Genomic DNA, 61,859 nt, shown 5'->3' with positions numbered 1-61,859 from the left:
TATATTGTATTTCAGATACAACCGGGAGGCTTCAATATTACACTTTCCCTTCAATATGCTGTAATTCACAAGTAACAATGAATCCAAGTTGAAATGAAATTTACCAAGCTATCAAACAGTTAACGAAACTGTGACCCAGAGACAGTCTTGTTCAAAGATTAAAATATATTTTACTTCTTCAAGCCCTTTTTGCTTACCCTTACTAGTACGGCTCCATTCCCTATTTTATGTATTTGTATTACAGTTGATATGTGCGATGACTGATTTCCTTTTCTAATCTCAATAAAGTCCTGTCAGTTCATCCCGTCACGCATCCGGCGTCTCCTTTCGATGCCTCTTGGAGGTTTAACTGCACACTGTGCTAGTTCTATATTTTGGCTATTTTCGACAACATCCATAGATATATCGGTTCATGGGCAAACGTGCTTACTTGCAAGCAAAATAAAGATTCCACTTTACAGATACGTTTTCCGTCATCTCTGGCCGGCCTAAAATTTTGCCGGGTAACTGGTGTCCCACTTCATGCATGTAGCCAGTGATTGTTAGACTCTAAGTCTTGTCAGGGATAGTAGAACGAAACAAAGACGCGAGCGTGTAAAAGAATGACGTTCCTGTGAGGAGACAACTAGTAAACTGAATCGAGTTTATTTCACATTGCTTAGAACTATTTACAAAAGAAGCAAGAAGTTATAGTAGTGCAGGCTTTAAAGTTGACTACTATCGTGTTCAAGTACTTCAGATAGAGGATCCAAGACATTTAATAAAGAAATTTTGGTGTGAATAGGTTGTGGAGAGTTCTCGTATCCCAGTGAGTGCTGCATGCAATTAATTCGAACAGCCAGGATAACTAATAACAATGATCTTTTCATCACAGCCTCAGTCATATTATTTTGTGTTGAATATTTAGGGAACTGTAATAAGGTTTTTCTTTAAACCAATTCAAATGGAATGCGACTTCAGTAGCCGAAACAAGAAGTTGCAAAATATTCCTGAGAACATTGCAGCTGGTTTTCCATAGAAAAAGAATAAAATTTATAAATTACCTTGCTTCTGAATAGGCCTCTCACCGTTTTTTTGCCTTGTCAAGATTTGCTTAACAACGTCAAACCTACCAAGAAAGAATTGTAATCAAGATTTAAAACATCCATGTGAATCGCGCACGATGACAGTCCTTTTAAACTTTTAATACAAACTTGGTACGACGCTCGCAACTCTAAGGTAATTGAATTTTTATAAACTTTTTGATACCTCTCCTGACATCATTGTAAACAAGAGAACACGATAATTAATAATTCATATATACTCTAAAAGACAATATCATGAGTTAAAAAATATATATATTTAATGAACGTAGCCCTCGGACGTGGACGTCTAAAAATTGAGTTTGATCGAAACAAAACACTAAAGTTTCTCTCCTCACTGCGTATATTGGCAATTACTCTGTTGTTAGACAGCTATTGGTTTCTGACTTTTTGTTTGTGTTAAGACAGTGTAGTTTGTTTTGGGCCATTTGGGAACATGGTAACAGAACACATAGCAAGTTGATTATCTAGCCACTTATGTTTCAGTAGCTGCTGTTTTCCCTCGCATATTCTATTTTCTGCCGACACCTGTAAATTTTCAACTGACAACTGCCACAGTAGATTGATCCAACAGTTGGAACAAGGGAAAATCTGAAGATAAAGCTGAACATGTGGTTGGCTCTTCAAGTCTTCCTGGTAAGTACATTTGTATTATATTTTCAGTGTTTATCATAACCAGTTAATTATTTTTCCATATTCCTTGTTCAATAAACCCGCTATCTGCAACTGGATGTGTTTATATGATGACAAGAAATACGCAGGTTAAGTGAATGGAAGTAACAGAAGCGTAATTGGACTGAACACGACCTAAAACATATATGTATTCTGCAGAATGACACGAATACAACTATTATTCGATTCACGGAAGGTTTACTTAAGCCTGTCGCAAAGCTCAGGAAGGAGCTGAGCAAACTGCCTCGCGAGGCTATTAGTTCAGCTGTTTCATTATGTGTTCGGCTGAGTTTTCGCGAGTTTTTCGCCTCTCGAGGCCGTAAGGAAAATATCTGTTATGTTTGAGATTTTGAGATTTTGCCTCGCGAGACGAAATTCCCACGAAGACTCAACTGCACCCTTGAGGAAACAGTTGAACTGATTGCTTCGCAAGGCAGTTTGTTTAGCTCTTTCCTCAAGTGTATGGCAGGCTTTAGGATGAAGAATGAGGAACAAAGTGGCAGATGTGTTTCCGAGCTTCTTTACAAATTACTTTCCTTTAACTCCGGCTTTTTTCCCTCCTGAAGTTCAACATAAAGAAACAAAGGCTCCATTTGAGTGTAAACGACGTTATCTTCTATAAATTTATTTAAAGAAGAATGTACGGATCTGCATAGGAATTCTAGGAATACATTGTAAAGAGTCCGGCTCATTGTGAGTTGCGATGATTTACGAAAATCTCGATTCTCGTATAAAATTAAGGACAGGAAACCTGTGATGGCCTTTCCGACACGTAATTAAACATTGGACTAATGGTGCTTATGAAGACATAGTATTTAGATTATTGGAGAAACAACAACGTCAAAGAATTAATTGGAATTCAATCTTTCTCTTTTATTTTTAGGTTTCAATTGTAAACCTTATGGAGGGAATGAGTTCAGGTAACAACACAGATCTCTCTAAACTCTACCTGGAAAAAAATGAGGAGGGCGTTAGTGTTCATTGATTTTGAAATTAACATGGCAACCAATTTTTGACAGGCAGATTTGTTTTTGTTTTTGTTTTTGTTTGTTTGTTTTTTCAGAAAACAGAAAATCCCTTTTAAAATAAATAAAAATCACTTTTCTTTTCACGTAACTGTTATTTTTTTAGCTTATTATTAGTGTTCCTGTGTTTGTTTGATTACTTTTCGTTCAATTTCAGCGCTTTCCTGAAGTTTTAGGAAAATCCAGAAATCCAATGTAGCGGATATAAGATGGTCGTCATTGGACAATCATGACCTAATTATTGCATCGTATGACTTCATCACTGCATGTTTTGGACCTCAAAGGAAACTTCTTTAAACGTACTATCTTTCCTCGAAGTCTCACTGTCATACATTTTATACTGAACTGGCAAAACAAATTTCTTTTCCATTTCAATTTCAGCAAGCCCTGCAGCATGTAGCTCGTACACTACAATCAATTCTGCTGATAGAAATGTCAATTATGGTACTACTTCAGCGCAGTGCGACAGTGGCATAGAAGACAAATGGTACCGATTTGAGGGCGCTGCCGGGATCGCTATGCGGGAGAGCTGTCCTGCTAAGAGCCGCTGTAATACTGATTATCCTGGCTGGTTAAACGGAAATCACCCAACCGAAGCCGAAGGAAAAGTTTCAAGGACAGTATGCTACCACGCTTCCTCAACATGTTGCCACTGGAGCAATTCCATTAGCGTCCTTAACTGTGGAGACTTCTTCATTTATGCGTTGCAACCAAGCCCTACTTGTAACTTTAACTTGAGATACTGTGGCACAGATGTGGGTAAGCGCTGCTTATTTTCATATTTTCGGGATAGCGAAGCATTCCCATAATCAAACGTTTCGATTGCTGTTAAAGAGTGTTATGTATGGAATACACTTTTCTAGCCTCTTAATTTCAACACATGTCATTCGTCATGATGAATGTTGTGGATCTTCATGGATCTATCTTATAGTTAACGACCGTAGTCGAAAGAGCCTGAACCTGTCTCAGTCGTATTGTTGAAGTTTTCACTAACATTAATGAAAGTAAAGTCACTCATATTTCGTAATAATAACTACAGAAAGCCACGCAAAGGTTTTCTGGTAATGATAATAAAATTATCCATTGCCTTGAATTGAAGTCCCCATTGTCCTTCCCTGGGGTCGTAAGACAAGGTCTTTATTTTATTTATTCATTTATTTTTTTTTTGTATTTCTTGTCACTAACAGGGTTTGAAAACAACCAGATTTGTAAACAAAAAGCAATGCAATATTTTTTTTCTTTATCAGCTCCTGGGACTCTCCCAGCTGAGTGTACCGCTTAGGGTTACACAGTACTCAATGAAGCCAACAGATACTGGTCATATGGTGATGGTAGTAAGAACTGCGATTCAAGCGTCATAGTCAGTGATCAGTGGTACCGCTTTTCAGGAGCAGCTGGAGAAATGATGTCTTCACACTGCATTCCAATAGAGAGCTGTAATACGGAAATGGCTGGTTGGATTCATGGACCACACCCCTCTTCGGTATTCAAGATGACGTGGCCAAGTGTGTGTATGCATTCTAGCGTTAGTTGCTGCTATAAGTCATATCCAATTACTATTCGAAACTGCAGTGAATTCTACGTTTACAAATTGAAAGCCCCATCGGGCTGTTATGAACGTCACTGCGGTGTTAAAGGTAAGTAAAAGTTGTGAAGAAATTTACCAAGATTTATTCACACATTGATCTGAGCCGTATGTAATACCAAAACAGTATGTTACCAAGACGGGTCCAAGACTTATTGGATACGCAGTTTATTGCAGTAGCTCTAATGCACTTTGCTAATAGGAAATCAATAAGTTAATTCATTCATTCATTCATTCATTCATTCATTCATTCATTCATTCATTCATTCATTCATTCATTCATTCATTCATTCATTCATTCATTCATTCATTCATTCATTGCCTAAGTACAAAGTACTCTACAAAAAGGCAATAAAAATTCGTCGGACTTCAGCAAATTTGGCCAATTTTGGCGAAATAATAATACACTTTCGAATTCTTTTGTTAACAAACACGCTGGCTAGGAAAACGAAGAAAAAATGAACAAAAATAATATTTTCTCTTTTGATGCTTATAGGCCATTTCCCAGTTATTGCTTTGAACCTCATTATGAAAGCGACCGATGCTTCCTGCAAAGCTTTTCACATGAAAACTCGTTTTGTTTGGCTATGGATAAAACCTATTTTGATAAGAGAATCTAAACACGAAGCATCGCTTTCATGATGAGGTTTCTTATTCCATAAGCATTTTGCCACAGCTTTAGGAAAGATCTTTCTCCTTTGCACATAATTTTGGGCAAACCACAATTACTGAAGTCAATTCACGATCGATCTGTCATAGCAATCGCTACAGCAAAAGTTGGACAACTCAGTAAACCGATCATCCTTCGATTTATTACGACAGAAATTTACAGCAGCGAGGTACGCTATGTAAAGTGTGAATCGTTAACAATGCGACCTGATGGAATTATCGGTTGACGCCAAATCCCATCGACTTTAGGCTGTTAAACAGAGTTGTGGTCTCATTCACTAAGAAGCCTTTCAGAGAATCACGCCCAGCCGACCACATGCTGACAATGAGAGTGGTTCTTTTACGTACGCAAATTTATAATTCTTAGTTAAAATCAAAGTAAAAGTTCACCAATTTTTTTTATAATTATGATTACTTTTCCAAACCCTTTTACGGTAGTGATTTTTCCTTTGTTTTCTACCATGAATTATTAATGAGTTCGAGAAATACATATATGCAGATGAGAACGATGCCTGTACTACAAGCGATGGTTCTGCGACATGCAACTGTCCAACTGGATATGAAGGAATTCCGTGTAAAGGTTAGTGAAGCTGCCCCTGTTCATACCGGCTTTGTCCTTGGGTTTAAACGGGTTTGGATCTCTTTTTCTAATGGTACTGCGCATGCACTTCCCACACAAGCATGCACAAAATGTCTCAGCCACTATTTTACATACATCTATGTCTCTGTTATTCAACGCAGTCAGACTTACAGTCTCTAAGCAAGTTATTCCAGGACGCTTAATCTTCCGGCGTTCGAGGAGGAAACCCACTTCTCCTCACTCCCCTCCTACTCCCCGACGTTTCTTTACGGTTTTTCTCAAGGTGGTTTTTTGCGCAGCTGCTTGCTTGTGACTAAGTCATATTTTTTTCCATTAATTTCTTATCAAATCAAATCAAATCAAACTTTAATAATCACTCCTCGCAAGGCTTTTCAGTAACTATTTACAATATGAATCAGTAATACTAATATCAGTACAAAACCAAAATATACTGATATCTACATATCTACTAATTGACCGCTTCAACTCATTTGTTTATTTTCAAAGCAACTGTGCGTCAAATAATATCAGGTCTAGTAATCTTTAATCCTTTTCGCCGAATGTGGACGAATTACCCCACAATCGATACACTACTCCCTCCACGTAGGTGAATGTTGTTCATATGGAGCTTCAATGAACAACACTCCGCTAATTGGGCGGTTATTTTTGTGCAGTTCAGTCATCTTGCATTTAACTAACGATTGGAAATTACCCCGATTTTCTTAAGGGCTTGGCTCGTTTACGTTTCTCATTGCTCTAGAAAATAACGGCGGCAGGAAAATTGAAAAACGATTTAACTTTTTTTTTTTTTGAGAAATGGCCAAACCTTATTGCGAATACTACTTAGAAATATCTTAAAACTGACAGGACCAATCCTTATCAAACTTTTCCAAAATGTTTCTAAGGGGTAAAAAACCGGCTGCTGAAAGCTACGGAAGCTCAGGAGCTCACTAAATGGGCTATTGAAAAAAATGGAGCGGGGATGAAATTCTAGTAACAAAACGTAACAATATTTAACAATGTAAATGCATCGTTTTAGCAGCAGTACGTTTAACAACGCCATCAGATTACTTAAAAATTTGCTAACTTACCTTGCTGTCGTATTGCAGCTGACATTTGCGCAAACTGTCATTCGCTGGCTTCTTGTCATCAATATTTTATTGGGCAGAAAGCCTCGTCATCCTGTCAATGTAGTCCTGGACTCGCTGGTGATGGTTCCTACTGCTCAGGTAATAAAACTTGATTCTTTTCCAGGTGTGTGTCGGGGCAGAAACAAATTTAGGTAGTAGCTTGTTCCATGCTTTTTAATATTTCAGTCTAAAGGAGTTAAGGTGACAATTATGGATACGCAGAGGAAATCGAGTTCTGAAAACCAAGAGAACTTTTACCGACAATTGCCGTTATTGCTTAGATCCTTACAGGTTTCTCGTGATACTCACTGCACTGAATACGTTTAGGCAGTGTTGAAGTCCACACGAAAGAGTAAAAATTCACCATTGTTGTTCATGTTGTTTATTTTACATTGTTGCTTTTCAGACTACGGCTAAGAAATATACGAAGATCTATATCTAAAGCATGCGCAGACATTGTCCCGCTCATTAAAACTTTTCGTTTAGCATTGAGCCTATTAATAACCATAGCTATAGGAGTGTTTTTAAAATCCCTGTTCTTGTGCATTGTAATGAATAAATACATTTTTAAACAAACGTTAAGATGCCGGTACTGTTGGACGAAAGTGATAGGTAACACAAATCCCAGAATCAGATCGTTCTACGTTTAGGTGGTGAATGTTTATGGATTAGAAAGCGTTAAAAAATATCCATTTTCACAATAAAAGAACTTGAATTAGTCCTTTTGTGATGCTCCTTACTTAAAGCACACTTTAATATTCTTAATTACGCTATAGAATTCACTGAATGCCAATGAATTGCTTTGACTGTAGATGGACAGGCATCATTGTACTCCCAATGCGGTCGCGTCAATACTTATTTCAACGTTTCTTTATCTAGAACTTTCGGGACTAATCATCGTAAGACTTTCGGATGCATTTGCTCAAACTGCTCAGATAGTAAAATGTAATCACTGCCTGGCTAATGTTTTCAAATTGTCTATAAGTAAACTAACCGTCGAGACGTGTGACATTTCTGATCATTCTCTTTAGCATACTCGACGCCTTCACCACAGTCCTCCACTATCAAACTACAGATGACGACGTCAGCTACCTCACGTCCAGGTTAGAGAGAGGGGATTCTTTAAACGAACTCTTACATGACCATGTTATTAGCGGTATTCGCAAGGTCCATGAGAAAAAATATGTGCAGTATAACTAAAACCAGCGCCATCTCCTTTGCGAATTCATAGACCAATAAATCTAAATGGCATCAAGTGTTTTCTCCCTATCAAGACGACCGCCAACATCATGAAATTTGGTGTCTTTTGGGGGGAAATGCAGAAATCTAGGTCGACGGATTCAGGATGGTGACCATTTAGCAATCATGACGTAATTTTCACGCCATATACGTCATCCCTTTTCGTTGCGGACCTCAATGGAAACATCTTTGGACGTACAATTTATTCTCCAGCTGTCTCTGTCACAGCTTCAATAGTCTGGGAGTTATGGGGGGCGTTGAGCGAAATCCACCCCACCCCCCCCAACCCCCCGGGCCCAACAAAACGAAACAAAAAGTCCGGTCTAAATAGGGTCAAGCTCCGACAGATCGTGGTAAAATAAAACCATGCTAACGATAAATTAATCTTGACATTTAATTAAATTGAAACCACTTTAAAATCATTCGCTTATGTCTTCCAGGCCCACACTCATCTTCTATGATCCCAATACTTAAGTTGAGTTCGTCACCGACCAGATCAATCCAAGTTGCCAGTAGCAGTGATGCCCAAATTCCTGCAAGCAGTACCTCATCACTCTCTAACTCAGGTGAGCTTCTACTTCATTCTACAAGACAGAGAATACTGGCATTTAATATCTATTATGGTTTTCCTGATATTTTAGTTATTTGCCGTATTAATTTTATCGCCTGATATCTTTCAGACTGGTATTCCTCTACTGTGACTCCAGCGCTTCAGCTGGATTCGTCGTGGCCACGACCCGTAGTATCCATGCAATCCAGTAGCGGTGATGTCCAACCTCCAGCAAATATTAGCAGATCACTCTCTCGTCCAGGTGTGTCACTATTGAACGAAGAACCATCACTATTGTTTGACAATGTCAAGGTTGTTTGCAGAAGTAACAAAAATTTAAAGAAATTACAGATATTGGCTTTTGAGCTTACTGGCATGGCAAAGTCATGGGGGGATCTCACAAGAAGTTCCATTTGAAGAGTATACATTCCATTCAGTAGGTTTGTATAAGTCTGCGGGTTGTTTCGTCCTACAGATATCATAGACCATTTTTCGATTAACCAAATGACTTTTCAGTCATAAACAACGTAATGATTAAGAGTACTGAAAAAAACATTTCTTGTTTTGTCTTTTGTATGAAAGCATCGTGAACTCCTAAAGATTGTCCGTTGCTAGCTTGTAAGAAACGAGACCAACATGATCAAACCATTCTTTTTCAACACCAGGAACTAAATCACAGTTTCCTGTTTAAAAAAATAAAAGTATATCATTTATAGACCAGAGCTCATTTGTCTTAAGTGTTATTTTGTCTTTTAAACATCATAGCTGTGTCTTCCACCATTCCTGGACCTACGGTACAAGCGGAATACACTGCGACGGCTCACTGCGTAAAGATGGGCCATAATGAATCGTGTGTGTGTTACTGTATGTTTGTCCTCAAAGATTATCCAGGGATTAATAGATGTCTGAGTGAGTACCTCAAAGTTATATTTCGTTTTACTGTGCTTTATCTCCTATTGTTTTCTTTTTTGTTGTAGTGTATATAGACGTTTTCACCAATCTTATCCCCAGGGTCTTTTCGGCGGTGAAGTCTAAGATGGCGGACAAGGGGTCTTCACAGTAAACAATTCAATACACCTTTAATAACATGGCAACTCTGAAAACAGTCAAAACCCAGAAATCTATTTGTTGCTGTTGTTGTTTGTTTGTTTGTTTGTTTTTTGTTTTGTTTTGTTTTGTTTTTTGTACTGTCGTCAATTATAATCCAGGCGACTGACAACCAACAAATCGTTAAAGTATAGAAACCGGGGACAATCACAGCGTATGAGCATTGCCGTTTGACCCTTCTGATCTAAAGACGACAGTAAAAAATGGTTTAAGTAGGCTCTCTGGTCACTTTCGATTTTCTCAAGGCTCTGACCATAACAAAAACTTGTTACATCATTCCTTTTTGGGGGATCGTTTAGAACTGCGAACTGTTAAGCCCACCAGTTACAATAATCATTTGTTGTTTATTCATGAAGGCAATGATTCTTACGTACTTCCCAATGCAAAGATATACAACACCAACAAGCAGCCACTGTTGCATGAGGTCGTAAAATGGGACGAGGAGAGGATGTTCCAGGCGTTTGTAGAGAGTGAATCGAACAGCAGCATATCGGGACAGCTTTCATATGATTGGTTTATAAGGAATGTGACGACATCGCCGATTGCAATTTCCGCGGAGCGAACCCTAGTTGAACAAAATTCGTTAACCTGGAGTCCCCGATCTGGATCACTGTCGACAGGCCTCGAATTAATTGAATTCGAGGTTACATTTTCAAACATCGCTTCAGCGAGAAGGGATTTTGGATTTATTAAAGTGGAAGAGGCAAATCTTGTCGCTCTTGTTACTGGTGGATCAGAAATACTTAGTTCGTCAAAGTATCCAATACTTTTCAGTGGATCGGATTCTTTTGACCCAGCCATTGGCAGAAATCAGAATTTTGGGATGGATTTTGTTTGGTCTTGTCTCGATGGAGGACAAATGGCTAACCACGATTTTAGTGGAAACAGAATTATCGTGGTCCCTAAAGAAAGTGTCAAGAAGCAAACAAAGACATGCTCGCAGAATATCGGCTTCACAAGCAATGGAACTGCTACTGTAATCCCTCGTCTGGACACATTTACTACATGAAACTGACGGTGCGAAAAGATCAACGTCAAACGACGTTTCTCCAAACTGTGTATACTACCGATGAACAGGCATTTAATGTGGTGATCAGGTAATTAGAATACAGATTAATTTCGAAATTACTAACAGGTCTATGGATACAGCCATTTTTACACCGCAACTGTGTAATATGTATCATCTACCAAATAAATATGATATGAGGACGAGACGATTTCCAGTACAGTGACACAAAAAGACATCACAGGAAGGTTTGGGTTTTTACTTCCGTCTTGTTGTTGTTGTTGTTGTTTTTTTTTTTTGTTTTGTTTTTTGTTTTCGTTTGATTTGTTTTGTTCTTTCCAATTCAGCCAACAGGCAATTTGGAATGGCCGAGAATGGTAGCGAAAATTTTCAAACCAAATAAGGGTCTTCTCGGTCATATTAATAAGTTAATCTTGCAGAAAAAAAAATAAAAGTAAATGCGATATATTGTTTTTGTACTGATTAAAGGCAGCGGCAGTAATGAGACTGTTAAGCAGTTAGGCGGAATATCACCGCATGTATTATACTATACCGTATTTATCTTTGAAAACACCGACCAAAATAAAGTCAAATCCGTGACCTTACGGAGTGTAGCCATGCAATTAACAAGAAATCCAGCACGTTTTTAAAAAAAATTTTCATTCCCTTCTGCTTTCCAGGTGTGAATTTAACTGCAAGGACAAGGTCGTAACCAGTCATAGATTTGCTTTGAAAGCCACCACTATTCCCAGTCGACTTGAGGACGCTATTTTCACATGGAGACTGTACACAAAGGGAATCGAAAGCAATGAATCTACCACAGTGTGGTATTCCACTGACACTCTGTATTCCCTGGTTGCCACCAAGAGGACATCCAAGAATATGGTCTTCAAGGAGGCGAAACTACATGAGAACTCTTCTTATTGGTTAACGTTAGATGTTAAATTGGCCAATGGAACCCGTGGGTGGGCCGCACACCGCTTCAGAACAGCGGCCACGCCCTCTGTTGGAACATGTACTGGTGAACAACTAGGCAGCAGAACCCTAGGGATTTCTCTGAATATTTCTTGTTTGGGATGGAAAGATGAGCACAAACCACTGATATTTGAGTTCTACCAAGTGCATAAGCTTGAGGATTTGACACCACCTCACTTGCTGTCGCATAGCGTATTGCCCTTTAGTGAAGTTCAGCTCCCTGAATTTGCTTCTGGTAAAGTTGAAGTCAAAGCAGTTGTCATAAATTCCTTAGGAGCACGAACTGAGACCCCCATCACTATTGACGTAAGTTTCAAACTCAAGCCATAGTGCATTGAACTTTACTGCCATTTGAGCAGCATTTAACGAACGCTGGTATTTTGGCTAAAAACTCCCTCGTACGTCCGTATCGTTAAATTACTCTTCAATTTGTTGGGACAGGATTATAAACTAATGATCGACAAGTTTAAATTTTAAAACTGGCGTGGTACAACAACAAAAAGTTAATCGCCAGCTCATAACGACCCCAAACCATTCTGTTAGGTGAAAGAGAAAAGGTAAAGGAAAGTCTTGTTTAGGAAGAACTGGTCATAGAGGCGGCCATGAGTACTTCAACCTACTGACCAGTGACATCAAATACTAGACGCAGTAATCGCTAGAGAAACGCGCCGACTCTTGGGTGCTTCGCATGGTTTAACCCATCTTTGCTCTTTCAATAGGTGGTACAACCGTTGTGATTAAGCGATAATGATGGTGGGTATTCCGTATTCCAAGAAACCCAGACTATGTTCGACCAATATATGGATCAGGGAAAAACTTACGAGGCATGGCAACTGGCGCATGCTATGATACAAGCTGTCAACATGAACACGAAGCTGGCTTGGGCGACAAACGATCTTGTTAAAAATGTAAGATGCGTATGGTCATTACTGTCACTACTGGTTGTTGTCATTTCTAGTAGTAAATATCTTTGTTTCGTTTGTGAACTGCATCCGCTGGCTTGAAGGTTTTACACAAGTTATTGGTCCACATATGCTCCTGCTGACCAATAAACTCTGATGCCAGCAAACTGGTTATCATTGTGGAATGTTATTGCTTAGCTAATAGATTGTCCCTGAAGATGCAACAATAATTATCTTTAAGAATTCATTCCTCATTTGATTTGACGCGGCGCAATGAACATGCCAAAAAGAAAAATTGCTCACCTGGTTTCCACAAAGGACAGCAGTAATTCTTCAATTCTTCCTGATTTCTTAATTCTCGAGCTCTTGCTGGGCATTATTCTATATGCATCTGTATATCAACTGAACTTTAATACAGCTTCTAGCTGCATGTTACCTTGCAAACAAAACTCGAACACCCTTTTAGAAAGTTTTGTATAAAAAGAAAATGAAATGGTTTACTTTGCTACAAATCTGACTTGCTTGCATGCCCTTTTTATACTGCCTTTCCCCCACCTTCCTTTTCATGTGGTTTGGTTCTTCACTTTTACTAGCACTTCCAATATACCTGTAGATTTTTGGCAAACCCCCTTCAACGTTTTCCCTCTGTACGTCCACTTTAATTTGCTGGAAGTTTGTCTATCTATGTGTTATGATTTTTTTTTTAGTGTTCACAAGTATGTTCTTATGTTTTTGCTCACAGGTCAAAGAACACATCATTAAAAAGCTATCTACCGTAAAAGTAGCAGATATGCAGACAGTTCTTCAGCTCTCCTCGGTATCAAAGGAGGCTACCGCCTTTTCAGATGTGCCAGTCTCTCCCAATAGCATGGTAAATACCTTAATTGTCATTTGTACTGATTCAACACTGAAAGCCAGTGACATTTTAATTCGATTTCGGCTCTGATTTTTGGGGGGACCCAATGATTCGTATTATTGAAATATCTATTCGGAGGACCTCGTACATCTCAAAAATTCTGATTAAATTCTAATTTGAAGAAAACCTAACGTTTTCTTTGGAGAAGTATCACCTCAAACTTTAACGTTTAAAATAAGGCCAGACAGCGTTTTTTCAGAAACCAACAGTAGTTCAAAAACTCGGGAAATAAGATCCTCCAAAAAACTTTGTAACCATAGAATCCCAACAGATAGGACAATATTAGCTTACATCAATATGTCTTTAAACTAAAGGGTCATAAAATGACCTAGGAACACAGAAAACAACATTTAAAGTGATGTCATATATTTCATATACTGTCGCTGGCAGATTGATCATTCAGATCCGAGTATTTTGCAATGATAATCGTTAACAATATAATGAGACCAAAGATGGAAACCGCCGAGTGTGTCAGCTCGAGTAACGTTTAAGCTCTTAGTTTTCTGCCATGTTTTCTTTCTTTTTCAGTCGTCGTTGTTGCATGGTTGTTACTCCAAATTGTTTTAGCGAAAAATTTCGTGATGTTTTCAAAATCATTCAAAAATCAAAAAATATGTTGTTAGTATGCAACCTCTTTTGGCGCAAATGAACGTAAAGGGAACATTATTAGAGAAACAAGCCTATGCCAAGATCGAAGACAATGTTAGGAGGGGACCTATTAGAGAAACAAGCCTATGCCAAGATCGAAGACAATGTTAGGAGGGGACCCAGATTAAAAAAAAAATAACAGACAAATCCTCGGGGACTTGGGAACTTGACGCGACATTTCAAATATTCAAACTTTTTCTACACTGCGCTTTGAACAACTTCGTTCATCTCACAGACAAATTTATTCGACGGTTATCGTACCAGACTGAAGTCAAGGGATAACGGAAGGTTGAACTGATGCGCGAACCGCACAGCGGTTTCCGGGATTGGTGGCCGTTCTTCATCGGATTATAGCTAGCGTGCGTTGAAAAAAAAAAAACACTATCAAATCCCTTAACCAATGCGCGTGATGACAGCACCACTGTAATCTTGTTTCTACAAACCTGAAATCCTATTTATGTTGTGGATTGAAATATTGTTTAAGGAATAGGCCGGCGAATTTCCCAGTTTGGATTTAAAAGGCATTAATGTCTTGTGGAGGGGGACAGGGGGGCGGGAGCCGGGGAGAATAGGGGGCGGGAGGGGTACGGGAGGCGGGAGTTCTAAGAGGACGGGAAGCGGGAGAGCAATACAAAACGGTGAATTTCTTTACTTATTAATTCGTTAGAATACTATCAAAAAAAGAACTAAACAATGTTGTGCAATGTTATTTGTCTTCCATTTAGCGTCCTCCGAGGCTTTACACAATATTTTGTATCCGAGGGCACACGAAAATTCGTGCTCAGGCGATAAACAGGGTTACTTCCGGTGAAACTGTAAACCCTTTCATTGTGTTACGTCATAGCTTATGAAATGTCAAGCGTGGCATGTGTACACATGTGTGAGTGCCGCGCAAGTTTTTAGAAGTCTCAAAAGAGGTGAGCAAGGCGAACAAGAACGCGTCTTGTAAATTTAGTATCAGAGATTCAATGTCGTGTCCATTTTGGTAGTTCTTAGTATTTTTCAGTGCGGTAGTGAGAAATCTGGGGCATGGACGACCTCTCCTAATGACCGTCAATCGGACCGTACTAAAGATTTTGCTGCATGGTGTATGGGAATTTACGCCGGAATGCTGTGTCAATGAGCACGTGGAGAGTGCGGAGTGGTTCGTTTCTTCGTTTGGACAAGGCAAAATCGATTCCTATTACAATAGGCAGCCAAACAGCATGGGAAGCAATCAGGAACGACTTTATAGAAAAGAGGAGTAGGATTAGGAGTAGGAGGAGATCAGTGCAGCCTCCTCAGCACTTTGATGAAGACTTCTTTTTGATGAACAGTTTGTCCGGACTATTTTGCATTTAATGCAGTAATTCTTTCCTCAGAGCAGTAGCAACGAGCTTAGAATTCACCACCAGTAACCCAGAGATTTAAACCTTGGATTGAAAGTAGGTCCTAAAGTTTCATTTTACCTTTTCCCGAACTAAAAGCAATTTTTTCACGCAGTTTTAGGGAGTAAGGATATCGAGAAAGATATCAAGATTATAATTAGTGCATCAAGTAAACGCAATGGGCCCCGAGAATTAGGGAGATGTACCGAACTCTAAACTGGGGCGTTTGGCTGCCAGCTCGCCATGTCCTACTTCCCTGTTTGAATTACATGATCCCAACAAATGAATAATTAAGAAATGCAACAACTATTACACTGCACGATGGACAAGACTGTTGTCACTGAAAGAATGGTTAAACCGTCAAACATTACGAACATGTTAGTCAAAAATTAAATACAAACAGCGGTGATAAACATAATAAACTTGCGAATTTTAGCTTGACGTAGCATATGAAACGTCAAGTTACATAAAATGCGCAAGTTTATTATGTTTATCACCGCTGCTTGTATTTTATTTCTGATCAAGCTACGATGGCTCAAGAACAAAAGTCTTTATGTTAGTCAAAACTTCATTAACTCAGAGTACAAAACCTATCAATAACGTTATTCAAAATATATATATATATATAGTAAAAAATGAATAATGAAAGGCGTACGAATGGTACGTCCTGGTACAGCTTTGTGACTTATACGGGTTTTGAAGCCTTATAATTTACTCGGGGACGGGAGAAACGCGAAAAAGGGCGGGAGGTGGGAGGCAAAGGTACGGGAGGCGGAAGGTTCTGACCCCCCTGCTCCCCCCCCCCCCCCCCCCCCCCCCACTGTCTTTAAAATAGCCGGGATTTGTTGTGCACTGGGTTGTATAAATGGTAAATTGGCGCGGAAAATTTCAATTTAACTTCGGCGTCGATCCACTCGTCTGTCTGTTTGCTTATGAGTTTGATTTATGTTTTTAAGCTACTTTGACCATGTTCTACGTACTTTAATTTCAGAAAATTGCATTGCATTCCCTTCGAGAACGGGCAGCTGTTGCAAAGAATCGGTCTGTAAAGGATCTTGCTCTTGTAAGAGACTCGTGGAAGATGCTACTACACTGCTCAGGAAACATTCTCCTTGCGACCACCCAAGTTGTTTCTGTCGATATTAGTGAGAGAGCAAAGGTAAGATGAAGCAGTCTTATGGCCCTCCATCTCATAACATAGAGGATGTTTTGTGTTGATGTTGACAGTAACACATGCACTTGTACAACTGACAAAGAACAACTGGAAAACAACATCATGGTGCAAGATGATGAAAAAAAAATTGCAATCACCTTCTGAAGAAATCATCCTTCTTGGCACTATCATCACCACTACTACCACTACTCCTGCTACCAACACAGTCACCATCGCGTCATCGATATCATCATCATTATCATGAACGTAATCATCATTAAACCATCGCATCTCCACCAAACCACCATCATCATCAGCAACATCATCATCATTTGGCTGTTGTGCAGACACCGTCAAATTTCCCCAAACTCTTTGCTTTTTACTAGGATGGTAATCTGACCTGATGCTCTAACTGGGTCTTATTACCTCTTAACGCACCCTCCATCCTTACTCAAAAAGAGATTACAGCCGTTATTTTCCTCGTTATATTCTATTTTCTACACTAATAGTCGCTCCTAAATTTTTAACAGAAACGGACCTTGTTGCGAATTGCAGTGGACCTAAATGACCGCATCTCAGATGCTGAATTGTCGACAAAACTCTTGGGAGAGCAATACAGTGTGTTCAACGATCCATAAATCTGTTTTCTTGGGAGTGCATGAAGTAACTGATATGAGCGGTTGGCAATTACAAGAAGAAGAAACAAGTGTCACTTTCCCTCACATAAGTGACGCGATGAGCCAAGGAATTTTGGGCAACCTGACTAAAGTTTCATTTCAGGTAAGGCATGAAAGTTTGAGAAATCTTTTATTTTTTTATTTTAACCTCAGCCAACACGTACAGTTTTTTTTTTCGTCAAATACTATAGATTTCCCCGCATTATCGATCATTAGCAAGTCAGCCTTTATATCTAGACCGGGGGACGAATGTGCCCACGGCGTCTTTGAACCAAAATAACTTTTTTCAATATTCGAGCAAACGTCCTGAAACTTCAGGACATGTTCAGAAACTTATATAGAAAAAAGTTTGTTGTGGTCGGTAGGGGTTTATTGACTTTGATGTTACCATGGTAGCCAACTTTTGACTGGCAGTTTTATCAGAAAATAAAAAAAGTCCATTTTTAAAATGAAGAAAAATCACTTTTCTTCGCGTAACTCTTATGTTTTAGAGCATATTAATATTCCTTTATTGGCTTTGGTTACTTTTCGTTCAGTTTTGGCATAGAGGAGATAGCAAGACGAGAAATTTATCTGTGACTGAATCACGTGTACAAAAAATAGTAGCCTATGGTAACATGTGCTCCATATAAACCTCAGTGTCGTCAGGGCAGTAAATTATATTCCTGGCAACGAGGTAACGTATTTACATTAATTTTCCTTTTAAAAACTTCTATGTATAGTTCTTTTTAATACGGCACTGAAAAGAATGCACACGGCTTAATCCTATCTTCATTTTTGTACATCTATTTTCAGATGGTCAACTACAAAGTCAATCCATACTCTTTTCACCAGTCTAGCGATGAAATAAACTCCCAGGTGGTAAGCCTTATCCTAAAAGATGAAACTGGCAATGTTATCAATGTCACCAACTTGCATACTGACATCTTGTTGACAGTTCCATTGAGGCCGTCTAAGAATAGTACAAGGCCGCTCGTTCCGGAGTACTCAGTCCCAGAGGTAATGACGTATCGAGTGGTTACCACACATCGTGAAAAAGCATCCATCAGGATCTCTTTGACGCTCGACCGTGGCGCCATTTCAAGTATATATCAAATACGGTAGTAGGCCAACCCAGCAGGACTACGATTTCTTTACCACTTTAGACAAACGACCTTGTCAAGAGAAAACCAATATTTGTAATGTTAGCCATAATGTATGGTATGATGCCAAACACCGTGGGAAATATTTCATTGGTCTCCTTCAAAAAGATTCCGAGTCAAAACTGAGAAAACGAAGGTCTGATTCAGGTACCGTTTCGCCTGAAAACAATGCATTGGGCAATCATACTCCCAGGCAGCGAATTGCGAGATCTCTTTTCCAGTTCAATGAAACCGATGAACATCTGTGCGTGAAGACAAAGGCACCCCCGATACAGCAAAAGATGGTTAAGAACATAACGCTTTCCATGCCTCCTTATGACCCCGAAAAGTCGGTGAATTTTAGTTTGGAGGTTGACTCGGTAGGTTGTCTGTATTGGTCCGAAGAGAAAGAAGAGTGGATGAGTGAGGGATGCAAAGTACGTACAACTCATAACAGCTAAAGCTCCAAGGAGCTTAAAACCTGGTTTCCACTTGTGCAATAAGCACAAACATAAGCACAAGCATAAGCTTGTGACGTTCCCACACGTGTAACAAGCACAAGAAAACAAGGCATACGCAAGCGCAGTAACGTTGGAGGATATCTGGAAACTGATTCAAGATGACGGAATCATCTTCTGCTTGTGCTTGTGCTTACCTCAGCCGGTTCCCACTTGTGAAATAAACACGAGCGTGAGATAAGCACAAGCATAAGGAATGGAAAAAGTTTCTTTTTCTTGCGCTTATGCTTATGTGTAACTCACGTTTATTTCATGCCGTTCCCACACGATTTTTCTTATGCTTATGCTTGTGCTTATCTCACAAGTGGGAACCAGGCTTAACGCTCCATACATACAGCTATTTCAATCAAGGTTGTCGGATAAAAGCAAAAAGCTAAAAGACAAGACCGCAAGGTAACATGGGTAGTTCTTAATTTTTTTTCGCTGAGGCGCGACAAGTAGGATGGAAGAAAACACTGTAAACATTTGTCTGCGCGTTTTAAAAGCAAAAAACAAAAATTCGCACGATTCGTATTCCGTTCGAAACGTGCCTCTCTTTGACAGTGTGACTAGATTAAAAGCCTACCTATTGGAGAGGTGCACAGAGGAACTCCGGTCAGCGACAGATTGTGACTTTACTTTTGGATACATCGGTGAAGGAAACAAGAAGTTCACCATTACTTCGGAAATTCAACTTGCCGAGGCGCTGTCATTAGTGAAAAAGGGAATGGTTCGGTGTGGGTCGATCCACACTTAACTAAAGCCAAAAAATCACTCGCTTCAACATTGGGGAAGAAAAGGAAAGGTATAGTAATTTTATTTTGAATATCATCCCCGTCTCCTCAGGTTGCATACTCAGGAGAGCGTGTAACTCAAGAAGACGGCTGTCATTCAAGCTTCTTCAATTCTGCTTGTGATGATCAGGAACTTGTTTTAAGCAACTTATTGTTTTGTGTAGCTAACCCCGGACCCAGTTCGGAGATGACTGATCACGAAGAAGAAGCGCCGTCATGCCTGTCAAGGTTGAGAGAGCATCATAAACTGCCAGAGTTTAAACTGCGTTGTTGGGCCAGGATGTTGGTAAGGAACTTTAAATTTTCCGCTTGCCCACGTCAAACATTATCATTCCAGTAATGAGGTTGTCGGATTGTTCTTAATGCTCGTCAATATTTTTCTTCAAATAATTTTTATAACGCCATGTGAATTAGCATTTCACTCACTCGAAACTCACGGACTTCACGTGCATACACGTATGTTAATTTTATGCCGCTTTTACAGCCTTTACTGAGTAGAAAAGTAAAAAGTCTTCTATTTATGCAGTAGGGAAGAAAATCATTATGTTTGAGCCCCAGCGCTAGCTGATTATCGTGTTTCATGGTAAAATTCTTTTTTTGCGTCGGTACTGACCATTTAAGTCAGGTAACTGCATTCATAGCTATTAGGCAGCTCAGCAACGACAACAGCGACGTCAGCGAAAACTCCACAAAACAAAAGGCTTAATGAGCAAAAACAAGAGTTTTGCACGTGCGTTTTAAATTGTTGTACATTTCTTTTGCGTCCTCTGCAAAACAACAACGTGAAATGACCAAATTCTAGGATTTTTCTTGAACGTGAGAAAACGACGGTGAATTTTTCATGCTTTTTTTTTTTTTTTTTTTTTTTTAACTTAAATGCCACTCCTACCAATTTTGTTCCTGGGTAGTTCGGCGCTTAACGAGTTGAAATAATGGCGAAGTAGCATAAATAAAATAATTAAAGTTATATTTTCAAGCGACATTTTCGTTGGTGTTACCGTCGTCGCTGCTTAAGTTCCCTAATCAGTTAACACCGGAACTGAATACAGCTCACTGATGTTTTCTTTTACAGGTAAATGGAACTCATGACAGTGAGAACGAACCCCCAGACTTGCCATTTTTTACAGGGAGCTCGAGGTCTAAAAAGTGCAAAGACAAACCGTCAAGTTCAAGCAATCGCGAGTCCGTGCAATCCACAGACAGCGCAGAGAGTAAGGTACATAAAAACAATTTAAAAAAAAGTCGCCCATGTTATTAATTTTGTGCACGTTAACATGTTTTATTGGACTTTTACGTAACGAGCTTCTACTTTTTTGTCTTTGTAGATGCGAATACGAAGTACCATTTTACAACAGTTGAAAGACCTGAAAGCTTTGACTGATGATGGAGTTCTTTCAAACGACGAGTTCCTTGTCCAAAAGGAAAAGCTTTTGAAAGAACTGAGTGATCTTTGATATATTGTAATAAGAGAGTGTTAAAAGTTTGTTCCATTAAAAATATTCGGCGTGCTGGATATAATTTCTGACTTCGTCTTCTGTAACTTGAAGGAAAGCCTCTTCAACCATTAATTCTGGATCCCTACAAAATTGCCACGCTGCGTCATTTTCTTTGATCCAATTTTTAACTTGAGCAAAAAGCTCTTCCAATGGCATGAAATCAGGGCTATACGGTGGCAAGAAGATAACCATAGCTCCAGTCGCGTGAATAGCGTCAATAGCTGCCTGGGAGTGGTGAATTGCGGCATTATCTATAAGAGACACAAAAACAAGTTCGTGAAGACAAACGAAAAAAAAGTCAGAGTGGATTTTGAGAAAATAATCCTGACCACCAAGGAAAATTAGACCTGGTGAATTGAAACTTGGCTCACAGATTTCCCTTACCTAATACTACCACCGATCGCGGATTTATTCCATTGAATGGAAGCAGATTAGGACAAAGCTTATCCCTCGCGAAATTCAGAAACGTCGCGGCATTAACATTTCCCTCGTAAATACCCAGGTCAATGATCCCCTCAGTGCAAAGGACGGGAATGGCAGTAATACGCGGTCCCCAGTTCTGCTTAAATTGTTTTACCACTGCTCTTTTTCCAATGAGGTTGCGTCCAGAGGTTCGAGAAATTCATTTGTCCGATAAACATGACACAAAAATCAATTTTACAATTGGAAGAATGGAATGAATTTAAACCTAACAGGTCAAATAAGAACTGAACACTTACGAATCCGCTTTCATCTATGAACACAAACATCTCAGAATTCAAGGCACAAACATCCGCTCGGAAGATCACTCTTGCTTCTTCAGATCTTTGAAGCGCAATTTTGTTGAGCTGATTATGAAATAGAGAAAATTCCAGGTTAATTAAACGTTTCAAAAGCCGTGAAAAAAAAAATCGATTCCAAAGCAGAAAAATTCAAACTAACCTTTTTTAGACTGAAGCGATTTCGTTTCAGGTAATAGAAAATACTTGCTAATGCAAAATCTGATCCCGTCTCAGCATACACATCGTGCGCAATTTCTGACAGTGTCTTTTCGGGGTGTCCAAGCACTGTTTCCATAATCAAAAATTCCACGTGCGGGTGCATGGCCACACTGTTTATCGGTCTTCCGATGGTATTTGCTTTTACTTCCCCGGAGTTTAAAACTTTTGAGACATATCGCTCGATAGTTCTTGGTGACATCCTCAAAGCGGCTGCCACCTCATCCACTTCATATCCTAAAATTCCATTCATCGAAATGGCTCGCCACCGTAGATCTTCACTGTGCGGGCGAGGCATAGCTGATTTTGATTAATTTATTCATAAAAAAATCCCACATAACCTTGCGGTCTTGTCTTTTAGCTTTTTGCTTTTATCCGACAACCTTAATTGAAATAGCTGTATACAAGAGTCATCACCCAGTCTCAAAGTAGTAGCTCTATATTAATCTATATGTACATTAGTTAATGATTTTTTTGTATCCTTGTAGCTTAGGGGTTAGATTTTTCGTGACATCGAACCTAATGAATAATGCATATATTTGCCAATCTTGAGAAACGCTGTGGTGTAATAGTGTTCTCGGGCTACAGGTTATAATAGACAAAGCATTTTCAAATAGTTTTAACAACGTCAGAAAAAAAAAAAACGTTACTTGCTGCAACAGGTAACGTAGGAAACAGTGGCGTTTAATCGATCGAGGTGAGAATTTATGGGTATCTAACGTACCCTCCAAATTTTGTTACATAACATGGGAGACCTCATTGTCTTATGTATTTAGATTGATAAAATGATTCTAATATACTGATGGTAAAAACGTTCTATACAGCTACAATTCTGAACGAATCACACTGTTTTGTTATAATATCCCTTAACCTTATCGCCCAATTTGATGTTGCCATGACAACCAATTTTTGACGGGCAGGTTTTCCAGATTTCAGAAGATTCCTATCTTTATCGGCAAAAATTAACTTTCCTACAGCAAATTTTATATTATTTTATGTCATTTGTGTGTTTTGCTTTTCATTTGGGTCGATTTTGGTGGTTTTCTGAGGTTTTGAAAAATCAAGTAATCCAAGATGGCGTGTCCAAGATTGCTGCCATTTTGAAATCGTGACGCAATTCTCGCGTGTTGTGAAACCATCACTTCTCTTTGCGGACCTCAAAAGGAACATCTGTGGACGTACTATCTATCCTCAAAGTTTCATTGCTATAGCCTTTATACTTACCAAGTTTTCTAGGGGCGGACGGAATACACCCCCTGGTTGGGTACCCTTGATAGATGGTAGCCTGCGTGGCCGGCGTAATCGGGGAAGGGGAGGGAGAACGAGGGTGGGGGGGGGGGGGGGGGAGAATGAGGGAGGTCCTTCTCATTTTCTCCCCTCCCTCGGTCTCCCCCTCCTTCAACGATTTCGCCGGCCACGCAGACTAGATAGATTGTTACACTTTTCTTCATTATAGGCTGGCTCCAATTCTACCTCAACCGCTTTGCAATGTCTTTGCAATCATCTCACTTCATTTGGTGGTTACTTTCTGGTCACTCCTAACACAATAGACTTTATCAAGGTTCAAATGGGATTTAGCAACATCAATGACCCACGTGCTGTCCTGGTCATTGTGACTGTATCACTGTTCATTCTTTACTTCACCGCATTGATCTTTGCGCGAAGGGTGGACAAGAGAGACAAAGGAAAGGTTTGAATCTAAAAAAATCGTTTTTTATATAAACTAATCAGCGTCACTAAATACTTGCTGCTCACCTCGTAGTCAGGAAGCAAACAGCAACTTTAACTGTCTCCCACTCAAGACAAGGATTAAATTGGGTTCTGGTACCATAAGCAACGATACGATTACTTCAAAACTATTTGATAGGGTGAGTGCGTGAAAGACTTCTAGGCACCACCCGTATCTTGGAAGGATCAGAGCTGTAGACTCGCGAACAAACCAAAACCTGTTCAATAAACAAAGGCTAACCACTGTCCAGTGCTCGGGTCAAGATGAAAGAAGAAATTTCTTATTCTTTTTCTCTCTGAGAATAGGATTACCGAGCTGCGCAAAGTTTAACGTCCTTTTAGACCTTGCATGAATTTTTTAAAGTTTACTTTAATAACTTTATCTGTGGCTTAATCTTCTTGCTTTGTTTCAGGTAACTTCCGTCATACCCCTAGCCTCAAGCGAAGACACGCTTTACCGGTATAAGGCCTCAATCACCACTGGAGCATGGCGAAACTCTGGCACTTCCGCCAAAGTTTCCATGAAACTCTACGGAACTGAGAATTCTAGCCATGTTATTGAGTTGACAACGAACAACGTTGAGAACCAGAAAGCTTTTAGTCGAGGAAATACTGTCAGCTTTCTTTTTGCTGTTAATGAACCGCTTGGGTCCTTACTTAAGCTTCATGTCGGCCATGATGGTTCTGGAAAAGACCCATCTTGGTTTCCTAATGAGATCACTATCACAGACATCGAGGCACGTTCTCGGTGGACCTTCCTTTGTTACCGTTGGATAGCGTTAGAGCTCGAGGATGGCAACACTACAATCGATCTGTATGCCCGAAACGGCGATAAACATCATGGATTCAAAAAGGAATTCAATAGCGCACGAATATGCGGTCTTTCAGATGACCATCTGTGGTTCTCAGTAGCTACAAAACACCCCAACGATTACTTTACTCGGGTACAACGAGTGACTTGCTGTTTCTTCTTTTTATTTTGGGGCATGCTTACAACTGCGATTTTCTACACTGAGAGTTCTGATAATACGCAAACTGTCCAAGTTGGGCCTTTGAAAATTACTTCTCGGGAAATTGTTGTTTCTATTTTTACGACATTAATTGCCTTTCCACCAAGCTTTCTCGTTATTTTTGTGTTCCGTAGAAGTCGGCGTTCGAGAATGGCTAACGACGAGGGCGAATATGAACAGGAAAATAAACTGTCTCAGCTTCCTCATTTTTGCATCTACATTGCTTGGTTCGTTTGCATTGTTGGTTCTTTGGCTGCTGCAGTCACTGTAATTTTCTTTTCCCTGCAGTGGGGAGGGGAGACTTCAACTCGCTGGTTATCCTCCATATTTTTGGCAACGATTGAGGACGTTTTTGTTTCTCAACCAGTTAAGATTGTCGCTGTTTCTGTCGTGTTAGCTTTGATATTCACAAGCAAAGGTAACCAGCAAAATAACGATTGTTTAGACGCAGGCGACTCTTTGCACTCTGGTGAATCGCAAATATTATTCAACATTTGTAAAGACGAAGTCGAGCGTCAAAGGAAGTGCAGAGTTACTGAAAGAAAAACAAACGCATTCATAAGAGATATGGTGTTTTCCTGTGTTTTCCTTGTTCTTCTTTCGATTGTCTGCTATGGAGATAAAGGTAAACATCGATATCACATGGTTAAAGCAACACGGGATGGTTTTAATAAACTTCACAAGGTAAGGATCTCATTAAATTTACACGAACAGCCATGTTCTCTTGGAACTTTGGATTTTCCTATCCAGCTTTTCATGAACCATTTTGAAAGTTGAATTTTCCATGCAACAGTTTTAGGTTTAACAACGTAGCTGTTACGCTTTTATACCATTCTATCGAAGATTCGTTTTTGCTACTATTGATCATTCTGAGTCAATTTTGAGGATTTACTGAGCTTTTGAAGAATTCAAAGTAAAAAATCCAAGAAGGTGCCTGTGAGGAAGCAATGGCATAATTGCAGCGTTATGTGACGTAATCACCCCATCTGCGATCCTCACAGGAAACATCTCAGTTTTGACGTAGTTATATGACCTCCAAGTTCATTGCCACGGCCTTTATGGTGCTCTTGAAGTTACGAAAGTTAAAGAATAAAAAACTTCCAGCTTCAAAGTGTTACGAGTAGGAGTAAGCTTGAATATGAAATAGGATCTCGTTTGTTTGGCGGTAGGCACGTCAGTACGTTATAACTAAGGTATATTTTGCATCTCGCAGTAACCCAGAAAAATTGTGTATTTGTAATTATACCCCACAAAAAGTGTGCAGATATTGATGTCTTGGTCATTAATTTTAGGTAAAGTGAGTTAAAAGTTGTTACTGAGAACTTGTGCGAATATCCAGGATCACACGACAGACACGGATATCAACTGAATGGTCCACAATCCAGTAAACATACTTGGAGAACGGACACAAATAATTTGAATATTGGAATAAATGTGATGGCATATTAAAAACAAATTAAGCCTGGAGAATGAATGAGAATGATGTATTATTCGGTGAGTGACACAGGCAACTCGGAAGAAGGAAATCTGAGTGTTCCTAAGAGGAGACGAACCTATGACTTTTAGATTACTAGTTTTATTGCGAATATGCAACCGAATCGGAAGGTCGTAGGTTCGATCGAGCCTTGTTAGGAGCACTTGGATTTCTTTTTTCCGAGTATGCCTGTGTCACTCACTGAACAAAACATCATTCTCAATTCGAATGTCGTTGGCCGATGAAATCTCTCCGACTGTTCAGAATGCCTACTTCCAGACTGTACGATTATGCTCTATCCAACTGTTTACTGCAAAACCGTTTTGCAGACTTTTGTGCCAAGGTCTTATTATTAACATGTTATAGTAAACTTCATACAGTTGATATATGAAGCAATATGTATTTCCTTTTTCAGGTCAGGGAGAAGTCTCAGGTATGGAAATGGTTCAACGAAGTGTTGATCCCAGCGACCTTTGCAGACAAGTGGTATAATGGAAAAGAGGAAAGGATCACGGAGTACATTGGAAACAAAAGATCCATCTTAGTTGGCATGCCACGTTTGAGACAACTTAGAATTTTAAAAGGTACTGTGTGTTTTGCTTTCCTAGAAAAGTCAACTCCCCTAACGTGATACAATGTGATGTTTTCTTTATCGGCCCCATTTGTACTTTAAATCAGCTCCGTTGACTTAATCAACGATACATAAACAATTTTTACGTTGCATGTATACGACAACCAACAACTAATAGTATACGGGAAAAAGAAACTAAATGTTACAAAACTTAGTACGTATCATTTCTACTCTACTGGGGGATTTGAGTTTCACGTTGAAACCCAGTGGATGTCAGTTATGTTTTGTCTGTGGTTACACGATTTTTTTTCACAGAAAGTAACAGACTTTGTTGATAAAAAAAAAATGTAGCAGATAATTGCAGTAGTACTGACATTCAAAGCAATAGTGTACAATGATATGACATATAAGCAAACGTTTCATTTACAATACTGGCACTAGCCACATATATTCGTCACAAATTAACATTTTTAACGATAATTTAGTTTTGAGCACTGCATATTACCATGCTCAGCCGTTGATATAATTTGTTCTTCAGATTCCTGTAACGTACCCAAGCATTTTGTCAACATACTGTCTTGTTACGATTTCTACTCCGAAGAGGAAGAAGAAAAAAGCGGATGGGACGCATCGTCGAACACCAACTCATCCAAACGGAGAGCGAATTTGTGTCCTGAAAACTGGAAATACAGATCTAAAGAGGAACTAGGAGGCCACGAAAGCCTAGGCGTGCATGCACTTTATGGTGGTGGTGGTTATGTAGCAAATCTGGGATACGATGGGAAAGCGGCCGGTTGGATTTTGAATGATCTGGCAGAGAACGAATGGATAGATCGTCAAACCAGGGTAGTTATGGTCGAGCTTTCCACCTTCAATGTCGCCACAAAATTATTAGCAGATACGACGTTATATTTTGAAATACTTCCATCAGGATTTTTGGGGACATCCACGAAAATCCAAGTAATACCATTGGTCAAATCAGATTCCGCCTCAACAGAAGTCTATCAAGTCAGTTTTCTTGTCTTCGCCTTTTTTCTTGGCTATTACATAGTCAGCGAGTGCACCAGGATTATCCAGTTGAAATGCTCATACTTTTTGTCAATTTGGAACTGGCTTGAAGTGCTTCAAATTATAACTGCACTACTTGTCATGGCATTTTCTATACAAAGAGAGATAAAGGTATTACTTACTCTGCGACAGCTTAAGACAAATCCATTCGCCTGCGTCCGTTTTGACGACACTCTACTCTGGTTTGAAAAAGAAAACGGTGTGATCTGCATTGCCGTTACGGTTGCCGTGTTGAGATTTCTGAGAATTTTAAAATTTAACAGCCATGTTATAATACTGCTTTCATCAATGAAAAGGGCTCTGAGGCCGGTCTTGAGCTTTACAGTGCTTTTTGCCATTATCTTTATCGCGTATGGGCATGCAGGGTTCCTCCTGTTTGGCAAAAATGTGTACATGTTTTCCTCTCTCAAGCGGGTAATTGTGTCGCAATTTCTCATGTGTCTCGGTAGCCCGGGACCACGGTTAGAGCTGGAGCAGGTGGATAGGACACTCGCCAGGCTGTACCACGAAAGCTTTCTTCTCCTTACGATTATAATTCTCGTTAATCTGTTTGTAGCAATTTTGAATGAAGCTCAAACAGAGGTGACTACAAGTACTTCCGAGGATAATGACGACATTGAAGTGGCTAATTTATTGCTATCAAAGTTTTTAAACTTTCTGGGAATCAATAGAGAGCAATCGCCTTCTGCAAACGAGGAGGACGATGCTTCGAGGGAAAGTGCAAGAAATGAAGTGATGTCTTCAGTGATAGCCGATTCTGCTGACAAGAAGACAAGAAATCAGGTAGTCTCACCGATGAGAGACAACTGTTTGGAAAAAGCAGCTTCATTGAAGGACCTTCATGATCCTTTTGAGCCTCTTGAGAGTTCGTTTTCAAAAGATGGGCATGCTTTGCGATCGTTCTCAAGGAATTCATTACATAGGCAAACCGAACGCTCAGAATCATCTGTCCGGTCATTTCATGGACCAAATGAACCCATGGAACGCCATTGTTCTGTTTCAAGTGAAGCATGGGACACTCCACCAATTCAAAGAAACTCATTCGATGGACGGCGAAACGAACTTTCCCAATTTCTTTGCAGCTCGAAATTGACAGACATATGTGAAGGGTCACCAAACTTACAACATTCATCCTGGAAGAACAACAGTACTTTAAACGTTTCGGGTAGTTCACCATTATTTCATGAGCAAAACGAGCCTACAGAAACACCCGGTCACTGGCTCTCACCGGCTAGTTCTACACTATCATTAGTTTCTGGAACATCATTACAGGAGCAAAGAAAGCCTTCATTTTTTCCCCATAATTCTCCTTCTCCAGAGATGGATAACACGTCATCAACGTCAACGAATTCGTTTGATGAACGGTGGGATTCGACGAACGCGTTTCCTGCTTGTTGCTTATCCCGTAACTTCGATTTGACATCTATGAATAGCTCATTCGATGAGCATAGCGAGCCAGAACGTCCTCGTACTTCGTTTGCGTCAGATACGTATTTGAAGAAAAGCCAGTTTTTGGATCCTTCTCGTAGACCAGTTTCACGCATACGAGATGGTTATGCTATGTCGTCAACTCCACAGAACGCCTTGATTTCTGAGTCGTTCAAGAAAGCGTCCGCTGCAATAGCGAAGACAGAACAAGTGGATAGTCTGGACACCTCCTTAACAGTGCACTTTGCCACGGACAGAAAAGCAGGAGATGTGATTGTCAGGGCTTCAGGCAGTGACTCTGTCGTCCATCCCCACTTTTCATTCCCGCCTGAGCATGGGAGAGGGAGAAGCCACAATAAAACCTATAGCAACAATGGGTCACCAGACAACAGATCCGAAGGAATTGTTACCTCAGCGCAAACAAGTAAGCCTTCTTCCCTAAAATATGACAAGCTAAATGCCCAAATAATTGACTTCGATGAAGTTAGCGAGTGGATGAAAAGGGGAAACACTTGTGCTAAACGAAGCAACATTGCGTCATTGTGTGGAAAGTGGAGACGACATCCTGCCTTAAAAGAACGTGAACAATCCCACCCAAAGAAAGTTGATTTCGATGAAATAAGCCGGTGGATGAAAGGGAAAGTTTTCGCCACGAACTTTACACAGGACTCAATCAAGACAAACGTTTCTCCAGTTAATAAAGGGACTATCGCAGATTTGGATGCTATTAGCAAAGTGGTGAAGGAGAGGAAGACTGCGGCGTCAAGCAAGCAAAGAGATGCAGTGAACACCACGCAACTGGAAATTAGAGTAGGGAGACTTGATGAGCTCCTTCAAGTTTTGGATTTGTGGAAGTAAAAGGCCACCTGACAATACATAACAGGAAGCGTTATCACCTAGTTCTTTTTCTCACTTAGTCATACGCAGCAAATACTGTCGTTTCCCTTACGGAAGCACATGAAAATAACAAAAAAAATGTATCGGCAGTAAAAGTCGTAATGTCACTATTACTTAATTTGAACAAGTAACCTAGTAAATTAGTTTAAATGGCTCTTCTAAAGTTGATCGTGTCTGCTGTGAAAGCACATTGCTTTAAAAAGGATTTTATGAATATTTTATCTTTAGCCAAATAATTCCACGAATATTTCTTGAGTGTTTGGATAACTTGGGCTTTTGGGAAGGTATCTATGTAACCGGTAATAGAACATCGTAATCGACGCTTCAACACATCAAAAATAGTCTTAATTGACGTTTCGGCAATCATCAAGCCAATCATGTAATTGTTGAACATTTATATCGTCTTCATTCCCTCGTGATCACAAAGGATCATGAAAAATAATTCAAAATATCCGAATGGTTTCTTCTTACGTAAAGACCCAGTCATTATGAGTGTCTGCATGTTTTGAAACACAGATCCAGCGACAAGCCAATCAGAATACCATGTCCATGTATACTGGGAGAAAAGGCATTTTTCTCTATAAGCTCGAAGCTAAATAAAATTTACGCCTTAATAGCCATAAGCCTCTAATTTCTCTTTACAATGTAACTACAGGCTCAACCATACAGAACACGAGAATATAGAAAATGACCAAAAAGTTAAGACGTCTCCATTATAGAACAGATTTTTTCAACCAGTAAAAGAAGAACTTATATGAAGAATAATGAATATATGGAACGTTATTCAAAACTGACTCATTGGATAACGCAGTTCCGGATTTTTGATTGGTTTAACAGCCATGGTATATGAACCATTATAGCCACAAATATGGTGAGAGTACGCGTCAGGGGAAAACGAAAATAACACTAAACTAGTAAGATTTTAGCGATTTTTCGTTGCTGTTTTTAATAAAACAATTATTTCACTCGCACTCGTTGGATATGAGATGATTATAGCCAACTCGGCGCTGCGCGCCTTGATGACTATATGTGATCTTGTATTCAACGGCCGCTCGTGGGATAATTGTTAAGTAAGCCCTATGCCACAATTTCAACATGGCAATTTGCTATAGCCTCGATTTCCAGAAATGCCGGGGGAGACAAGCAACGAAAGAGGGAAAGAAATACATGTCAGGTTTCAGTATAAGCGCACTGTACTCCTGTGTGACAAATTCACAATATATTTCACAATTCATCTTTACATATAAAGCTCTCTTTACAACGAATAAAAATATGTCTACCTCTAAAGTATGCGACCGATACATTACTATACTCCATACAACTTAAATTATTTCTATTTCTCAAATTCATTGATAATCCATGAAGAGAAAAGAAACGAAACCATACCATGAAGAAGGCTTGGAAATGTGATCAATAATCATGTATCGTAAAATTTGGTGACCTTTTGTCTTCAATTTCTCCAAAAATTATTAATGGTCTGAGAACCTACTATATAAAACATTCGAAAGAGCGCTTTGAACATCCGACTTTCACCTCGAAGTTGGTTTACAGCGGTTACCAATCACACGCGACCTACGGCATTCAAAAGAGTCGGATAAATGTTGCGTTTTGGTGGACGTCAATAAAAAAAGAGCCGTTGAAATTATTTTGAATCCTGACAAGATTCCAAGGTAACCCCGCAAGAAACTAAGAATTTTACCTCGCTAAGAGAAGGTAAACTTTATTTAAATTGATTCTCCATCCAGATCAAGCGCAAATAGTCCAAATAAAAGGTTTTAAAAATTTCGATTTTCACTGCACGTGATAATTTGCTCACTTGCACGTATCGTTAATTTAATTGTCAGGTGTGGTGATTTCAAATCTTTCATAAAAAAAAATACGGCTTCGTCTAAACAATGCGCATTTTTTAGATAGTCTGTCTTGGAAATCAGCTTTCATAAAGTTTACCATCCATCAGCGGAAAAAATTGTCAATTTCTTCGTTTTGTTGCCTTGAAATGTTCTCAGAATTCAAATTTATTTCAACGGCTTTTCTTTGATTGACGTCCACCAAAACGCAACTTTATCGGAGTCTTTTGAAGGCGATAGGTCGCGTGTTATTGGTAACCGCTGTAAGAAACTCGGCTGTTCCTCATTTTTTTGTAACCACTTCTTGATGATTGGAAATCGGAAAAAAAAAAAACACTCTTCCTCATGTCTGTTATATTCCATCTAATGCATGAAGGAATTCTTCAAGTAACGTTTTCTGCCCAATCACTGGTGGACAATGGTCATATAGTACAGTTCATCTCTAAAGACGATAACAATTAACTAATGATCGCCACCCGGGAAGAGTACTCCCTGAGGCTAAGTGAACTTGAACTAAAAATGTTTCAACGTTGCCATCAATTCCAAAGTGAAACTGTGGTTTATGGCCAATAACACGGTACAGTATTTGAGTTTCAAAACGAGATAAGACAATGAATGGAATTTCCAAACATGACCGACGTTATAAAAAGCAACAAGAAGACGTCCTATAAACTTGTTAAGCCAATAGTGTAAACGAGGACTTGGAATAAACGAAGACATGGTTAAAGGCTAAATGAACGCTATTACTTAACAAGGACTGCATACACTGTTCACTAAACGAGTTAAACCCGATTAAACTAGATTAAACCCAGTTCAGCTGGGGCCCCTTTCTCGAACGTTCCGCTAACTTACCAGTCTCGATGAGTTCTTTAAATGCATTTCTATTTATTGGTGGTGATTTTGAGCGCAACTTCGCCCAACGTGTTCACAGAACTTTGAAATCTAGCTTTCAAAATCAACAAAAGGCGATTCGCTGTTGATAAACATTACGTAAGTAAAATACTTTTCAAACCCGTTAACTAATTCTAACCTTCGAGAAACAGGCCACAGAATCACAACTTTCCTTAGTTAATACTGAGAAATAACCGGTGCCCTGTTTCAAGGGAAATAATTATTTTATTTACTTTTATATAAACTAATAAATTATTATTTTAAAAGATTTTTTACTAGTCTTGGACTAACTACATGTATATCATTCCAAAGAGACATCGTCAACATGTAATTTTGGAAATGCATAATCACTAAACAGAGCACTTCGTTTGTGAAAGAGGATGGGAAACCTATTGAAACATTTATCGTCTTCTAAATAGGAAATATATCACGCGAGATCCAATGGACTTTTCTCTAAGACATAATTTAAAACAATCTTCCTCTGTAGTGCCACGAATATAGCAGTCACCTGCACCGCTTAAAACGTCTTACATGGTTGGTCGAGGGGACTAAAGAACAAACAACAAACCAATGTTCCCAGCCCTAAAAAAACAATGCAGCTCCAGTGAAAATCGAGCTTTTTGAAAGGTGCAGGTTTATTGATCACATTATGAAGTATATCTCAACTTGACAACCACAAAACAGGATTGAGATAATCATATCCATGTAAAATTGCTACAGACTTCAAACAGAATTTGATGTTGAATTTCTTTCTACCCTGACGTTTCGGGGTTTATGGGTAAATCAATCTTTTTTATTTTGGGTTTGTGAACGTAACTGTATCTAATGAACTACCTCTTACCACTCTCCTACTGAAGTGATTCAAAGCTGATGTAGACCACTACCAATAAGCTTGCCACCAGCATATATGTACCTACATGTACACCGTATGGTCTAGCCAGAGACCAATTCCGCAGACTGTCTTAGAAATCAGGTTTGCATTCATAACGGTAATTGAACTGAGTGGAGTGCAATTTGGTCTGCAATCATACGCGTGGTTTCAAAATTGAACAAGTGCGCAGCACGACTTTGATTTGAAATCACAAGTATGATTTCAGACCAAAATTGCACGACACGAAGTTCAATTACCACTTTATTACACCTATTTTGAAATCACACAGTCGTTGTTAATGTTAATACTTTATTTTTATTATTTCATTTTCGTTTTTATGGGCCAAAAAAGGATGCGATCTAGAGCAAAAAATAGTGCGATTTGTGAATAAATTGCACTGTTGAGAGCCAATCAGATTGCAAGGATCACCAGTGATTTCAGACTGGGTATAATAAAGCAATAAATGTACTACCAGTACTTACTATCTTATGACGTGCAGTGCACTATGAAAGTAATTTCCATCTTTTTATTCATGTTTACTTGTCATAGCTGGGTAAAAGCAATCACAGATCATTTACCCAGAAACTAAAACACGAAATTATGCCACGGCCGCTTTCACATACATGTAATTTCACTAGTTTACTATCCCTTTGGTTCTTCTAAGCTATATATGTAAATAAATCTGATTGCGTTTCATGCCTCGTACACACTGATGCGTTTTCGTTCGTTTGAAAACACATTCACTGATTTTGATGCGTTTTGGCTCTGCGTGGAGAGTAAAACGATCGAAAACGCTGATCGTTTTCATCGAAAACGTACTATACACTCAGAAACGCATTTCAGACTGGAGACATTTGAAAACGGCGCTCTATCGTATCAGTGCGGACACGAAAATCAGAGCAGTTTCGTTAAGGGTAACGTGAGAAATGCCACAAACATCGCGGGGCGTCTATTTCTCGCATGCACAGATGACAGTTGTAACGTTTCCTCGTACATGTAGCATATCATCAGCGTGTTCGACCGTTTAAGTGTGGACTGGGAAAAACGCTACAAAAACGATCGTTTGGACGCGAAACTTCTGATGCGTTTTCGTTAAAACGAAATGGGTCGTTTCGAAAAACGCGTTAGTGTGGACGGGGCCTAGTGTTCGTATTACGCTACTTTAAAATACTACTGCAGCACCGAACGTTTCTTCTTCTCTTTGGTTTGGTATCACGTTTATCAATAAACGAAATAAAATGAAACTACAATAAAAAATAAATACTATTTACTGAGATCGTAATCAGTATTCAATATTTAAAAAAAATTGACACCTACCAATTGAAAACTAGTAATACATACCAAAATATACAAGATGCAGTTACATTTTGCACAGTTGATGACTCAAACTGGTTAGTTCATAATTCTTATCTTACTGCTCTTCATTGTGCTGCTCAACTAATACGCTTGGCTGGTATCCAGATCCAGAGAAGAGTTGAGGAGGAGTGGTACCAGGGATGTAGATGTTCGAGGCACTGTTACTTCTCTGAAAACTGCCACTGCGCATGCCCGAGATGGAGCCGTAGGATCGGGCTGTTCGATTGCTGGCGTTTACACTGGAAGACGAAGGACTGAGGACACCTGGGATGTTATAATTGCTGAAAAAAAAAAAAAAATCAATAGAACATGGTACAGCAGTGTGCAGCAAGTGGACATACCCAGCCATTAGAACTCCTAAATGACTTAGTCCTCCACCCATCTTCCATACCTCATCTTTGAGTCACACGACTTTGAGTCTTGTAACGTTCAACGGACAATTCTAGGGGCTTACTTTCAGGGAGGGCGTATTATTGCGATTCAAAATTGGTGTCGTTTGGCACTGAATGAAATCACCTTGAAATACTAAGCTAAAGGTGTAAAACAGCTAACCTTAACAGTTCATGGGCCAATATTCGGAATGGACTTATTACTCTAAGGAAAATGAAGAATTTCAGCATCTGAGATTTGTTGTGGATAGACGGGGAGGGGGAGTTGGGGGGGGGGGGGGGCTTAGAAGAAGGGTTTATATTGGCCATAATAGGGTATCTTCTTCAAGTGTGACCATTCAAAAGGAGATTAATAAACGGTACTTGGCTACTGTGTTGTTTATTGTTGTACACTTTATTTGTCTAGCCTGATCCTCATTACTTTTAAATATATATATCTACAGTGTATATCCTGTTATCTGGTCACCTCGCTTCACGGTCACTTCGCCTCGGTCAAATCGCCCCGCAAACTGAATAGTTCATACCTACTAAACTGAAAATCTGTACCCTCGATATCAGTCTTTGCGGAGACAACAAGACAGTCAATAGCGATATTGTAGAGATTTTGCTGTGGTCCATCAAACAACAGTGCAAAACCTTCGATATCCAACGTATCTCTGGTACGTTTTCGATAAATTCAATGTTTTTACAAGGCATCTTCGACCACCGCCTGGTTGGTTGAGTATCAGACTGTAGAGCGGTAGGCCTGGGTTCGATTCCTGGCCGGACCAACACTCGGGGTCTTAAATAAACTGAGGAGAAAGTGCTGCCTTTGCTCTGGCATCTGCAAATGGTTAGGTTATGGTCTTCTCGGATAAGGACGACAAAATCGTAGGCCCCTTCTCACAGTACTTTAATCTGACTCTGTGGGACGTAAATTAACCACTAGCAACAAATATCTGACAGTGACCACCTCTAGTGTCTATCTCAAACTCACATTCACATCAGGGGGCATTCATAACCCATTACTTCATTAATTGTAAAAGTCTGCGCTACAAGCCGTCTGGCAAAGTCCCCCATCCCTGGAAACCCCCGAGAGAAGTGGATAATAAGACATTTGATATAATTAAATAACATGAATTGAGTCTTAAGTTATTTTACCCTCTTGCTGACGCATGTGGATTGGTGAGGTCCTCATCTGAGTCATATCTTCGTGGGTTGTCAAAAAAATATGACTTCTTGTCGTAACTCTGTGACGCGATAGCAGAGGGTCCCTGATAAGGATTAAGAGAAGAAAAATCAGTATCTTATTCCGTGTTAGGATACCTACATGTACACAAGTAGTGTTGATCGCACTTAACTGGCTGCATCGATCGTTGAACAAACAATGACTGACGTATTTGGGAAACGCCTTTTTCGATGCTGGAAAATTGCTAAGGACCTTGCAAAAGGCCAAACGTTGTTAAGAACGGTGTCTCTTTTTGCTACTGCGCATACGTTCTGCGCATCTCGGAATGGTCCGCGAAAGTCGGGGTTTTTAAGGACGGTGTCTGCTAAAACAGATCTCGGCAAGGGTTATTGGGATCTGAATTAAGAAAATATGGGTAACATACCAAGCATTTTTTTTTTTAGATAATTAAGCTTCAATTTGGGGAAAATGTCATAGGCGTGGTTTCCCCCAATTTTCCTTGTGGATTCCAGTACCCCTTGCTAAGATTTGCTTTTCCCGCATAGTCATAAACTGCGCAAAAATATGATAAGCTTTCAGCAAAAGCACAAAATTTCTTATGACCAAACGACATCGATTCAATAATGTTTTATCTGGACTTGTATAAACAATGCTGGGAGAGACAAGATTATGATGTCTGATTCGTTAAGCTACACCATAATATTGCAGCTTTGAAAAGAACAAACATAAGAACTGGCTCCGTTTACAAGAGTCGGCAGACTTTATTTTGACACGTTTCACTTGCTGTCTGAACTTTAGCCTGAGTATCAGGATTTTCGGAGGGGGGATGAGATCTGGCTATTCGGAGGGGGGAAGAGAAAGGGGGATGCCTCCTCCCCCCTCCCCTTAGGAAGGCCTGATACTCAGGTTATCTGAACTTTAACTGTTTTTTTTTTCCGATGTCAAGGTTTATCTGAATACTACCATATGACTTTTGTTTCCGAAGTTTGCCTCCCGTGAGCATCGCCTTCCTCGCGTGAAGTATTTTTATCGCGCGCGCTCACGAGGTTCGCACGCTTTATTTTCCCTAGTATTTATTGAGCAGTTTAGAAGTCAAACAGGATTAAATTGGAATTTTATTCCACTCACCATGTCTCCAACATTAGGTTTTCTGACCCGAAAAAACCATACAAACATAAAAGTAGGGAGAACCTCCCACACAATCAGCACCACTCCAAATGTAATGAAGTTCCTATCACGGATATCTTCATGTATGGTCTCAGCATTGGGTGCCTTGTACTTGATTTCCCCCTGAAAATAATAATAAATATAAATAATAAATAAATAAATAAATAAATTAATTAATTAATTAATTAATTAATGAGAGATGCAATGCCCATGGGAACATTGGCCTACTCAATGAGAGCAAATTTAGAATGCTCAAAAAGTGTAGCACGAAATGGGATTTTCTTGTACATGAAATGTTGTACATAAGAACAATAAGACCCAACTTTAACACCCGGAGCGACTCCATTAGAGCCAAACTCTTTGTGTAACTTTCAATTTATTCATCTCTTCACTATATATACTCGATTTCATTATTTTACTTTCACTTGACAATGACGTTCTGGAAACGTCGAAACGTATAACAATATTTTATCGCAGATTTTATTGTCAAATAAATAAATGAATAAATAAAAACAACATCACAACACAGAGAAATTACCTGCAATAAACACATAAACAATAAACACATGCATTTATTTAAGTTGAGTCATATTTTTGTTACTATTTCATGTTTCAGCAAATTTTCTGTTCTTGTTATTGTTTTTGTACAGTATGTCTTGTCTTATTGTTGTAATCCTGTAACAAGTAAGAACATCGTAAGAGCATAGAAGCATTGTTAAGTTTTCATCAGTAGTATTAAGCTTTAGTTAAATCTGTAACAATGTATACCGAGAGTTGTATAAGTTGTAGGTTTAATATTGTATTGTAAAGTGTCATTTTTGTTTGATTTAACTATTTATATATGTAGAAAGAGAAAAGAGTCACGGAGAGTTACGGAGAGTGAAAACTCGACCACTCCTTTGAGCGGGGGTGGCCGCATAATGGTGATTAGCTGACTTAAGGTCATTCCCCTGTTTTGCAGGGCGCAACTCTACTGCGCACAATGGCAAAATAAAAAATTTACGCTCATTTCTAGCTAACTACTGAGTATCATTCAATCTGACTTGCATCTAACAACAAAATTCTTACTTTGCATTTTGCGTGGAAATTAAGGTGTTCTCATGAGACTCGCCCCAGTCCCTTCACGGAGAAACCAGTTTTGAAGCCCAATTTACCACTGCTTTGTGAATTATCTGCAAAACCAACCTGGTGAACCTCTTTTCTCTTTTTAAATTTCTAACCACAATATCGTTTGCCAACTACCGTGAAAATTTAAGGAAAATCCTAGTGTTAAAAATATCAAATTTTGCGCCTAATATCTAGCCAATGGACATTTTGGCCTACCTTCAGAGGTAACGCATTAGATTATTTTGTTGAATATCTCAGTAGTATTGGTTAGGAATAGTTTTCAAACAGATTTCACATTGAAAATGATTTATGAACAGGGAAAAAATTCTATGAAATGAGCCGTTAACTGTTCTCTTCAGAAAATAATTCCTGTTTTTGGCAAATGCTCTATTACAGTCCTTTTTGTCCAAACATGAAGAGATTACCATATTTCAGTGCCTCGTTGCTGAAGAACAAGCACGGTGACCCCCTCTTTTTATTTCACTTTTCCAGTTTACATATAGTGAACCACACGTGGGCAAAGTTTGGAAAAAATCTGAGTGTAGGTTCTATTTTAGGGGAATGACCTTAAGAGCATCTTTTTGGGGGAATCATGCTGGAATGAGAATACTTGGGGTGGTGTTCTTTCTTATTTATTTAATTAAGAACGGTGGGGCAGAATGAACCAGTTTTCATTCTTCTTTCGGAATACAGTGTACAAACTATGAACAATGCATATGTAATTATAACAGAATTGGAATTAAAATATTTTAATCCAAGCCAACTTGTTGTTGAGTGATTCTGCTTGTATGGCATGTTAACTTACATGTGCGGAGATAAGGAGATTGTAATTTATGAGGACCGATGCGAGGTGTAAATTATACTCATTTGGCAATATCCAAGGTTGCACTTAATTAATAAATGAAGTGAACTGAAGTGAGTGTTTGCTCAAAGCTTACTATGCTTGCCTTGAGCACAAATGTCTCATGCTATGGAAGATTTTTGCTTACTCATACTGGTATACTGGCAAATTATTGGAAATTCGATCATCCTACATGTACACACATCTGCTCAAAATCCACTCTCATTGAATTTACACCCTTTTCCACCAAGCTCTTCAATTGTGATGTAGTTTACATCAACATCTTTTATTTAAACAATTTAAGCATTTTTAGCAACAGAATTGCTTGTGGGGTCGTGCATCTAACTAAAGTTTGAAAACGTGCATTAAAATTGACATATATTACATGGACGTAATAGTTTACAATGTGTACATATAATTTATTAATGTCAGTACCTTGCTTAGTTATCAGAATATTAAGCCTAAGGCTACTCTCGGTGAAAGGGCTTTTGTGTTTGCTGCAACTAAGTTACGGAATGCTCTGCCAAGACTTATCAGGGAATCCACTTCTCTGAAGACTCACCTTTTTGAAAAGGCATTTTTAGCTTAGACTATTACTTAATTTTAGCCATAAGTTTCTTTTTTTTTTTATTGTTATTATTATTAGGATGGTGCATTTGAATATATATTTATATAGATATTTGCACCTTATAAGCTTTTAATTATTACATCTAAATTAATTATTATTACCTCATCAGAGACGTTTATCCAGCCAAATCCAAATGATGATACATCATGGGGCACAGTGACAGCAACCAGGTTGTAAATCACTCGAGACAGATACAACAGGACAACCAGTACACAAATAATTATTCCTTGTCGTGTTGTGGCCCCCTAGAACATCATATTGACACAACTTTTATTGATAATAATCATTGCAACTTAAAACTGTGGTCGGAGCAGCGAGTACTGAGTGCAGGCTGGACTTAACAGGTTGGACCCAGGTTTCAAGGCATTTTCTATCCTTGTTAGTCAGCTGTATCAGGGTTTTATTATGGTGTGAAAAAAGTTCTGAGCATGAAAATTCTCAGATACCTGATACAGCAATGCACATGACTGTACAGCGTAAACTATAAATAAAGTAATTGAAATTTAGAGGGGCCCAAGTCAATTTTTGTTTTCATATAATTTATATAAATTTGTGTTTTGTTTGTTCTTTGTTTTAGTGTCCAGGAATGAACTTTTTCATGGACTTTAGCTGGTTTCTAGGTTGCATAACACAAGTGTGAGGGCAGACGATGGTTCAAAATTTTACAGTTAAGAAAGTGTGCATGAAAGTTGAAGGCAAAATATGAGTGAGAATTTGAATTCCAATCAATAATAAATCATTATAATGAAAATTTGAGCAGAATTGTTTGGAAAACTTCAAGGGCATACAAGCGCTACATGCATGTATGTACAAAAGCGGCTGGTATTCCAAAGGACGCAACAGGTAAACACTTACAGTAAGAGCGCACCCAGGGAGCAATAACAAAAGATGCACGGATATATAAAAATAATTATTAATAATAATATTCTTAGAAGGAGAACTTTCTATCTAGACTGGCCGGGGAAGAAAAAAATATAATGCAGGCTTCAAGGAAGCCTAGCAATTTGAATTGATTGCAGACTCCCAATGTTTGACCTTGACTTTTCAGGTTTTTGCACCTGGTTTTGTTGTAGGTTAAAATGAATCCCAGGTTAAAATGAATTTCAACCTAGGTTGATTTGTATTTTCCTTTGTTAAGGTTGGGTAATTTACATCTGAAACAAAGGAAAATACAAATCAACCTAGGTTGAAATTCATTTTAACCTGGGATTCATTTTAACCTACAACAGTATGGATGGAAAACACAAGCCATGAACCTGCACACCGTCTAGAAAACGTTCAATTAAAATTAAGGGCATAGGCTTTTAGCCACAAATACAAATTAACATTCAATCATATACCTGTCCCTCTAGTAATACGTTAACAGCTGGAGGTCTTGTGATCTGAAATAAGAAACAAGTAAATTGTTTGGGAAACGCAGTGGCATGGTGGTTAATTAAATGATGCATAAGAGCCTGGTCTTATAGCATAATCTGCATAGAAAATGACACACAACTTAACAATTATTCCAACTTCATCGAAAGTTCTGTGTTAGGGATTAAACTAACTACAGCTCTAAAGGCTGATGGTCCCCCCCCCCCCCCCCCTTTCAACATCCTTCAGGCCAGGGTCTCTCTTCTTCACATCCCAGAGATCCTGGGAGCAAGGTCGCTCCCTAGATGGGGGGGGGGGGGGGGGGGTAGTAAATGAGGGAAAGTGTGCTAAAAACATCAGATGTGAGTGCAATTCAAACTTTTTCTAGAATGACCATTCATGTTATACAGTTTTCAGATGATAGACATCAGGATCCATTAAAATAAGATAATGAATGACATTATATGTATACAGCTGTACCTTTATAATGCAGGAACAGAGCACAACTCCAACCAGGACAAACAAAAAGCCATTTATAATCACTCTCACTACGACAAGCTTCTCATGAGCATCCTGCTCTGGACAAATAAATGCGCTTGTGATGTTGATTACTAAGAAAATGATGTTGACTGCAGCAAATGAGGTGACAAAGTACTTCCTGCAACATCAATAACAAATTATTTTTTTTTTATGTAAAGGTTAGTGTACATGATGACTAATGGCATCAATTAAAAGCCCAAATGGAACAAATGGGAAATGATGAGGAAGCAGCCTCGGGGGTAATCAATAAATTAATAACTCGGTCAAAAAGCAGCGATCAATTTTCTGCTTGTCATTTTACGCCCCTGAAATGTAACAAGAAACTGCTGAATTCAGGAAGTTTAATTGTAAAGCAAAGAAATCACCCTTCAATAGGACTATTAGGTGGCTTAAAAGTAGGAATTGTGAGAGTTTATGAAAGAAATGTTTATGAAAGCTTTATTTTGTAAATGTATTTTCATATTTGTATCTTGTAATATTGAATTATGTCTATAGATCTTCAAGAAAGTTATTATTTATTAAAAAATTAAAAATAAATAAAAATATATTCACCCACGAAAGCTCGTAAATAATCAATTATGCATACAAATAGCTCTATAATTGTGACTTTTTTATGTACTAATAATAGTGTGAGGACAGGAGAAAACTTATGTACATGTATAACATTTTAAATTGTTCACTTAGTAAGCAACAGTCTGTTTTATACAGAAATTAGGTATCATAAAGAATCCTTACAGTGCAAGCGATATTTTTTCAAGCTGATTGAAGGAACAACAGGGAACAACAGTTACTAATAACAGATAATTTCTGGAAGCCGGTTGCATTGTTGCATTACAATCTTTGTCTTTCAATGCAGGACTAAATGCTATGCTACAATTACATTAATTGATCATACAATGCACTTGAGTGCATTTTAAAGTGTTGGATAAATAATATTTATTTGCTGGATGATCAAATTATTAGGTACAACTTTACAGTACATACAGAGCTCTCTACACATAGAGTGTATAATTATTACACCTGTAGTCCCAAACACATAAATTTACAGCACCTTTACCACTAAACTGAGAACAGTTGCAAACAGTACGACTGCCAACTAACCTGAAGGTTATTGGTTCAAGAGAAGTTCTTCTGGCTCTTATGACAACCTGCACAAAATAAGCATGTACACGTAACTCAGGCTAGCCTGCAGTCATTTTTAGGGGAGTGATATTATTCCCCCCCCCCCCCCCCCCCCCTTCTGGGGAGGAATGAAGTCGTTTTTATGGGAGTCATATTACCTGGGAGGCTAGTAACTGGCATAGCATGAAAGTAATTTATAATGCACAATCTTCATGTTTTTGCGCTGTTTTGTCTACTTCTGGTTCATCTTAATCCTCTCAACTTTCTTGTACAGCTGCAACATTCATAGTTGCAAAATTTATTTTTTGTCTTCCTATTACTCCCTGGCTTCTCATTCTCACACACATGCAATTTCACTCTAATCGTTGCCTCCTCATCTGCCCATTCCAGTCCCAAATCAATCATCAGCCAATGCAAATGTGGGGCAGTACAGTTTTCAGAAGTTAATAACTTCTGAAAACTGCTGATTGAATTTTGTTTGAGCCTCGGCCACAGAATACTAATGGTAACTGCCTATTCCTTTACTATGTACCTCCCTCTCTCCAGTTCTTTAGAAGGAAATTAATCATACCTCTATCCTCCCCTTCCCCCGCCCACACAAAAACATGTACAAGACCCATCCAAGAAAATCAAAGTTCATCTTAAGGACGGTGCCTGCTAATATCGAAGTATTTTTGCACTGTTTATGACTATGCAGGAAAAGCAGATCTTAGCAAGGGCTATTGGAATCAAAAAGAAAATTGGGGGTAACCGCGCATTTTTTAGAGATAACAAATATTAAGCAATAATTATTTCTAAAAAGCCGTAAAATACAAAGCTATGTAAAGCATTTTTTTTTCCAAATTGAAGCTTTATTGTCTCTGAAAAATGTATGGTTGCCCGTGATTTTCTTTTTGGATATCAAGAGCACTTACTAAGTTCTGCTTTCTCCGTTTCTCCAAAAATATCCCTGTATTAGTACGCACCACCCATAGGAAACCCGAGTACCTAGAGATGCGCAGAACGTATGCACAGTAACAAAAGTAGGCACCGTCCTCAAGACGGAAGTGTACGTTGAATGGAATGTCGATTGGCATGAAAACTACATGTAGCTAATTCTTACTGAGGAACAAGCTGCCAATCTGCTAGAATTAATAGAAATTCACATTGCATAAAGGATACTATTACACTTCATAAAGCTTGTTACATATAACTCATTATTATACAGCAAGCTAAATAATTGGAATATCTTGAGCCTACATAAGAAAAGGATGGATGAATGAAACATGAAAGAATAATGAATTAAGAGGCGGCCCCCCTACCTTCGCTAAGTAGAGAGTTAAAAGCGACAAGGTTAGGAATTGAAGGTAGATCGGCACAGCAAACAGAAGCCATCTTATGAACATATGGTAGGAGGCCGTCGATGACGAATCATCTAAATAACACGAAAACAGGGTAGTCCTGAGCGCTGCCCAAAATAAGTAGATAAACAAGAACACACTCTGATACGAGAGTCGTCGATGACCGAAGTACAAGATGAGACCAAGCTGTACTAAAATCATCAAAAACAACAGCGCAAACAAGACTGTGAAGACTATTGCCAAACTAAGATGAGTAGTGTGTGAAATTCCAGGTTGGATCGAAGCCGGAGTTGTGATATTGACGATTGAGTAAATGGTGAAAGCTTTGTCATGATCATTGCGATCCTGGCCTGCAAGAACTTTCAATGACGATGAGGAAAGGTTTGTTGGCGCGAATATCCCTTGCTTTCCTTCCATTACAGTATCTGCTGTACCCAATCGAAAGCATCCATATGCTGAACAGGATCACTAGAGCAGGCAGCAAGCATAATACTTGCGTTTTGCGCGAACGGAAGTTCGGTGAAATATGACAACGTGAGACAACGTAGATTTCTCAGAAATGGACGTTGTTTTGAAATGGTCCTGACACCTTACGAGCCCGCAAGAACAATCCCAGCGGTAATCCCCCAAGCTCTACGTCACCATTTCCACGAACTTTCTGTTTCCTTTCGTGAAATTGGGACATTGCTCACAAAAATTTGCTTTCTACTCTTCGATCTTTGTCCCTGGAATTCCGGCAGAACCATTATCTGGAACTTAACGTATCATTTCACCAAATTAACGCAATATGGGAACGTTTGAGGAGATGAATGAGGGATAAATACCTGGTCAATGTAGTGCCCCCATGATCACTAGACGCCGCCGAACAAGATCGAGCGGTGAAGAAAACGATCTCACTCGAGTGGAATATTCAGGCGAAAACAACCTAAGCACAGCAGCCTTGGACATGACAACATGTAGAGACAGAACCTCGGAGTTTATCTCCGCCGTAAAATCGCTCCAATCGCGACAGGTAATGTTGAAAGTTCCCTATTTTAGTAAACTATTAAACTCATGGCTACATTTTTACGCCGGTTTTGAATTTACAGCTATAACTAGCCAAGGCGGATGACCAGCATCCGTTTCCTTCCTTTATCATGTAATGTTTTTTTTCGGTTTATGAATTTACGTGGAAACCTTCTGACAATATTCCCCCCATTCGTCTCCTCAGAGGGTTTAATTATGTCTGAATCTAAAGGTATATTCTACATGTAGATCAAGAAATACATGTATTGTAATAATTATTAATGAATTACAGTGTAAATTAATTTTAAATTCATCGATAGATTAACTAATACAAGTTGTTAAACGCATTAAGTTAATTTTTGTTGCAGACTTTCTCTTTTAATTCCAGTGTCATACTTTCTTTACCTGACCTTACCTTCTTTACAGAACAGTTACTTGTATATACATGTAATTCTTAATAATTATAAAATGTGTATTAATATATACCACACAAGTGAATAGTGCTTTTCGCCCGCGCTGATTGGCTAGCTCGGAGGTGAGTAGCAAAGAACTATTCACCTCCGAGCAGCCAAAGAGAAACAAGATGGCTTCCTGTTTCGCCACGGTCACTTAAGAGGAAAATATTTTGAGAAAAGAGACAGCTATTACAAAAAATACCAAAAAATGTAAAAATGGCAACAAAGTTTGGTTTGACGGCATATCCATGGAAAGTTATTTACAGCAGTTACCAATAACACGCGACCTACCGTCTTCAAAAGAGTTGGATAAAGTTACGTTTTGGTGGACATCAATCAAAGAAAAGCCGTTGAAATTATTTTGAATTCTGACAAGATTCCAAGGTAACCCAACAAGAAACTAAGAATTTTATCTGGCTAAGAGAAGGTAAACTTTATTTAAATTGATTTCCGAGCCAGATCAAGGGAAAATAAAAGGTATTTTGAATTAAAAAATTTTAATTTTCACTGCACGTGATAATTTGCTCGCTTGCATGCGTCGCTGATTATGCAAAATTATTACGGGTAGTGATTTAAAATGTTTCCAAAAAAAAAAAATAGGGCTTCATCTAAACAATGCCCATTCTTTTAACTGGCTTGAAATCCAACTTTCATAAAGTTTACCATCTGTCAGCAGGTAAAACTGCCAATTTCTTGGTTCTGTTGCCTTGAAATGATCTAAGAATTCAAAATAATTGTAACGGCTTTTCGATGATTGACGTCCACCAAAACGCAACTTTATCAGAGTCTTTTGAAGGCGATAGGTCGCGTGTTATTGGTAACCGCTGTAATCTTTCAAACCTCATGTTCTAAGGTGAAAAATAAAAATAAAAATGCATTGTTCACGAAACTGTGGAGCACTATAATTGCCATGTAAACAATGAAACATCTAATGTTTTGCAGCATGGTTTCAACAACAGGACAAATTTCACAAAAAAAATTGAACAAAAGTCACGTACTAGCATCTAAACAAGTGCCTCCAGAAGTTTTCTTTGTCCACAACAAAGCAAGACGGACTTTCTACAATAAGAAATCACTTACCACGCGGCGCGCGAGATTTTAAAATTTCCCACTATTTGATTGTCAAAAATAAAGTAATTTTTGGTCCACTTCTTACTCAGCTTGTATGGTATATACTAAAACAATTATTCACCTCAGTGTTGGTGAATAGTGATGGATACCTAACCCTTTTACCATTGCTTTTCGAAACCCAAAGTAATAACTTTTCTTTAGACTGCCTGATTTAGGAGCAAACAGTCAACGCCATTTTTGCAATGTTACATTTCAAGCAGCGTAAAACACCATTCTACAACTTTAGCATTTGTTTGTTTGTTTGTTACATAATCCAGTTGAAGTTCTTTGTTGCCACAATTTTTATGTTGAGTAATACAAGGTTGAGAGAGTCATCAGCAGTCATGCAAGTACATGCATTCTATTTACAAGATAAGAGAGTTTCTTTCCTAAAAGGGATTCAACCTGATTAAAGTTTATTTCAGAGTACACTATAGTGCATGTGTATGTTGTCAATTCTATCACGGGAGACACTTCCGGTAGCTCCGGCTGTGAGATTTTAATACGGCGTCCACTGTAATGATGTTACAGCAACACATTTTGCAATTTCTGCCCTGGAGAAATACAGCAGATTGTGTGTCAAGTGGTCACCTATGGGAGGTTAAAAACAATTGAAAATTTTAAACAATCATGTCTCTAAAAGTGGTCGCTTATGAGAGGTGGTCGCCTACAAAAGGTTCCATCTATATTGATATGACTTGAAAACTTTTGGTATTTTGGAAAAGTGCTCACTAATGAGAGGTGGTCGCAAAGGGAGGTTCGACTGTATTTGAGAATTCCCTCTAATGATCAGGACAAACGCTATTAAGCAGAGCATCTGCATCACATTTGATCAAAAGGGAAGAATCCCTTCTACAAAAGGAAAATCGCTTTAAGACATGCTTGTAAAAGCAAAACTGAAAAGGCTTAAATCAACACAACGGACACACAGTGAGAGTCGTGCAGGTCTGTCAACCCCATTTTAACATGATTCTTATCAAATTATCTGACAATAAACCACGGGCTATGATTGGGCGAGTCGTCAAGAGATAATTAATTTTGGTGCGAGGCAGTTCCAGAAAATGGAACTGTAGATGTAATTGGCTAAAATCGGGAAAGGAACGTGGTTCAAATGTGAGCAGCCGTTTGAGAGGAGGAGCGCTGCATGATAAGACACAGAACGACTGTGAGGGAGACTACTGTAGGGTGATGATCAAGTTTAATCATACTGAACTGGTATGCATATACTAACAGTTTTACAAGGCTACACTGTATGTACATGTTACAGTGTTGAGTTAATGCATAGGTTTTATAATTGTGGTTTAACCATACTTGTACCACTTAGACAGAAACTGGCTTATTGAATTTTAATCAAATCAGATCTACACATATGAGTTACTTGAAGTTCTGTATACTGGACAACTAGGTTTAATGACGTAGTTTGTTTGCAAGTAACTGAGTTACCAAACAGAGGCATGGTTACCAGCCAGTGGAAATGGGCTTAGACCCTGTACACAACTGCCAATTTTAATTATTGATGAGCATAAAAGACCTAGCTCTACTACTTCTGAAGTCTCTGATCACCTCTTATCTCTGTTGAACTGAGGCCAGTTCAACAGAAAGAATCCTTGAGGAAATCATGCTCATGACATGGGCAGGTTAATCAACATTAACATGAGAGATCTCAGAAGTACAGACTGTACACTGTCTTCAATTGAAACACAAGCCCACAGCCCACATTTCTGTAATTTATATTTCAAAAGTTTCTTCCATGTACTGAACATAACCGAGTTGTTCTTGCGCTACATGTATGTGTTACTGAACTGTTTCTGTAAGCAATTTGACAATTGCAATCTTTTGTTGAATCAATTCATCAATTTCTCTCCATCAGCAAGTGTACAATGTAGGTGTACTATGTTAAATCCTTGTGAAAGGCGTTTTTAGGCTATTCAAAACAATGAAAGATCAACAATACAAAAACAATGAGCTAACTCATACATACTAATGAGTCCGACTACTGGCGCATTTGCAGACTTTCAGACATGTCATGTATAATAAGTGTTTTCAGCAGATGTGTTATACTGTATGTGTTTTTTGATTTGCTTAATTCTGACCTGCACTGTACATGTACATACATACATGTAGCACTTAGAGAACTACACACTGTAGGCCTTTTATCATTTTATGTCCTTTACTGTGTAAAGGGTCTTTAAGCCCAACTCCATTGTCCCGACCATTGTCCCATAACAACACCCCTGTTTGGTTACCCATCATTCAATCATTAGATGATGGGGGATGATTGGAAAAAAAAAAAAGACATTGAAATTTGAAATTAATAAATTTAATTAATTTATCTTGCAGGGTAATAACTACACCGGTGGAAGATTGGATCATCAAAGGTCAAATGGACTTCAAAAGAGCCAGTTTTTTGTCATTGCCAAGTAAGAGAATTTCATCATTTCTGGACTCTACCTTAATTTGCACAGCACTGGCATTAATTTGAGCACCAGGGGCTCATAAGTATTTTTTTATTAGTTCTGATCTAAAAACATTCACTTTAATTTATTAGTTTCTGAAATACCTGTATGTACCTCAAATCTGATACAATTGCATTCATACAGTATTTGCATGTTGCATACATGTAACAGGCAGCTTCAACCCTTGATGGGCAGGGCTGTGCCTGCGGGGTGGGGGTTCTTACAATGTACATGCGTACGTGTATGATGAGGGGGAGCTCATAAATTTCCAATTTCCAGTGTTACATGATTGGAAGTCTTTTCATGTGATAAAAAAGAGGTTAATATAGTGTGTGTTACTTTCAGACATATCGGCAAGGATATCAGCAACACTTTTGCAAAACTGGAAAAGCTTGCTATCTGTGAGTTTCTGCTTTACCTTTAGTTAATGTTTGCCCTTGTAGAAAGTAAGCGTTCTTAAATCCCCTTTTTTTATACTTTACAAGTACATCAGAGTTTTGTTCATTTTTCCTTCATGCTTTGTAAATAAATTGTTTCTTCATTGTTTGAAATGTGCAATCACTTTATTAAATAAACAAAGTTAATTGAATGTGTACTCATGTGTTACACACACGACTCACAATGATAGCAACTAATTTTGAATTTGTATTTTTTTTTTTTTAATGCTAGTGGCCAAGAAGAAATCGTTGTTTGATGACAGGCCAATGGAAATCCAGGAGCTCACATATATAATAAAGCAGGCATGTATAATGCACTCATGCACTCAATTTTTATATAATATTATATTTTAAATCTTTCCTCAAAGGAAACAGACTTGTTGTTACAGCATACAAGTCATTATTGCCTGTTTACATATTGCAGTGCCTTAGATTTTGTGTAGTGTTAAAATACATCTACACGTGCAATGGGACCCCAATATGCAGTGTACAGTAACTAACGCCTACATGTGTTATTATAACAAAGACAGTCCCTTGGAACTATGTAACATATACGGTACATGTACATGTACATGTATATACCGGGTTTCTACTGCAGTAAAGCCACTTGTTGAGCCCACATGCACACTGTAAATGGCTGATACGACTGGAGTTGAACCCAGTATTGGAAGAAAGAGGGAACTATGTACAGGAATATTCCTATCCACCCAACGAATTTGGTGTCCAGTTATAATATGTAGAGTATAGAGTTTGAGCTGAAGCAAGTGAGTCAGTCAACAGCTGACAAAAAGGAATTTTTGTTTTGTCTTGCAGGACATTAATAGCCTTAATCAACAAATTGCTCAGCTACAAGAGGTTTGTTTGATTTTATGCTTGCAGTGGAACTAAAAAAATGGAAACTCTAGCATCACTATTTTTCTGAAAAATAATGATGTTTATTGAGTTGGTAAAGAAACCAATCAAGTAAGAAATGAATAAAACTGAAAGCTGTAACAGTAATAATTATTATTATTTTTGTAGTTTGTACTTTTCTTTGTATGGTTTGATCTTGATTATGATTGGTTGTAGAATGATAAAAAAATCAAGAAATATTATACATTAATTTTATAGAAAGACTGTGTTTCGATTTTTCCGTAGTACAGTACTCAATACATTAAAGTAGAGCGTAGTATAGTATATTGAATATAGGGATGAAATTGTAGTTTTTTTCTATATTCAATATATACACATAATAAATTTTTTCCCAAAATCACACTGTAACTGGTGGAACTTGCTAATGTTGCTAAATTAAACACTGATGCCTACATGTACAGTATGCATATCAGTGGCAAAATGCCTAATACCCTTAGCTAAGTGTACAAAGCATCAATGCATTATATACATTGTTCTTTTTCCCTTTCATCACAGCTTGTGAGGTCCAAGTCTAGTACGCAAGGGAAACATTTACAAACCCACTCTAGTACTGTGGTGCTGTCATTGCAGGTACACTAAAATACAGCCTTAGATAAAATAATGAATGCCCACATGCAACCAGTATAATAACTAGTAGAAATAGAAACTGGATAGAGAAGACATGCAAATGCAATGGAAGAAATAACCAGCCATGTCATTATAATTTTTTTTCCTTCATCATGTATTTCGATATCAGCTAGGTGGCTGCTTGTTTATTCAATCGAGAGCTTTCTACAGTAATATGTACTTTTTCTATAATTACCAGCCTGTTGGTAAGCTTACTGGTGTTAAAGTTAAGATTTTATGTCAAGTAATGTACATATTTATAACTGGTTACCCACCAGCTTCTAAAGATGTACATTTACATGTACACAAAATGGTAAAGACACACTTTGGGCCAGCTCTCCATACACTGTACATGTATGGCTAGAGCTTAAACCAGTTTCTCTTGCATGAAGCAACAACAAGTCTTTCTACTCACCCCTTGGATGGGGTGGGGAGGTGTACGTGTATGCTGGAAAGCAAACTTGCAGCAGGCTAGCTTTTTCTTTGACATAACATACACTCCAAAAAGTTTGTTACCTGACTTAAATCTACATCAAGACATTCCAAGAAATTGAGCACATTTAATCATCTGCTTTTTTTATTGATTTAAAATAAAGCTTACATCAAAAATGTGGCAATTTACGTAATTTGCAAATTCATGGCAGATTGATGTTTGTTGCACATGTAAATGTAATGTACATTACTGACTTCCATAATAATTATTATTGGGTCTCCTGGTATTACTGTACTTGTATGCATGCAATTTTTATGTTTAGTGTACAGTATCATAAATCTTTATTTTTAAAATACCAGTAGTGGTCTTTACAGTTTAGATACATGCATGTGTACTTATAAATGTATATATGTATGTAATGTGTTAATTACATGGTATGTACATGTATGTACATGTAACAGCAATAACCTCATAATGTGTTTTTGTTCAGTTTTCATTTCTGTTTCCTTTACAGTCAAAATTAGCAAGAATGTCAAAGGATTTTAAAGGAGTTCTGGAAGTCAGAACTGAGGTAACAACTCAATTTTTATTTTCTTTGTACACCATGTATGATAACTGATTTTCATGCAGGGTGTACATGTATATGTTTTATTAAAATTAATATTCTTTGTGAGTTCTTTTTGTGCATTTGTGTTACAAGAGACTGATCAATAGTGAAACGTGAACCGTTATTCTGGTATTGTGGTGCTGCCCTGGGCCTTATCAACAGTTCTGTTTTAAAAGACAAAATAATTTTATTTACACTGTCGATCTGCCCACCTGCTATGTATTTTAGCCGTTATTGTGTACAGTACTTCCCTACTAAGATTACTGTTGATGACCATTGACAACCCAAGGACCTCCAAATTTGACATTTCAATAAAGTTAATAAAAAGAGTGACACAAATACATGTATGTACATTTACATATAGTAAATGGTAAAAATGTTCAAAACTCAAGTAGAACCATGAGCCGCAGGTCAGTGGTTTCACCATCAAGTTGGGAACATTTTATGGCTTATAAATCATACAAAACTGTCGTCGAGTTGTTGTTGTTGTTGTTGTTTTTTTTTTTTTTACAACATGTAAAAATTATGAGCGATATTGGCTTTTTTGTCATTGAGAAAACCGTTGCATTATTTTAATACCAATTTTATTGTCTGCACCCTTACAATCAGTGTGTGGAATTGTGACAGTAATTGTAAAACATGATATTTTGTTTGTTAAATAGAACCTTAAACAGCAGAAGGAAAGAAGAGAACAGTTCTCCCAAGGGAGTGCAGTGGACAGCCTGCCTCCTGCCTCAATACAAGGCTCAGTCCTCCAAAGATCCAGTGCTGCAAGGGGCATGGGTCAGAGTGGCAGTGATGCAGTGGCAATAGACATGGATCACATGGACAACAGACCACAGATGTCGAATGACATGAGTCAAATGCAGATTGTAGAACAACAGGTGAGAAATTTCCACACTTAAGTTATGGAATTCAAATGCACGCACAAAAATTAATCGGGCTTATACATGTATTGGGTTTGCTCTGAGCAAAATGTTGAACTAAGTATCGGGTCAGCTTCACGATCAATGGTGCACATGTTAAAATGGGTTAATGACCTTAAAGAGTTCAACTTTCTGGCGAAACGCTATCTCATGCGCCATTTGCCATCTTAACGCTCTCATTCTCATCTGCGGGTAGCAGGGATGGTCTTTAGACTGGTCCTACAGTTAAAGCACTTTCTGAGCTTGAGATTGTCTACTACATGTCTCTAGCTTGGTTTTAATGCAAGTCATATAGAAAAGCAAAGTCTAAAGCGTAACGCTTCGGGTTTACCACCTTGTCCATTCAACCCTAAATGAATGCCATTTCAGCTCTACCATCTGCCTCTTTACTGAACTTCAGCAACAGTACGTGTATACATATACATGTATTCACCTTGTTTTGGTCTTTTTTATTGCCAGGATGAGTACATTCAATCACGAGCGTCTGCCATGGAAAACATCGAGTCGACGATTGTGGAGTTAGGCAGTATATTCCAAGAGCTTGCTCACATGGTGAAAGAACAGGAAGAGCAAATCGAAAGGTTTGATGATTAACCTTGTTGTTATACATGTATGCACTATGTTATAAAATAAGCAAGGACTTCCTCTACGGTTAGTCTTGTACGAATCTTCAGTGTATAAATTGTCAAAGGCTGTCTGCAGAGAGATCATCTTTGTGCGCTCTTCACTAATTTAATTCATCTTTGGAACAAGCTACCCTGCGTGCTACAATGCCACCTACATGTATTTGTAGCATTACTGTGAGAAGATACAAGGCATGGTGGAATCAAAGGAAATCCAAAACAATATGGTTGTTTTCTTTCGATTACAGTCATGTACTTTTACTACTACATTGTAGTTTTGTGAAATTATAAGCAGTTGTGTTTGGCTTCAGACAAACTACAAATGTAACTTGAAAAAAGAAAAGGACCTTTTTTTCTATTTTCCCCTTATATCTGAAAAACAACAAACAAACAAACCAAAAAATAATAATAAAAATAATAAAAAATTAGAAAAAAAGCTCAAGACCGATTATGTTCTGTGCTTGATTTGAGAAAATCACGTAAAATCTTGCTCTTAGTGCTGTAGGAGATTTTGGTTACGAGAAAAGACGGTGCTGTAAATTCGATCCAAAATAATGTAAAAATTAGCTTGACGTAGCCCCTTTAAACCCCGATCTCGTGTCCAGAGTCCTCAGGCTCTTTGACCAGTGGCATTCTCCTGGAGAGATTCTGGGGAACTGGAATTTTATTACCACAGGATTTCTGCGTTAAAGCAATGCAAGCCCTTACGGTGCAGCCAATCAATTTTTTTTGCGAATTCCCCAGTCTCTCTAGGCGACCAACCGCTAGCCAAAGAGCCTGAGGACTCAAAAATGAAAAAAACAAATATAAACAACTTTTATTTACCCTCTGCAGTGCTTATAGCACAAGTGCTAGTGGGGCCGAGCATTAACTTCACAAACCAATAATTTAAATTGAAAATAACATGGTTAAGAATCCCAACTGGCAGGAGGCAGACCAGCTGGCTATTTACGGGGATTTCAAGTCCGGCGCCCTTACCACTCGACCACGCTGCCTGGGTACGATATTGCCTTAAAACCTTACCAGACTCATTGATAAACCCAGCCGGCCCTTTTGGACTGTACAGCGTTAAAATTAGCCTAAAGTATTTGTGTTCTGTTGAAATTTCAGCCGGTAATAAGATATCTTTCAGACGGTGAAAACTCGTCGGTAGCGAGCTCTTGGCGACTGTGATCTTTGTAAACCAGAGCCAGGTGTATCTTTGTTAACTAATTCTGTATTATTCCTTCTTCTTTTTTTTAACTGTAGAATTGACGCCAACGTAGAAACAACTGAGCTGAACGTGGAGGCGGCCCATGGGGAACTCCTCAAGTATTTCCAGTCGGTCACGTCCAACAGATGGTTAATCATCAAAATATTTTGCGTTCTTATCGTTTTCTTCATTGTCTTCGTCGTTTTCATGGCTTAAGCCAGCGCAGTTTTAGTTTCATCTATAAACTATGTTTTGTCGCACAGGGGAGGCTATTGAGTATGGTTTGCGAACAATACAGTGCTAATACACAGCGGGGCATCTGTAGCCTCTCCGACTTCCACCACATTAATTCTGTCGAACTGTCGTGAAGCCCTATTACAATGTAGAAGTAAAAGGTTTTATCTCACGTAAAAGACTGATGAAGTAGGAGACTTGTAATAGCAAATATAGAGGTTTAATATTATAGAAATAGTTAAACCTTAAAATAATTAAGTTTCCAAATTGTTCGGGACCTTCCTAAAGGGCGATTTAGACGGTACGATTTTGCCTACGATTTGTCGCATGCGACACGCTTACGCCATGCCTACAACACGAATCGCGTCGTGTAAATCAACCTACAACATCCTTACGACAGACGCACACAACACGAAAAATGTCGTAGGATTTTAAAACATGTTTTAAAATCCTACGACAATCGTAGGTAAAGGCAATGTTGAGTGGCGAGAGTTGTGTACGATTTTTACATGACGCAAGCAGCGCGCGCTCTAAAAATCGCATGCGACAGTCGTAAGAGAAAATCGTACCGTCTAAATCGCCCTTAAGGATCTGTGTAGACCGTACAACATTTTTCGTACGCGACGTACAACCCGACCTTGCTTACCTGGTTAAGTTGTAGGTTTTAATATGATTTATGATTCGAGTTCGAGCGCGTATAAAAATTCTGCTTATTTTTTATGTTACATCGTTTTACAGCTGGAGTATGCTGGGCTTCGTCTTTTGATTCGTTGTGATGAAATGTTAAAACCTGCAGGCAACTCTTTATCTGAGCATTTGAACCTTTTCGATCCTGTAAAGAACAACAGGTTACGTCTTTAAAATAACTCTTACAAAGAATTTATTGAAATCACAAAAAGCACCACATTAGCTTCCTCTTGTTGCACAAATTGTGCGTTCTGTGCTCGCAGTGTACACCGTTTAATGCATTCACCAGATGTGATTAATATGCATAATCAGTGCAACATTGCTTATCATTGCACATGCAATGTGCTTAATAATCCAAGTTTTATTTAAACAGGTAGCATTCTTAATTTCCTTTCCTTTAGTGGAGGCGGTGGGAAGGGGGAGGGGGGACTATTTAACAGCAAAACAAACTTGTTCTTGAGAAATGTGAGTATATCTTACTGTTAGAAGGACTTGAGTATCCTCGTTGTTGTGTAATATCATAATTCGAAACAAATACATGTAACTGGCGCCAAGCGCGGGAAAACGCGTGCGGCCAAAACACGATTGATTTTGGTTTAGATTCCCATTGGTTGGGAAAGTGGGGGCGAATTTTGTTAACCAATCACAGAGCGTAGTAAAGCAAAACCAAAGCAAACGCAAAATTACTTTCGGCACTCAAATGAAAACCGCTCTATTATACATAATAGTGTCACATATGTAAACCCATAGCTTACTCGGTGCTACGCGCTCAGTAAGTTACGTGTTAATGTACGACGCGATTAAGTGAACGTAATTCTGTTATCTCTCCCTCGACAAGCGAGTAGAGGGCCAGTTACCCCAAGGAAATGAGGGGAAGAGAAAAAAAGGCGAAATATATTTTTTTCCATTTCTTTTGAAAACGCGGGCTTCCCAGATAAAGTAGTGACGGTATTTTGCATCATATCTCTTGACTAGGAAACCAAACAAATTGCTGAATACTGTAAAATGTATGGGATAATTTCAAACAGATCAGCTGTCTCCTTTGCAGGCGTTCTTGGGGCTTGTTGCGAAGGAAGAATGCGTGTGAATCTTACCGCACGTCTGGAGAGGCGGAGACTACAGATAGAGGAATCTTGAAAAGGAGAGGGAGGGGTGGGTATTTTAACCATTACCGGAATTAAGCGTATTCAATCACCTATTCAGTTGTTTGGATGGCGACATTGAAATTACAGAATAATGTTGGGGGGGGGGGGGGGGGGGGCGGGTCTTAGAGTAGACATGTCAGTCGTCAATTTATTTTACTGTAGCAATGAAGTCAGCTGTTTTAGGTATTTGACATGTCTGTTAATAAATGTTATTTTCAGCTGGAAGTGTGTCGTTAACACTTGCAAGTTTGGACATGCTTTAATAATCGTCATGCTCTGGTACTTTTCCGACTGGTTGGAATTCCATCAGGCCTCCCTCTGTCGGTTCAGTTGACAAACTGGATCAAAGCCTGTACTGGGCTGAAACTGTCCTTTTATGTAAAGTGCTGCAATCGAAAGCGTTCCATAATGGCGCGTCAGCAGCCAGCACTAATCCTCTTTCCTCCCCCACCACGGCCTGGCCAAAAACGTCCAACGGAAGGTTTTACAATATGCCAACTTCATTGAATAATTGTGCATTTATTCATTAGCTGGCAATGTAAATGCCGACCTCCTAGAATGTCTCCAAATTCCACCTCAAACGTCAAAAGTTAAGGGTGTGGAGCATTCAAGCTAGTATGTGAGAAAAGGCTCGAAAGACGTTCTTCTTCACTTGGTATAAAGATTTGGTAACACTGAGTAGTTCTTATACTGAATTGTACAACTGTCTCCATTTTTTGCTCACTGTGTTGCATGTAGCTACAGTACCTCCCATTCCGTGACTTGTGTAGGATGCAAGTTTGTCAGTGTTGCCTCAAATTTGAAAACAGCTGAATGAGGATATGAAATCTTGAACTATGATAAGTATCACCCTGATTAATCTAATCATTTTACAGTCGGGTATAATTTTTCTCCTGGACACCTGGATACCACGAAATTTTTCGGACGATATACTTTAGCCTTTGGCTTTGGTCCATTTTGTTTTTTTTTTTCTTCACAGTTGAGTTCAAACAATAATCTACAGGATATATTTTGGGCAAAAACAATAAAAACCTGAGTGGATTGCATAAAAACTAACTCCTACACGGTTGTACCATTGTCGTCGCGTAGATGTTGCTCCAACGAATTTCAAAACTCACAGTTTGTAATCACTGGTGAATAGAAGGCATCCGATTCTTTAGTCCCGCTTGTTGTAAAAGTCTTAAAATTACAGTTACTGTATTTGGGCATTACCTTAATTATACATATTCGAAAATGGTCGGACCGTGTTTTAGTTCGACAGTTTTTTCTTCCGAACATTTTTGTGATTAAAGTGTTTGCGTAAACCAACAAGAGAATGAAACGCGTACTTTTGTTCTCAACTTCTTTGCAAGAACACGCAACTTTAAAAGCGCCAGACAAAACTAAAGTATTTATGGATCCGATCTTTCATTATTATAATCCTAGCCAGGTAGCTGTAATTAGGGTACATAATGGGCTGAAAACGCAATATACTGGAGCCAGTAGCGTTACGTAATTGGTTGTATCAATCTGCAGTACATTGTATTGTGATCTCCGTTTTGCTGCAAACAGAAATTACAGGCAATAATTCAGCCTGAGACGAAAGTTCATTTTATGAGTTTTACTTTTCTCATCTCAGTCACGATTGACTAATTTTGAACACCTTGAGTTTTTTTTTTTTTTTTACTACTTTTCTTTTAAACAAAACGTTTTCCAACTGCCACACAAATGCAATCTAATGGAGACGACATTTTTTAATGTTTTTCGACATCAACCGGCCCCGCAATACAATATGATTCAAGATGGCAGCCCAATGGGTTGTAAAAGAGCCAATCATTGGTTGAGTTAATCTTGAAAGCCGGTGTTTCGTTGTGTGCTAGTTAATGGATTCAATTTTGTGCGTGCAATGAAAATACAAGAAAAAGGTATTGGCAAATAGCCTTTGTTGAGCCGCAAGTGCATCGTTCAAAGGTTGCCCTCAAAGATTACAAAAGGGTCGAAGTCCTGTTTGAATGTTCTCAATGGCGGTCTCTGCGTCTTTCTTGACTGCTTTGGCGACCTGATAACAGTATTGCATCTTCGCTGAGTGTGATTGGTTTTAACCCAAAAATGCAGAAATCCCAGTTAATGCGAACTTGGTGATCGAAAGTTTCCTGAGTCGTAAGCAAGACGAAATGATTTTGTTTTTCTGTTGCGCGAAATTAGCAGCCAAATTGCTGAAATTTTATTTTAAAGCTTTAAATCGCAGAATTGGTAACAAGTGGCCTCGCAATTACCCTGTGGTGAAATGTCTATTTCCACTAAAACATTTATTTTCGTCCGGGAATTTTCCTTTCTAGCCGATACAAATTCAAAATTACCCTATAAACAAATGTGTTTTATTGGTGCACACGTTTATTTAAATACAAAACAATTCTTAGTGCTCAAGCTATCATCTCAGTTGCCCTTGGGTGCTATCATCTTGCCTTATGTGTATATTTTTGAAATAAAGTAAATAATTCGCGCTATAATTGTAAGTGGTATACCAGAAAAATTAAAGATTTTTTTTTAATTCCAGGAAAATGATGTTTAAACTAGAGACTGAAAGCTGGCATAATTTTTTTTTTGTCCGTACGTTAATCTGCCAAAGTGTGGGGGATGCATTTCCAGACAAATGTAATGGTTTAGTAATTAATGATAAGTAAAAATTAAAATTAATAATGCAATAATGCAAATTAATAATACTGACAGAATTTCAAAAAGTTAACACGATTTTACATTCAAGCTGTGTATGTATAAAATATTGAAGATGGATTATTCATATAGTTTACTAGCCGTACGACGCACCTAAAGTTTTGCCTAATAAGATAATAAATCTTTGACCCTTAACACTGTCAAGCTCTTAATGGTCTTAGACTCTATCGCCTTCTAGGACTCGATGAATAGCACGCAATTTTACGTGCTATCCTGGCTATTATCGCCGCGAAATTCATTTTCATTGTCCAAGATCGTCGTGCTCCTTTAACAAGAGAGGCGGATGTCTCATGCAATTCATGTTTCTTTTAAGATCTTCAATTCTACGCTAAGATGTAGTTACGCATTTTGCCGACAACTTAAGGTTTTCATTTTGTTAGCAGACAGTATTATAGTGGCATTTAACATAAATTATTTGATCTATTGAAAGAGATTTTGTTAGGTTCGCTGAGTACGTGTTCTCCGCTGTAGTCTCAAAGGGTTCATTTCGTCTTCTTGTTTTTGTTATTTAACACAGAGACATTTCATTTCCGCTCTCTTGCTTTTGTGAGGAATTAACGAAAGTGCAGGATCGAGGCATTATAATTCTATCACTGTTCTTATTTTTTTTTTAACACTATTCTGGGCGTTACTCAACCGACATCAACGAGTTTCTACATCAGTTTTTTTCAGACATCCTGCGTCTACGTGCAAATTAGTTCCCTTTATTCCAGAGTTCGTTCATTGTACAATATGATAAGTCCTTAATCTTCCATCTATTTTTTATTGGTCTGCTTAGTTTTCCTATTGAGTATCATGTGTTTCTAATAGCAACTGCTCTTATCGACTGCAGTTTCATAACGCGGATCCCAGAGGCTTGTCCACAATGCTCAGTATCTTTCCCCCAAAACAGTTTATGAGGTTAAGCAACAAACAAAATCGCTGACTGCTTTACATTCCCCAAAAGACTGTAAAAGGTAACTTAAACCTTCAGTTTTTTTTATTTTGTCATAACTTGCCGTTTCTCTCTTTTAAAATAACGAGTTAATTTATTGCTTAATAAGTCATGTCGTGAAGTTTATGTAAGGTTACATATGATATAAATCGTTGAAACTATTAGTGCACTTTGCTAAGGAAAACAGGCAGTCTCAACATTATTAACATGTGCTGTTTCAGATACGAAAAACCTTGATAAGAAGCGCTACTCAAAATCCCATATCAAGAAAAAACAACGTTGGACCGGCAGAAATTCAAGGTATGCAGTGCACAAGTTTCTATGCGCATATACAAAACATTGACAGCTTATTAAGCTAACAATGAAATTAGCTGGTTCATGTGTAACTTCATTTCTGATTTGCGTTGCTAATGGCCTAGTA

At 38.5% G+C, this 61,859-nt stretch overlaps 5 protein-coding genes, 1 long non-coding RNA gene and 1 pseudogene across 7 annotated transcripts; 5 read left to right on the top strand and 2 right to left on the bottom strand.

Annotated features, from left to right (window-relative positions):
• The first annotated feature begins 1,634 nt into the window (after positions 1-1,634).
• On the top strand, positions 1,635-11,450 carry LOC146489035 (uncharacterized). Its single transcript, XM_085105462.1, has 10 exons — positions 1,635-1,718; positions 2,638-2,674; positions 4,027-4,416; positions 5,533-5,613; positions 7,775-7,846; positions 8,423-8,548; positions 8,663-8,794; positions 9,298-9,441; positions 9,996-10,736; positions 11,326-11,450. Exons 3-9 carry the CDS (start codon positions 4,182-4,184, stop codon positions 10,646-10,648), a joined length of 1,443 nt encoding a protein of 480 aa, XP_084961588.1. The 5' UTR covers positions 1,635-1,718; positions 2,638-2,674; positions 4,027-4,181; the 3' UTR covers positions 10,649-10,736; positions 11,326-11,450.
• Positions 11,451-12,404: 954 nt separating this feature from the next.
• Positions 12,405-13,684, top strand: LOC146489034 (uncharacterized). Its single transcript, XM_085105521.1, has 2 exons — positions 12,405-12,528; positions 13,265-13,684. The coding sequence occupies exons 1-2, from the start codon at positions 12,406-12,408 to the stop codon at positions 13,466-13,468; spliced, it is 327 nt and encodes a 108-aa protein (XP_084961647.1). The 5' UTR covers position 12,405; the 3' UTR covers positions 13,469-13,684.
• A 3,557-nt stretch (positions 13,685-17,241) lies between these two features.
• LOC146489031 (polycystin-1-like protein 2) lies at positions 17,242-30,426 on the top strand. The gene is made up of 6 exons (XM_085105449.1): positions 17,242-17,386; positions 18,079-18,841; positions 23,625-23,858; positions 24,310-25,590; positions 26,796-26,964; positions 27,490-30,426. Exons 2-6 carry the CDS (start codon positions 18,707-18,709, stop codon positions 30,303-30,305), a joined length of 4,635 nt encoding a protein of 1,544 aa, XP_084961575.1. The 5' UTR covers positions 17,242-17,386; positions 18,079-18,706; the 3' UTR covers positions 30,306-30,426.
• Positions 19,917-21,149, top strand: LOC146489033 (uncharacterized). The gene is made up of 3 exons (XR_014864977.1): positions 19,917-19,981; positions 20,768-20,911; positions 21,021-21,149. It is a non-coding gene; the product is annotated as an uncharacterized LOC146489033 (long non-coding RNA).
• Positions 20,933-22,569, bottom strand: LOC146489032 (uncharacterized; annotated as a pseudogene). Its single transcript, XR_014864979.1, has 3 exons — positions 22,124-22,569; positions 21,576-21,833; positions 20,933-21,442 (listed from the first exon to the last, which is right to left on the bottom strand). The product of XR_014864979.1 is annotated as an uncharacterized LOC146489032 (transcript).
• Positions 30,427-32,459: 2,033 nt separating the features above from the next.
• LOC146489030 (integral membrane protein GPR137B-like) lies at positions 32,460-45,529 on the bottom strand. Its single transcript, XM_085105470.1, has 8 exons — positions 44,926-45,529; positions 43,604-43,650; positions 42,443-42,620; positions 41,950-41,991; positions 40,711-40,854; positions 37,995-38,156; positions 36,839-36,951; positions 32,460-35,590 (listed from the first exon to the last, which is right to left on the bottom strand). Exons 1-8 carry the CDS (start codon positions 45,379-45,381, stop codon positions 35,365-35,367), a joined length of 1,368 nt encoding a protein of 455 aa, XP_084961596.1. The 5' UTR covers positions 45,382-45,529; the 3' UTR covers positions 32,460-35,364.
• Positions 45,530-45,615: 86 nt separating this feature from the next.
• Positions 45,616-56,214, top strand: LOC146489029 (syntaxin-5-like). The gene is made up of 10 exons (XM_085105497.1): positions 45,616-45,976; positions 49,875-49,954; positions 50,336-50,391; positions 50,660-50,730; positions 51,241-51,282; positions 51,835-51,909; positions 52,893-52,949; positions 53,648-53,869; positions 54,371-54,492; positions 55,783-56,214. Exons 1-10 carry the CDS (start codon positions 45,809-45,811, stop codon positions 55,940-55,942), a joined length of 1,053 nt encoding a protein of 350 aa, XP_084961623.1. The 5' UTR covers positions 45,616-45,808; the 3' UTR covers positions 55,943-56,214.
• The last annotated feature ends 5,645 nt before the right edge of the window (positions 56,215-61,859 follow it).

This window comes from Pavona decussata, unplaced genomic scaffold, assembly GCF_977016875.1.
Source record: "Pavona decussata unplaced genomic scaffold, jaPavDecu1.1 SCAFFOLD_6, whole genome shotgun sequence".
Taxonomy (NCBI): domain Eukaryota; kingdom Metazoa; phylum Cnidaria; class Anthozoa; order Scleractinia; family Agariciidae; genus Pavona; species Pavona decussata.
This window is presented reverse-complemented; position numbering and strand designations above follow the sequence as displayed.

Excerpts from the sequence above, each read along its gene's own strand:
- LOC146489031 (XM_085105449.1), top strand. The coding sequence starts at position 18,707 with ATGGTTAAGAACATAACGCTTTCCATGCCTCCTTATGACCCCGAAAAG. Across the intron at positions 23,859-24,309 it reads ACAAGAGAGACAAAGGAAAG|GTAACTTCCGTCATACCCCT; the intron begins GTTTGAATCTAA and ends GCTTTGTTTCAG. Across the intron at positions 26,965-27,489 it reads ACAACTTAGAATTTTAAAAG|ATTCCTGTAACGTACCCAAG; the intron begins GTACTGTGTGTT and ends TTTGTTCTTCAG.
- LOC146489035 (XM_085105462.1), top strand. The coding sequence starts at position 4,182 with ATGATGTCTTCACACTGCATTCCAATAGAGAGCTGTAATACGGAAATG. Across the intron at positions 7,847-8,422 it reads GTCAGCTACCTCACGTCCAG|GCCCACACTCATCTTCTATG; the intron begins GTTAGAGAGAGG and ends TATGTCTTCCAG. Across the intron at positions 8,549-8,662 it reads CTCATCACTCTCTAACTCAG|ACTGGTATTCCTCTACTGTG; the intron begins GTGAGCTTCTAC and ends GATATCTTTCAG.
- LOC146489030 (XM_085105470.1), bottom strand. The coding sequence starts at position 45,381 with ATGGAAGGAAAGCAAGGGATATTCGCGCCAACAAACCTTTCCTCATCG. Across the intron at positions 40,855-41,949 it reads ACGTATTACTAGAGGGACAG|GGGGCCACAACACGACAAGG; the intron begins GTATATGATTGA and ends ATGATGTTCTAG. Across the intron at positions 35,591-36,838 it reads CCACATGCGTCAGCAAGAGG|CAATTATAACATCCCAGGTG; the intron begins GTAAAATAACTT and ends TTTTTTTTTCAG.
- LOC146489029 (XM_085105497.1), top strand. The coding sequence starts at position 45,809 with ATGATCACTAGACGCCGCCGAACAAGATCGAGCGGTGAAGAAAACGAT. Across the intron at positions 51,910-52,892 it reads CTGTGGTGCTGTCATTGCAG|TCAAAATTAGCAAGAATGTC; the intron begins GTACACTAAAAT and ends TTTCCTTTACAG. Across the intron at positions 52,950-53,647 it reads TTCTGGAAGTCAGAACTGAG|AACCTTAAACAGCAGAAGGA; the intron begins GTAACAACTCAA and ends TTTGTTAAATAG.
- LOC146489034 (XM_085105521.1), top strand. The coding sequence starts at position 12,406 with ATGTTCGACCAATATATGGATCAGGGAAAAACTTACGAGGCATGGCAA. Across the intron at positions 12,529-13,264 it reads CAAACGATCTTGTTAAAAAT|GTCAAAGAACACATCATTAA; the intron begins GTAAGATGCGTA and ends TTTTGCTCACAG.